The sequence below is a fragment of the Elaeis guineensis genome, chromosome 3 (genome assembly GCF_000442705.2).
Source record: "Elaeis guineensis isolate ETL-2024a chromosome 3, EG11, whole genome shotgun sequence".
In the NCBI taxonomy this organism is placed as follows: Eukaryota; Viridiplantae; Streptophyta; class Magnoliopsida; order Arecales; family Arecaceae; genus Elaeis; species Elaeis guineensis.
In genome coordinates this window covers 110,632,942-110,704,253 of record NC_025995.2, presented here as the reverse complement: position 1 = coordinate 110,704,253, position 71,312 = coordinate 110,632,942, and the positions used below count along the sequence as shown (strand labels likewise).

At 38.3% G+C, this 71,312-nt stretch overlaps 5 protein-coding genes and 1 long non-coding RNA gene across 11 annotated transcripts in view; 5 read left to right on the top strand and 1 right to left on the bottom strand.

Moving 5' to 3' along the window:
* LOC105040957 (auxin response factor 15) overlaps positions 1-9,526 on the top strand; it is an 11,056-nt gene extending 1,530 nt beyond the window's left edge. Inside the window, exons 4-12 of one of the 2 annotated variants that reach the window (XR_003800275.2) lie at positions 220-304; positions 881-971; positions 1,056-1,214; positions 4,291-4,410; positions 4,486-4,561; positions 7,731-7,887; positions 7,974-8,848; positions 8,949-9,114; positions 9,204-9,526. Coding sequence is in view for 1 of the 2 variants with exons in the window: in XM_010917725.3 (XP_010916027.1) it covers positions 220-304; positions 881-971; positions 1,056-1,214; positions 4,291-4,410; positions 4,486-4,561; positions 7,731-7,887; positions 7,974-8,848; positions 8,924-9,114; positions 9,204-9,276 (1,827 nt within the window). In the remaining variant the exon portion in view is untranslated. Of the gene's footprint in view, positions 1-219; positions 305-880; positions 972-1,055; positions 1,215-4,290; positions 4,411-4,485; positions 4,562-7,730; positions 7,888-7,973; positions 8,849-8,923; positions 9,115-9,203 lie in introns of both variants that reach the window. The other variant, XM_010917725.3, reaches the window with a different exon arrangement.
* Positions 9,527-10,554: 1,028 nt separating this feature from the next.
* Positions 10,555-12,883, top strand: LOC105040958 (uncharacterized). The gene is given in 6 exon segments (XM_010917726.4): positions 10,555-10,563; positions 10,663-10,888; positions 11,329-11,373; positions 11,470-11,693; positions 11,695-12,105; positions 12,343-12,883. Coding segments are annotated over 6 exon segments (1,365 nt in total). The 3' UTR covers positions 12,793-12,883.
* Positions 12,884-19,356: 6,473 nt separating this feature from the next.
* On the top strand, positions 19,357-24,639 carry LOC105041525 (MLO-like protein 12). The gene is made up of 14 exons (XM_019849123.3): positions 19,357-19,489; positions 20,287-20,344; positions 20,451-20,614; positions 20,723-20,839; positions 21,149-21,209; positions 21,919-22,007; positions 22,104-22,178; positions 22,305-22,393; positions 22,512-22,561; positions 22,656-22,696; positions 22,800-22,970; positions 23,764-23,799; positions 23,873-24,001; positions 24,120-24,639. Exons 1-14 carry the CDS (start codon positions 19,373-19,375, stop codon positions 24,465-24,467), a joined length of 1,545 nt encoding a protein of 514 aa, XP_019704682.1. The 5' UTR covers positions 19,357-19,372; the 3' UTR covers positions 24,468-24,639.
* A 14,409-nt stretch (positions 24,640-39,048) lies between these two features.
* Positions 39,049-46,019, top strand: LOC105041526 (MLO-like protein 2). Of its 2 annotated transcripts, none has more exons than XM_010918480.4 (14): positions 39,049-39,290; positions 39,404-39,461; positions 39,671-39,828; positions 39,927-40,043; positions 43,293-43,353; positions 43,713-43,801; positions 43,895-43,969; positions 44,073-44,164; positions 44,279-44,328; positions 44,544-44,584; positions 44,662-44,835; positions 45,112-45,147; positions 45,223-45,351; positions 45,432-46,019. In XM_010918480.4, exons 1-14 carry the CDS (start codon positions 39,177-39,179, stop codon positions 46,017-46,019), a joined length of 1,782 nt encoding a protein of 593 aa, XP_010916782.1. In that variant the 5' UTR covers positions 39,049-39,176. The 2 variants fall into 2 exon arrangements, with proteins under 2 accessions (XP_010916782.1, XP_073110482.1); XM_073254381.1 differs by having other exon boundaries at positions 39,237-39,290; positions 39,718-39,828.
* On the bottom strand, positions 44,360-54,198 carry LOC109505648 (uncharacterized). 4 transcript variants are annotated; one of them, XR_003800276.2, is made up of 5 exons: positions 53,873-54,198; positions 52,028-52,118; positions 47,936-48,008; positions 46,910-47,024; positions 44,870-46,723 (listed from the first exon to the last, which is right to left on the bottom strand). It is a non-coding gene; the product is annotated as an uncharacterized lncRNA (long non-coding RNA). The 4 variants fall into 4 exon arrangements; XR_002164244.3 differs by lacking the exons at positions 47,936-48,008; positions 52,028-52,118 and having other exon boundaries at positions 44,360-44,918; positions 45,012-46,723; positions 53,873-54,171; XR_002164243.3 differs by lacking the exon at positions 52,028-52,118 and having other exon boundaries at positions 53,873-54,195.
* Positions 54,199-67,458: 13,260 nt separating this feature from the next.
* Positions 67,459-68,519, top strand: LOC105040959 (fasciclin-like arabinogalactan protein 9). Its single transcript, XM_010917728.4, has one exon. It carries the CDS (start codon positions 67,556-67,558, stop codon positions 68,318-68,320), a length of 765 nt encoding a protein of 254 aa, XP_010916030.1. The 5' UTR covers positions 67,459-67,555; the 3' UTR covers positions 68,321-68,519.
* Positions 68,520-71,312: the final 2,793 nt, after the last annotated feature.

Below are 71,312 nucleotides of genomic sequence, written 5' to 3'. Positions count from 1 at the left end.
AAAATAAAAAGAAGAAGAAGAAGAAGAAGAAAAAAACATGGAGTCCCTTTTGGATGAATTAGTACCTGTTGAAGTTGAAACATGGACAGCCTTGCTCCATGTTTACTTTGTTTTTTCTTTGTTTTTTTCTGGAATGAGTTTAATTTTTTGTCCTTCTTGATGTTGAAGAAGGCTCATATGTTGTACCTACTCCTTTTTTTTTTTCCTAAATGTTATTAGGACTATAAGCAGCAGAGGCCTTCTCAGGAGCTTGTAGCCAAAGATTTGCATGGCACAGAGTGGCGGTTCCGTCATATCTACAGGGGTATGTTCAGAGAAAGCCATATTTAGTAGTATACTTCCATTATTTGGGAAGAAAATTTATCACCATTAAAATAAAGTTCATGTTTGTAATTTCCATAATTTTTACCACTGAAAGATGGAAGAAAAAAGGTCATTTACCATGTTGGTTGCAGTTTCAATTATTTGGCTTGTTTTGTTGCATTAGTTGGTCGTAGAAGTTTGATCGACTGCTTTACAAGATATTGTTGTCTTGTTCAAGTGGCAAGTATGCATTATAGATCTTTGAACCTTCTAGAACACCTTACATGCAGTTTCTATCATTCTATGCAGTTCCTACTTCCCTGTTCAATATATTATATGTCTCACACACTTTAAAACTGATCAATGGACTATTTTACATTGTTCTGAAACTGTGATTTGGGAAAACTCATGAATTACCAGTTACAATTACCTGCCTGTCAAGCATGCTTTTTGTCCATTTAGGAAATCTTTGCAGACACTCTTATGTTGTGTTGTGAATATGGCATCATGTGCCTCGGTAGAATCAGCTGTGAGATTCAATATTTGCCTGATTGTTTGAATGGGCATGCTTCTACAGGACAACCACGTAGGCATCTGCTCACAACAGGATGGAGTGCATTTGTGAACAAGAAGAAACTTGTCTCAGGAGATGCTGTGCTTTTTCTTCGGTATAGAAATTAAGGACTGGTGGAGTGCCGTATGTGTCTATGCCTTTTGTATGTCTCTTAAAATTAGTGTTTTCTTGCGTTTAGGGGTGACGATGGGGAGCTCAGGTTGGGCATCCGCAGAGCTGGGCAACTCAAGAGCAGTATTCCTTGTTCAGTATTAAATAATCAGAACCTGAACGCTTTCGGTGCTGTGGTTAATGCTGTTTCCACAAAAAGTGTGTTCCCCATCAACTATAACCCAAGGTATGTTGAATATAGACCATAGAGGAAGCTTGTGCCGTGAGGATCTTTGTATGTTTTTCTGTCAGTGCTTCATTATGTGCAAACTGTATAAGTTAAAAATAAAACATGCATTATTGGTAGCATTTGCTGATAGTCTGTTTGGTAATATGCATTTCAGAAATTGAATGCAGCAAACCAAGGTTTGCCGTATTGGTCGGTACCGGTGTGTATCGACTGTACTGGTACTGAACTGATATAAGCGGTATGGAGGGTGTGCCGACACTTAGCATGTCGAACCGGCTCTATACTGGATGTACCGATACTGTAATAAAATGATACTGCTACATAGTCTGGTACCAAAATGGTGTGCCTTGCAACAACTTTTCAAGTCCGTATCCCTTGTTAAATTATGAGTGTTATATATAAGTTAAAATTCTAATTCCTGAACAAACCCATGAACAGAAACTTTGAATTAATAATATCTTTTAATGTTGGAACCCCACATTTTATGCTCATGTAAATATATGTAGCTGAGCTGTGCTTAAAATCCTGAAACTTGTTCACTTTGTTTGGGAAACCAATTCAAGAAAATGGCTCCAAACTTAATTTGGTTGATGCTACTTGGGTTTGTTCCCAATTATGGGTACGTGCTGAATTGGAGACAAAGAAAGAGCAGCATAAACAATTGGAGATAGAAAAGATGCATATTCAAGGGTAAAGCTATGACATAATCGAAAATTGTAATTCAAGAATGGGGAAAAGATGTGAAGATTCCTTTCTCTTTCCTTCCTCTTCTTCCTTGTCGTCTACCCCACTTTCCATTTTCTCAACCCCCACTCCCCGAAAGAAACAGGGGTTCTGTAACTTTGTTCTCTTGTCTACATAGACACCTTAGGGGAGGGCAATTAAGAAAGTCACTTTAGTTAATCGTGTTCATATAGGATAAGCGAGGTAGCTTAGGTCATTAAGTTCCAAAAAACTAGGATGTTGCATTGATGACAATAAACTAATTGTGTATAAGGTGTTCCATAGAGCCAAGACTAACATTCAATCAATATGCCCGACCGAAGCATTTTGGGTGATTGAGATGTATATATTTTTAAGCATATCATGTCAAATTGTATCCCAAGTGATTGACATGCATACATTGACTATTAAAATATAATGTATTATATCAAATATTTTTATATTTGTGAATCCTGTTTTAAACCATTCCTATATTTGGATAAAAGAAGTCATTCAAGGAGCCTATTGGTTGTTTTGGCAACATGGTTGTAGTCATGGGAGACAAACTACCAAGCTTGTTAGTAGATTAGCAATTTGTTTGTTTCTCATTTGTTGTTCTTGTATTTCCCGACTAAATTGCCTTCTTCATTAGATCTGTTTAGTGGCCTGAGTATGACATCTTCACTATATGGCTAGTGTCTGGCCTCCCATGTATTGTTGCTTTCGGTGATTGCCAGAGAAGTTGAAGTGCATTATCCTGAATCCATACAAGGTTAGAAACCAAGCCATTAAAGGCTAGAGAAGCTTGTGACTTTGTATTAGGACAAGGGAAGCACATCACATAGGAGATGAAGGAGGGTGGCTACCATGACCTAGTTAGTCTTGAGATGATATCGGACAAGGATTTGTTCGTTGGCGGATTTGGAAAGTGATTAGCAAAGAGTACCTTCACTTGGATTCAGTAATTATTTTAACCAGGTACAAGATAAGTGTATAAGATGTCAGGTAGTGGGTGACAGCCATCATAGCGTGACCTCATGAGCCTCTGTATTTATATTCTCAGGAAAGGGTCAATTGCTTTTAAGCCAATTATTTTTGATATGCTGATAATAGCAGCAAGGAGGCTGAGTTGCACAGAACCATGTTGGTTATGAGTGTGGATAAAGATGAGTTATTATGTCATGGGCATAAATTCTATGGCAGCTGCTATGAGAAATCTGATGTATCTTTTAACATCAAGATCTGTAAGTTCTACCAAACAATTATCTGTTGGAGAATAATCTTAATAATCTTACTACCATTTGCTTCAATGCTCCAACAGTTTCTGTATTTGGTAAGAAATATGTATTCGTGCTACATTGGCAACCGAACGAAATGGTGGTTTCATATCAATGGTCATGTTTCCATGTTGAAATGTTCACAGTGTTACATATTAACACCAAAGGGTTATTGCTCTGTTATATGATTTCATGCTTCTGTCTGTGTATCTTTGCTAAGCCTCCATGAAATGGTTCTAAAAGGATAAGGTTCAATTGATAGACACTAGAAATTGTCATTTTATGCAGATTGTTCACTGAAAATTTCTGAACTTATTAGTTAATTATGAGGTTTCAAGTCCCAGTTTGTTTCGGCTTATCCCAATCATCTTGGATGAGATTGGTGAGATATTGGACCTAGGATGGGGTCGAGACACTGGTACTTCTAGATGTGGATCTTCCTAGTTGTACTAGTTAGTACCTGCTGGTACAAACTGTCTGTTGACCAGCACCAGCTGGTACACACCAATACTAGCTGGGTTGTGTCAATAATTGGTGCTTGAACCTCTTTTCTTTTCCCTGCTTGCTTGGCACGGGAGAGGTGGGAAGAGAGAAGGGAGAGAATGGAAGCAAGACAAAGGGAGCTTAGATCTAGGCTCTACTCATAAGATCTAGCCTCTTCCATAACCTTGATCATGGGCTCAAAAACCTTTCCTAATCCTCAATTATGACATTAAAAAATGTTAAAAATCTTTTAAAAAATCATTAAAAACAATAACTAAGATAAATAACTTTGTCATCCCAGTGAATTATCAGGATGCCAAGCCATCCCAAATTTTTGGATGATAATGTCCTGGTACCATGTAAACCCTAGTCCATGACTGGTACTAAATTGTATATTTCATGTTTAACCTTGAAAACATTCTTCCCTTTAGAGTGATTATCTGTTCTTTTTTAATAATGTTTTCTATGCCAATGAATCACAATATTTTGGTGTGGACACTTTGTCCAACTTTAGTGTTGGTACTAAATTGTCATGCTATAGTTGCTAGTAACCAGTCACTTTTAAGTTCATCTCTAGTTTGCTTTCTACATTTTAAGTTAAAATCTTGCAGGTCAAGCCAATCAGAGTTCATCATTCCCTACTGGAAATTCAGAAAGAGCTTTGGTTGTTCGGTTTCTATTGGAACAAGGTTTAAAATGCGAATTGAAAGTGAAGATGCTGCAGAGAGAAGGTTTGAAACAAGATAGATAGAACTAAAACACTTCAGTTTATTTATTGAATAACTTTTTTTGCACCTTTTTTGTAGATACACAGGATTGATTACTGGAATTGGTGATGTTGACCCAATTAGATGGCCTGGCTCAAAATGGAGATGTCTTTTGGTATGACTTTGTACTCCATTGCAGATGTAATGCTTCATTTATAGTGTTTACAAGTGGAAGCGTTCTACATCATGATTTTGCAGTAGAAATTATCCTTTTCACTTCATGGCAGATATAAAAGTATATTACCCGATTATGGTCCTGATAATCTGAGGTCTAGGAGGGGCAAATTGGGGACAGATGTAAACTTTGTTATTTTTTTGCATAAAGTGACTGCCCCAGGACTCGAATCCGCACCATTGTGCTATTTAGCCCAAGCCTTTTACCATTGTACCAAGCAATAACCCCTTCATAACAGATATCTTCTACCAAACTATCAATTATTAATTTACATAAACAAGGGTGATTTGAATAGCTATACTAATTGAATTTTTGATCCATTAATGCTGAATGGTTAAAGAGATGAAGCTTTGATGGATATATAAAAGGATGAAACAAAGATCTTTAGAATTTAAAAAAAAAAAAAGAGAGATAGCAAATGTTAAAACATTTTTGGTGGATGGAAATTAAAATCAGATTCAAGAATTTGGCTTGAAATTGTACTGATGTATCCTTGATAGGACTCTTATGTTGTATTTCTTGGGCTTTGAGTGCATATATTGTGGTTGTTTTTAGTGCAAAGGATATTTTCTGAAACAAACTAATCACCGGGTTTGCTGAAAGTTTACAGCAAATCTGAGCTTCGCTTAGTCCTGTTAAGGACGAGAAGAAAATAAAAGAATAGTGCTGGGGTTCATGGGAGTGATTAAGGATGAAGTATGATGCTTTGCTAATATCATAGTGTGTTAGTATGCGAGGAGAGAAGCTTAATAAAACAACAAGAATATATAAAAAGAAAAGAGGACCGGTGCCATCACGTCAACAAATTACTTAGGTCTCAAATCTAGCATTGCTAGAGTAAATACATTTGAACATCATCTACAGTAAAAAGACATAAAAGCTTTGCTTTATTTCTCAAACTCTGATGTACGGATTAAAACAGAGTTATATTCCATATATAGGCCCTCATGGATTCCATGCAGCCTCAGGCGAGGCAAGCACGAATAGAAAAGAATCCATATCCTTAGACGATATGTAAGGACTCTAATTTTCCTCCAAAAAAAAAAAAAAAAAAAAAAAGAAGCTAACTGTCCTTCCTAAATTTGACATGAAAGAAACAAACAAACAACAAACAAAAAAAAAGAAACAGTCACAACGTGAGTAATTTGGATTCCTATACAACACCATGTAGAAATGGTATCTAAATTTTTTAAAACTTTAGAACTTTATAAACCCAACCTATACAAAAACTAACCAAAATTAGGACTTGAAAACAAACTATAAGATCATTCCAAAAAAGTTGTTGACTTGACTGCTTAAGAAATTGTAATTTGCACGAAAATTTACATTGTGCAAAATTCCTGAGATAAAAATATAAAATTTAAATTGCTGATATACTCTTAATATAACTTGCTGGTGAGATCTAAAATAAACCTGGCATTTCCGGATCAGCAATATTATTAGCTTGAATGCAAAGGGGCTATGGAACAAAAGTAACAAAATTGACAATTGTTTCAAAAAGCCAACAGGCAATAAAATACTTAGAGAATAGCTACTTCAGGCGGTCTCCATTGGCTTGGTAAAAGTATATACTGTAAAGCACTAAGAGACATGTTCTTTTTGCATGATGAACTGTGCATGAGCAATAACCCAAATGTTGAGAAACAGATGTTGGAGTGCCGAACATGAAAAGTAAATGTTGCCAGGTAAGCCTGATCTAGTTTTGATGGCCCTTTGGGCATTGAACTTCTACCTCTTTCGCTGCTCATGAAACAAAATTTCTATTATTATTGTTATCATCGAAGAAGATATATTATCTAATAGGATACCAAAACAGTACATGGAGATGCAATTCCATTGGAAATGAAAATAGGGCTTAGCTTAGTCACTTTTGATGGCTAAAGATAATGACATTGTGTGAGGTTTCTTTACCTTGGATATTTCTAACAAAGAATTGTGATAAATGAAGAGTTGACTGTAGGAGTTAAAGCTAAGTATATGAAGTGGAGTGGTATTTCAGGGACCTATTCAATCCAAGTATGCCTTGGCAACTCGTGGCAATATGGCCCACTGTGTTGCATGGTTCAAAATGCCTAGCAATAGAAATGGCACAAGCATGCAAGATATGGTATGAGTAGAATATTGAAATGGACATTGTGTAAGCAGAACTAATACAGTGAAGAATACACTAATAAGAAGGCATAGGACTTGCACAGAACATGGATAAACTAATAGAGAACTGAATATATAAGGGTTAGTGCAGCACAGATTTGAGGAAGCCCCAGGGAGGGAATGCGTTCTGGTCTGTGTTGAAGCATCATGAAAGAGCAAGAATACCTGAGCTAATATGGAATTTAGTTTTGAGAAAGGATTTGCAAGCTTGTAATTGCACCAAATGCAGCTCATCAAAGGAATTATCAGTGAAAAAAGGTCTGTAGTTTCAACTTTAGTTGGGACAAGACATCATTGGTATGGATGTACATACATGTTTATATATTAATGCAGAGATACGTTGTGTGTATAAGTTAAACTACAAGCTAATTTATTCCCAAATTCTATTGAACATATATTATTGGCGATCACGAATGTGATTCATCCTGTTAAGTATTATGTATATTATAACTACGGAAAGACATAAATGGTTTGTGGGGTGTCTACCAATCCATTAAATGGATAAACCGGTAGTTACATGTGGACTCATTAAAGGAGACAATAAATTGTAGGTATAGAATGCATGCCAAGTTTATTAGTAGGTATTGCATATCTAGGTTCCACATTATTGGTAATGATCTACACCGCTTGAAGCATATGGACAAAAATTCAGTTAGTTTGGATTTTGGTGAAAACATAAATTTGATCAAATCATTTTGTCTTGCCAATAAAAACAGTACACCCTTTTGCCAATTTGATACACCTCTTTTCCACTGATATTCCTGAATCCTCTTATTGGAGTTTGGAGAATTGATTTCCTGTAGAACTTCTTGAAATTGATGCGCATGTGAAAGTATCCGTCAATTTCCATCTGGAACTGCATATTTTCACTCTATTAGCTTCTGATATATATGTATATATATATATATATATATTTTCCTTGAAGTGTTGCTCTCTATTATTCTGCTTGTTTGGCTAGGTGAGGTGGGATGATGACACCAGTAGGCAAAACAGGGTTTCTCCCTGGGAGATTGAACCTACTGCTTCAGTTTCACCCTCTAATGGTGCGACCACATCTGGTTCAAAGAGAACCAGAATTTGGCATAACTCAATCAGTCAAGATTTTCCACTTCCAAGTAAGTTCTTGTTGTATAATTGAAGCTCTTCCCATAGACAGCTTCTTCTCATTGTATAACATTTGATGGTATATCATTTTCTGCAGATGGAAGTGGGTATTCAGACTTAGCGGAGCCTGCCAGGCTCCCCAAGGTCTTGCAAGGTCAAGAAATTATGGGTTTGAAAACTCATTATTGTAATGATATATTGAAGTCTCAGATATCCGAAGTAAGAAATCATCAGCTATCTGAAATTAAAAGATGCATCGCTGATGCAAGCAGCTGCATGCTAGCTGGTTCAGGAAGTGGTTTCAGGATTCCAGTTGGCAATTCTGATTTTCCCTACAAGAGCTTTGGAGAATATGTTAGATTCCATAAGGTCTTGCAAGGTCAAGAAATAGTTTCATCAATTCCGGCATATCAAGGAGCTCCAGCTGATGCCCGGATTGAAAATGGTGGATTAAGAGTCTTCAGCCAAGCACCCGGTGCTGGAAGTAGATGGCCTGCATCATTTCAGGAATTCAACAGTCTTGCGAACTCATGTACTACATCGTCAGCTCAAGTTTCTTCTCCGTCATCTGTGCTAATGTTTCAGCAGGCAAGTTCACAGCTTCCACGTCCCAATTCGGTGTATAACGTCCCCAACCATGGTAAGGGAGAGAGAAGCAATTTATCTGGTTTGTTTGACACAGGAAAGAAAGAATCCTTGCCATGCCCACCTTGTTACACGGGATATGATTGCATTAAAGAACATTATGGAGTAGAGGAAGTTCTTACTTCTGATCATTCCAACAGAAACATACTCCCTAGCAGCAGAAAAAGTTGTAGACTATTTGGTTTCCCTTTGACTGAGGTGAATCCAGTAGCAAATGGAGTAGATGGCGCTCCAATGGCATCTTCATCATTAAGGAATTTTGAAACATCTTTTGCACCATTAAAGCCACAAAAATCAGCTAAATTGGATGGGCCTAGTTGCACGAATGTAAGCTTTCCTTATGTTCTGGATGCTACGCCTCTTTACGTTGCTCTTTGGTTTGTTTTAAGATTAATATTGCAGGTTTACAAGCTTGGGAGTGTTACAGGCAGGGCTATTGATCTCTCGAAGCTTGGTGGATATGATGATCTGATGTGCGAGCTGGAGCAGCTGTTTGATATGAAGGGGCTTCTGAATGATCCACAGAAAGGATGGGTAGTAGTATATACTGCTGCCGCAGATGACATGATGCGTGTAGGGGATGTTCCTTGGCAGTTGAGTGTTGCTTCAACAATCCACTTATCAACTATATAATGCCTCTAATTGTAACGTACATCAATTTAATATTTTGCTTGTTCTGCAGAAAATTTCGTAACACTGCATCCAAAATTTTGATTTACACTCGTGATATGGTGGAAGCGGTGGCATGTCGCTGATGCCTGCAGTTGCTCTGCTGGACCTTTTTCTGTGGCTAAGCCTCTTCATTTATTTTATCTTCATGCATCAAGAATTCACCAACAAGGAGATGAATCCAGTATTGGATGTGGAATCAAATTATCCTTTTTCTTTTGTTTAATGCTATTCCAGAGATTCGTTATATCCTGGGTTATGATACTGGAATCCAAACCTTTTGTTCCTGCCACTTGAATGCTGTATTCATGTTTGCTTAAGGAGCATACTTTTCTATCATAAGTTCGTCAAGATCTAAGAGGATGTTTGGTAGCATATAATTATGAGAAGATTATATATAATTTTGCAATAAATAGTTAGATTATATTATTTGTTTTGTCATTTTTATAGATAATGCTGTATTATATGTAATGTAGTATTACTTCATAAAGAGATAATCTGATTAGCTAAAAAGAGATGGGTACGTGATTTCATGTAATTTTTTAATTTCGTAATCTTACAACAAGAATCAAAATATTTTTATTAAAATAAATTAAAATATATATTGAATAAATTATAGATAGTTTTAGTTAGTGATAATATAAAAAAAAATATAATGAATGGTTCCAGCGGGCAGCGTTATTGAAAATAGTTGGATTTTGAAATTAATAATCAATAAAAAAAGATAGAGATATTTTAAAAAAATTAATTTATATTTTATATAATTTAAATTATATATTAAATATTATTGGACATATCAAATACTGTAATGTAAAATTTTTTATTATTTTATTAAGTAATCATATATTTTTTTATAATTATATTATCATAATAATATTATCTATGTAGTGCATCAAAAATTTCTTAAGATTAAGGTTAATATCTGAATCTTTAGAAGTATGTGATGGTGCACTTTGCACATCTACGGACATGATTTAATTAGATACATGTTTTTATTTGTTTGAATGGCCTATAGCTTATTTCACTAGATTAACTCACTTAGCATGCGGAGATTCTAGTTTGTCCAAGTTCCAATCCGGAAAGCAGAATCTGACGGGTCCATCAGAGGTCTGGATGGGCTTGAATCAAGGAGAGACATTTAGATTAAACAAAATTCATTATATTTGCCGCTTGGTTTGCCTCGCGAAAGGCATGGAAGGCCCTCCATTACTGGTGCTCAACTGTTGAAGACATGACCTGATGGATATCGGTTGAAGAGGTCTGCCTGTTTGTTTCAACTCATTTATCTATGCTTAATATATTAGATTTTTCATATATATCTTCATAAATTTAACTAAGCTAGGTCTACTATGCATCCGCTAGTCATGAAGATGGTTACCTGTCAGCCAGAGTTTTTTTTCCCCTCTGATCTGGGAAAATAAAATTGTAGAGATAGGTACAAATTGCAATAGTACTGGTTGTTTGGCAGATAGCCAACCATTGGACCATCAAGGACCACTTGCTGTGCCCGCTGTATTGGAGAGTACCGGTGGGAGGTACAGGAAGCTCCATACCGGATCCAATCCCAATCTCAGAAAGCAGCCACCGCTCTCATTATTGCTCCCCGGAAAATGAGTAACTCCATGATTGCGTTCGCGAGCTGCATCCCCCATGTGACCTTGTCGGTCTTCACCACCTCGGTCTGGGCTCACCACCTCGGTCTGGGGCCCACGCAGATATGCCCAGCCGAACCACCCTTCGCCTCTCCCATCTCTCTCTCTTCTGTCTCCCGACAGGGACCGGTCCACTTCCCCCGGCCCACTCGAACCGGAGCCCACGATGGAGGCCGGCACTTGGGACGGATAAGGCTCACCTCCCAGTCATACGTTATCATCTTGGATGCTCCTGACTAGCAGTGGCGCGACTGGGATGAAACATCCTATTTCCATCAATTATTTGTGAACACGTAGGTTTATCGATCCAATTTAGATGGAACAATAGTTATCCCTGAGATAGGATAGCGATCCTCAGTCAGCTGTTATCCTGGATTTACTGGTTGTTTGTTTGATTGAAAGCGTTTACAAGTCTCCGGAGATGGCCTATCCACCATTTGGATTAACGACAAATCTGCTCTTAGGAAATATACTGCCATGTGACAGGCGTCTCAGCACATGCTGCCACCTCTCTGCAGCTGCGCTCGGCTGGTAGGTCCAAATATCCGCTTTAAATGGTGGCTTGATGTGGGAGCATTATATGTTCAGCAGACACCGAGATCATGCAATTAGAAAATGCCAGCTAAGACGCTGCTCAAGCACCTCGCGGATTTGGTCTACTCGGTGGACTGGAAGTGGCCGTCCTTGTGTACGTGGACGTTCGACGCAAACAGCGAATCTCTCTTGGCTCTTGCGTTACACAACTAACTGTAGAAAAAAAGAAGGGGAAAGAGCAATTGCCACTCACGGCCCAACCAAAAGGTTCCCCATACCTCTTCTTCTCCCTCTCTTCTTCCACTTTTTGTTCTCTCTCTCTCTCTCTCACCCCCTGTAGCTAAAAGGATGAGTCTTGATTTAGAGGAGGAAACCGCAAGTGGGTCTTCGACATCTGTAGCCAAGGATGGCACACAGCTGGTGCCCATGGATCTTTTGGACGAGTACTGGTTCTTCCACAACACCCTCAATACAAGAAGGCTCCCTCCAAGGTCTCCACCTTCTCCAAACAAAGGCAATGAATCATCAGGTGTAGGTACTTCGACCGAGAAGCCCTCGGAGGACATCCGGATTGCCCCTCGTCCCTTGCTTGCAACTCCACCTCGCGTCGGACCGGACGGGGCTGGCCGAGAAGAGGTGGCAGTCCCTTCCGAGTCGAGCAATCCCAAGCTGCGTCACTCTCTGAGTTCTTTGGATGACCGTCACCGCCTACAGTACTCCTCTTCCAAGGTAAAAGAACAAGCTTCACCTTTATGCCTTGGACTCTATTTTGTCTGGTTGGTACTCGGCATGGAATCTGATGCAATTCTTTTCGACACGCGTCGCTACACCTTCCTATTACGCGCAATTCACCCCTTACCTAATCTTACTATGCGATGCATATAATCCATTAACCAACAAGCTATATATTAAGACATAATTAAGATCTTCTCCCTAATCTTACAATGTTTGATTGATTGCTTTCAGAGAATAATTGCACCTATTCCAAGCATTAATTCAAGACGGCGACAGCCACGAGACATCAGGGTTGAAGGGATCAACAAGTATTGTGCCAACCAGCATTATCTCATCCGAGAAGCAAATTATCGGAAAGCATTCCAAGAGAAGAAGTGGAAGAGCTTGAGTGACCTTGAATTCATTGAGGTGCAAGGATTCAAGGACTTGGGCTTTGTGTTCGACGAGGAAGGGACGTCGAGTGCTAGCCTAGCAAATGTGATCCCGGGCCTTCGCGACAAGAAGGCCGGCGAATTAGGCGACGACAAGGTGAGGAGACCGTATCTATCGGAGGCATGGTTTGTGCAAAGATCAGCCCCTCCCATGATCAAATGGGTGGATAAAAGATCGGCGGCAGACATGAAGGAGCAGCTGAAGTTTTGGGCCAGGGCCGTGGCGTGCAACGTCCGGCAGGAATGCTAAGCACCATTTCCGCAAACACATTCAGTTGTAATCCATCCTTACTTGTAACGAGAAAGTTTGTTTACTTATTATCTAAGCTTTCCTGCAAGAATAGAGTATAACCCTCTCAATGGTCATCCCTATAAATCACCCGGGAGGCTGGAATTCAACGCGGTAAAGCCAGGCTCGGCGTTAAGGAAACAATAAATTATATGAACTTGGTTATAGTATGATACAGGTGATAATGAACATTGTGTTGGGGAGATGTGAGGCATCTTTCCTGAAAAGAAGAGATAAAAGTGATCATGTTGTCTGATAGGCATTTGCAATATATGCCTCTGTCCGCAGCCTACTTGTAGGAATTTTCTCTAGCTTAAACATGTGATAGGTTGATAGGACAAGATTATGAGACATATGAAATAATTTTAACTTTTGCATCGATATTGCAAAAGATAAAACGCCGAACTTTTTCTCTGTTTTAAACCATTTTTTAAAAGACTTGGATAGGCTATTTTCTACCTTATATCCGTGATTTTTTCATAATTTTTTCTTTTTTGATGTGAAAATGGAAGCATGAGGCCACCCTTTTATTCAGATACGAAGGGTTATTAGAGGCAACAGTTTTGAAAAACAAAAACCGAGGGACTCAGATGGAAGTTGAATCCCATCCCCATACCTAAGCAACAAAAGAGGATAGGGCTGATAATTCATGTTCGCAGATCATAAATAAATCATACCGATTCAAAGATATAACATAGATTAGTTCAATTCGAATACGATCTGTTTAATTTTAGAATTGATCTGTGAAACATGAATACGATACGAATATACATAAATTGATACGACATGATCCACCTGATACGATTAATAATAATATCGACTAGTCAAAAGGATACACGATCTATCTAATAATTCATTTAACTATTTAATTTATTAACAAAATTTAATTAAAATAATAAAAAATTAATTAAAAAATTAAAATAATATAAAAATATTTAATTACTTGTTATGCTAATTCATAGTTCTAAAACAAAGTTAAACAACTTTAAAAAATTAATCTTATTTACAAACACTCTTTATTTGCTTTTAAGTAATCTTAAAATAAATATGTTAAATATGTTTAAACATGTCGTGTAATCCGCTAAGTTTTAATTCTTTTAGTTAAACAGGTCAAAATAGATTACACGGATCAACCTGCTTAAGATACAAATTTACCGTATGATAAATGAGTCAACCTATTTATGATCAGAATCCGTTTATTCCAAATTTGAACTCATCTAAGTATGTATCGTGTCTGTGTCAACGGATCATGTCGAAAATTGTCAGATCTAAAAAAAAATTAAATTATTTTTTTTGCACTAAAGAATGATTGATCTACTTTCTCAATATCATCCATTGGATCATGCTCCACACAGATCTTAAGGCACTCTAAACTTCCTCGTTCATTGTGTAAAAAGCGATGGTTGCTTCGAGATCCATCAGTGAATTCATGCGAAGGAAGGTGAATCCTTCCTTCAAGCAAAAGACACAACCCCTCCCCGACAAAAGATGATATTATCCAAGTAATTAAGTACAATAATATGCTAAATTACATTAAGGTTTGCCGCTAGAGACTAAATTGAAAACTTCAAGAGGGTACCCGTATTAGACTAGGTAATGTTCATGCATAGATGCTTTGTACCGAACACCTAATTTAGATCGTTGTAGCATTGAAATGTAGAATATTTTGGTAGTATCGTACCATGCCTGACAACACATTATTTGGAGTGATGATATGCATTAGCAGACCGCTTGCATGATTTCCTATCGGATATAAATTTAATAAACTAGAGACCTGCATAGAAATTTTATATTAGTATTTAGTAACCCCAATACAGTTTTCCGCCAAAATTAGTGGAGCAGAATGTTCTACATGTATAATCTATCTCAATAATTATGGTATTTGATTAGGTAGCTGAGGTAGTCATCATTTTATGAGAGAGAGAGAGAGCTGGCATCCATGAGTTAGGTAGCTAGTTTAACATATTTTACGCAAGTTATTATATATATGCTCGCTAGTTACTATGCATTTATCCCTTTGTTTTAATATTTGAGTGAAGGTTATTACAACCATCGGTGAACATTAGCTATAAAAGCTCAAAAGGAAATAGCTCCATCCAATCACGGTTCAGGTTGACGCCAAACATGGTTCGTGTGCCATGCTAAATTGCACCAATTACCAAACAAGTTTATCAGCATTTATTTGAACTCCAATCTTATGGACACATGAAAACTCAATGTATCTGTATGTCAAGCTTTTTTCTGATACCCAAGTAGGGACCATTAGATGTGGTGACATTAGGGTTATTAGGTGGTTGCAGTTTTTCAATATAGTTACAAAAGTATCGGTCTGGTTTGATAAATACATTTGTAATTTTGAGACTTGAAATTATCTTATTTTTCCCCCTAAAATAATAGTTGAACAAACCGAGGTATCTTTATCGAAGTTAATCAGCAGTAGTTATAGTGGTGTGGAAAAATTAGCCCTCATAATCCTTGACAAATTAAGGACAAGCACTATGGCATTTTGATGATATATTAGGAATAGATATATGTACTCATATTTAGAATTTATGATAATCTAAAGGATGAAAAAAGTGCATTTTGTGAAACTAAAAGACCAAAAAAAAAAAAAGATTTGAAAGATATTGAAAGACGATGTTCATTTCTTTTTTAAGCCACCAATTAAAAAGATAATCAAAACTTTCTTTTACTTATTTGATTAGTGAAATTTTTAATCTATGTGAATTAAATTCAAAACATAATTATGTTTTGTTTTAGTCATTGTTTCATACTTTTCTGAATCTAGCTCCCATGTCACGTTCATGCAGTTTTTTTTTTTTTCTTGAGAAAGAGGGCCTATTCCCAACCCTTTACCCCATACATGCACCACCCTTAGCTAGGTCAAAGCCCAAGCCTCTGGGTGGACTGAGCTATTGCTGGTAAAACTAAGGATTTATATATGTGGGGGTTGGAGAGAGCCGATGACTTCCAGAACTGAACCCTCGTTCCTTGCCACAAATTGTGGCAAATGGCCTGTACGATCCAAAATAAAAATTGCTGGTATGTCCATGAAACATTGGTTATGCTAAGGAGTTCCACCTGTTACATGCACGGTAATCCTATTTTAGTCGGTTAGATTCTAGATTGTATCCAAATGGTTTGTAGATCTAAGATTCTTATGTTATTAATAGCTGCATTATGTGTTTTAATTCTTCTAAAATTTCAATCGAGTTAGTTTAAGAAAAGTTGAGCGAAGGAAGAGAGAGGCGGGGGAGGGGAGACCGGGAGCGGGAGCGGGAGTGGGAGAGGGAGAGATAGAAAGGTGGGGATACACACACACACATCATGTTTTTACAATAATACTCATTAATTAGATTTTCGGCTTATGTTGTTAAAAAGTACCCATTATAAAAATAACATTTAATTTGTAGTATAAATAGTTATTTTTGTATAATTTTTCAAGGGTATTAATGCAAAAGGAGAATAGAGTTATTTTACGTTTAAAATGGGTACCTATTAACATCATCAAACTAAAATTTAATAAAATATATGTAGTTGTGAAAATAGGATACTTAAAACTATATATATATACATATGCAAACAGTAATTTTTGAGGGGTAAATATGTAATATGCCAAAAGTCCGGGGTATGTATAAATAAATTTTTTTTTTCTCAGAAAATTACTTTTTCACCGATCCTACTGAATTTTTTCAAACATTCCTTAACTAAAATGTATTCGGTTAGGACTTAGGGCTTACTAACAGTATTATGGTCCTCAAACAAAAAAAAATTATAAGACATGCGTCAGTGATTCTCACTGGTCTTTGTTCTTACTTTTTTTTTTTAATATATAAAAAAATCAAAAATATGAAAATTTTATAAATGACAGTTTTAACATATTTATATAATCTCATATATTTATAATTTTTAAATTAAAAAATAAATATAAATAAAATTTTTTCAAACTGACATTCGTTTGGATTTATATATATATATATATATATATATATATATATAAAAGAGAGAAAGAGGAAAAAATTCATTGTATGATCGCTGTGTCTAATAATATTAGTAATGGTTGGTTAATGTGACGAACAGAATATAAATTGAAAGATAAAATTTTTATGATCAAATTGATTATAGAAAAAATTATGACCTGTTCAATCTTCTACATTTTTGAAATATACCGTGCATGCTTACGCACGTACGTTAAAATATTAAAAAAATAGCAATGAACAAATTCTAAAAATATTTGTATAATTTTGATAAATATTATATAATTTTTAAAAATTTATTTATTTTTATTTTTTTAATATTTTAATATATATGTAAGTGCATACAGCATGCTTTAAAGATATAATAGATGATGATGTAATCATAATTTTTTTTGTGATCCATCCCATCATAAAAATTTTATCCCAAATTGTAACTTAAAAACTGTCGAAAGGTTCCAGCTGGTCCGTACTTCGTTTTGATTTAAGAATCGATACTCTACCGAAAGCGACAAGAACTTTAAATAGAACAGCTACAATTCCAAAGAATTTTGTCGGAAGAACGTGGGAGGATGGAAATATATGAAACATTAGGTAGTGGGATGGGTGTCAGAAATGGAACAAGCACGCTCACCTCTTTTGGAGTGGCCTCACCTTAATGTCAAACGAGCATCTCGCCTAACCACATGCAATGGGAGGCCACAGCAAAGCATGATCCGTACAGGAGACTAATAATTTGAGGGCATATTTACCCTTCAGGATTCTAACAATAATTAAGCGTTTGGATTGGTAGAAGCTATAAACGAACCTTCAACTTGGAGGCTGCATATATTTTTTCTAGAAAGTTAAATCCTACCCCATCTTGACCTTCATATTTGGTATTCTTCCTGCAGCTCAAACCGGCAAAGGGTTGAGATTATTCCTACCCGATTGAAATCTAAGCTAAAATCAAGTTGAGTCAAGTAATGGTTGGCTCAAGTTGGCTTTAGGGTTGAAGATCGAGTTATACATACAAGGATGAGATTTTCAGTAGTCCACCAATCTTGATGGGTGGATGATATAAATAGTGCTAAATATAGATCAAATATATAATTTTCATTAGAACTTTCTATTCAGATTAAACTAAGGAGGTGCTTAGTTCATGACCGCAATCAGAATCGAAATGAAAATTGAAACGGATTGAAATAAAAATCGAAATGATCAAATTTTCAAAGCATTTGGTTTATGACTGGAATCAAAATTAGAATTGAAATGAAAATTTAAATCCATAAAAAAGAGTAGGGATTGAATTTTTCGATAGATTGAGCCATTGTTATTTCTTCTTAGAATTAGAATCAAAATAGGACTTCCTCCTATCAAGCGACAAGAATAGAAGTCGTCTGTTCCGATTTCTATTCTAAACCTCCATTTCTTCCAATCAAGCACCCCTTATTATGCACCTTAAATGATTAAGAAATTATTTTTAATTCATTTTTTAAAGTTAGCGTCGACCCTATATGTTTGACTTTCTATTGGGGTGGCAAGGGGTTAATAGCTGAGGACCTCGTCAGTAGGTAGGGCATGATCAAGGGTGGGTGGAGTGGAAGGGAGGCTTGTTGCTCCTTGAAGTGCGCCCATGTGTCTGGCCCCGCCATCCTGCAGGCCAAGGATGGGCCACCAGGTTGGCCCTCTACCACTCTCACATTCTCTAGGCCAGCCCGGCCCAATTGCATTCCCTGGCTACCCATGTTTATAAGCAGCCTATTATTAAATACTCAATTTGTAGAATAAACAAATAAATAACTATCAACGTCATGTAATAAGATAGGATAAAGCTTTCACTTGAACATGAGGTAGAGGGAGAAACTGAACTTTTCCATCAATTAATCGAGTCCAGAATTGGTCAGAATGGGCTGCATGGACTGAATACATCCCCCACGTTCATGAATTGGTAACGTAGAATAAAAATAGGTATCCGGGTAAAAGAAGACATGAATATAATCTATACGTGCTTGCAGATTAGAAAAATCACCAGATAGTGTTATTTATTTCTCCCAGAAGAGCAGCCGTCTTGCTAGAGGATCTGGCTTTAAGATTATTGCCTGGTATTTTATCAGGTCGTTGGAAACAGGTAGCACACGATATTTGAATATCTCCAGCACAAACTTAATTGATTGATCTGCCTGCAAAGATAAACGAACAAAACGTTGGCAAATCTCTGTGCAAGCCTCCAATCATCAAAGTCAGAAAGGATGATGGCATAACCCTTCGTCAGCATAGACCAAATCCATGGGAGAGAGCCATCAGAAAAGTGAAGTCCTCCCTCCTTTTGTTTGCATCTGTGGATCTTTTTCTTTCTTTCTTTTTTTTTTAAAAAGGAACACCAAAATAGATCAAAGATGAAGTCGAACTCTTCTCGGCACGTTCCCTATGTAACTTTTTTTTTTTTTTTAAAGATGGCGACGCCCGCCAACCTGAACAAGTTTTGGATCAATGCACGCGATGAAGCTCACATCTCGTATAAATATCCCCATAACACAACCATTGACAACCATCCGGCTCCAATATCGATATCCCATGTAAGAGACATGATGGCGTTGGAAGCTTCTCTTGAATCCACTCCGACTTGGGCTGTCGCTGGCGTTTGCTCCGTTTTGATCTTCATAGCCCTCCTTATAGAACATGCCCTCCATCTACTAACCTCGGTACTCTCTCTCTCTCTCTCTTTCTCTCTCTGCGCGCGCGAGCGCGTGCATGCCTGATCGCCACACATGCACACGTGTGTCCATGCTCTTGTACATATTTTGAATGAAGCCTAGTAATCACGCCCTTTGTCCACTTGAAGGAGTCAATTTTCGAGAGCCTTTCTCATGAAGAATATTGTTAAGGAGGTTCTAAAGTTGAATCTTGGTGTGTTTATAGGGTTTTAAACTAGGAAATTTCTTCAGACGGATCATCTTCTAGGCTTCTCCAGGAAAAAAAGGTGCATGCAAGTGTGCATGAACATGCATAGGTGCATCTAAAACAAGACATAAAATCAACTTGTGACTAGAACTTTATTGAAACTTTAAAATTGAAGTCAAATGAGGGGTTTGACTTTTGTTGATTTCTTAAAAGCCAATGCACAAGAAAAAGCTGCTTCGTTATCAAGTACTTACCAAAATTGCTGTTTGTTGATCACAATCATCCATCAGTGGAGAGCTGTGACTTATCGAGCAGCAATAGTGGTTGCTTGCACGTGAGCAAGAATATACTGCGCACGTGTATGTTCCTTATTTCAATTCACATATAGAGAAAAAGTGTTGGATTTATATGTGCACATAGCGAAACCAGCCTACATGCCACAAAATCCACACTCGTACACTAGGCTGTGCATCAGATTTAAGCGCAAGTCCGTGCTGCATCATGTAGATTTTCTTTTGTCTACGGTCATGTCATAAAGAGTCGCAGATGGAGATACTGTGGAGTTCTATATATAACTTTGATTTTGGTGCATGATCAGGTCGTCAGGAGAAGAAAGAGAAAGACTCTTGACCAGGCTATCTATCAGATAAAGGCAGGTGAGTGTTAGAAAGAGTGCAATGCATCCAACTGGCAAATAATATGAGATTCTGCTCGTGTCTGAAAAATAAAACTCATGGAATCTATGCTCTTGTTGTAGTACAGAACTAAGGAACTTGGGGTTCATGTCCTTGTTGCTGACTGTGGCTAAGCAACCCATCTCAAAGATCTGTATACTGAGAAGTTTGGGGGACTCCCTTCTTCCATGCAAAAATGCCCCAACTACCAGCGGCTTAGCACTCGAAGAGATGGATTCTTGTGAAAAAGAGGTGACATCTCAAACTATATGTCGATAATCCTTGTCCCAAGTTTAACAGGAGAGAAAAAAGGGAGAAATTGTGAAAAAACGAGATTTTTAACGTTGGTCCATATGACAGGGGAAGGTACCTCTTTTGTCTGCAGAAGCTACACAACAGCTGCAGGTACTGATCTTTGTGATGGCTGTGTTCCATGTCCTCTGTTGCCTTCTGACCTTGGGACTTGGAGAGGCCAAGGTAATGTCCATGCTGTGTTTACAATCATAACTCCGTCATATATTATTGTGACCTCTTTAAGTATTGTTTAATCTCCAATATGTTTCAAATATTTATACACATCAAATAATTTCGGTGGTGAAAGAATTAGTATGGTTTGAGCCCGTTGATATCGCTAAAAAAAGAGTTAGTATGGTATGTCTGACATTGACGTTTGTTTATGGAAATTGGATATGTATATTCTTCCCCAAGTTAGGTGTAACCGGCAGCATTTACTAATTTGCTTGTTGTGCAATAAAGTGATAACTAACAATCTGATCTTCTGCTCAGATGAAAAGGTGGGAATCATGGGAAGAAGAGACCCAAACTTTAGAGCATCAGTTATCTCATGGTGAGCCTATGGTTGTTATATATATGCACAAATTTCATATGGTGCACCACGGCCTGCCAACCTTTCTATAATCTAGACACTCAATTAAACAAGGTCACCGTGTTTGTCAGTTTTATGTATTACCATTCTGTGGGTTATTTTCTTCACTTGTTAAGAGTTAACAACATACAGCTTGAAAGTTTTTTCTCTGATAAATCGATTATAATAGTCAATTAATTTATAGTGCCAAATTGATTTTTTTTTTTTTTAAATATTGCAAATCATCATGATTAGGTTTACGGAGCAAGTTTGAGGTTGATTTAGAGAAGGTCCATGATCAGTTTTCATTTCAAAAATACCTGGGATTACCCATAAGTGACAAGAAACTGCCTAAAAGTGCTTGGCTGATCATTAACCCAGAAGCTTATCAGGCTGTTTGTGAACTGCAAAGGATGCATGCAGGAAGTCACCCATCATTGTTGCTTGATCTCAACTGGCTTTTCATTGGCTCATTTTGCTGATTGTAGCTAGTGTGAGAACTTGTATACATAATTCTTATTTTTTAAAGAAACGAGGGGTCCTTCATCAAGCTCTCGTTCCCTCTTATACGGTTGATTTCAAAATACCTCCATGACTATTCCATTCATTATGAAAATATTTCCCCGATGGATCACTTTTCCTCTGTCGTTTTGTTCCTGCTTTGTAAGATACTTGCATGCATGTAATGCAGATCGCCGTAGGTTCAAGCTTGCGAGGCAAACATCATTCGGGAAGCGGCATCTGAACTTCTGGAGTAACCACCGCTTGCTTCTTTGGCTCGTTAGTTGGATTATAACCTTACAGTTATCTCTCAACACAAAGGTTCTGACTAGAATTACTTAACAATTATTTTCATGCTGTTTTCTATATTTTCAGGCCTGCTTCAGGAGACAGTTCACTGATTCAGTCTCAAAAGCTGACTACTTTGCTCTACGTGAGGGCTTCCTTAGGGTAAGAAATAGGTACAAGTCAAAGCAGACATTTAGTTTTCCCTCAGGGGGGAAAAAAAAAAAAATACCAGACTCAGTAATAATCACCCCTTATAGGTGATGAATACTTTTTATTTTGGACTTGTAGCTTCATCTTACTCAGAACTGCAATTTTGATTTCCACAAGTTTCTTCAAAGATCTCTAGATCAAGACTTTGTGACGGCAATCAGAATCAGGTATCCATCCAAGAAAACATATGTATCTAGATCCCTCTTGAAAATAATCCTAATTCATTTGCTTAATGCACTTAAATCTGTTTTAAATCTTCAAAATTTATTTTCTTATTGCTTGCAGTAACTGGGTCTGGGCATATGTTATCTTGATCATATTTTTCAGTGCTCATGGTAAGACAATTTTGTAAATATTTTATAACAGATGTAACAGGGCTGGTTTGAGTAATATCCTCTTTCATGTTTGTCCTTTTTAATTTTTATGCAGGATTTTACAACCATTACTGGCTGCCTTTGATCCCCTTGGTGGTAAGAAAAATAACCATGCCAGCTAGAGGTCAGAAAATTAGTCCATGATGGTTGTCATGGAGGAAAAATAATTGAGGGCAGAAAATTTATGTTCTTGATGCAGATGCTCTTGGGTATTGGAACCAAGCTAGAGGTCATCATAACCAGAATGTGCTTAGAAGGCAAAGAAGCAACTGTTGTTCCAGGAACTGTTGGCGTAGAGCCCAAAAATGACTTATTCTGGTTCGGAAAACCTCAATTGCTTCTGCATCTGATCCAATTTATTCTTGTTCAGGTATTCCTGCACATCAAAAGTTTTTCATTTATCATCTCAGTTCGGCTTCATTAATTTTCTGAGACCTTTTAATTTTTTATTTCTTCTTTTTTTTTTTTTTTTTATAAAGCAAACGAGACAAATTGAATTTCTTAACATTTTTTTTTTTATGAAAGATTTTGTTAATAAAAATTGCAAGTAAAGAATTTTCTGGTTGCTTTTCCCGAGAAATAAACTATCTTAAAGCTTTTACTTAGCATTATTCTGTCTAGCAATCTGTTGTGAGATTAGCCCCTCAGTACAAGCTACCTATTTTTAAACCGCGAAATACAATTCTCAAGTATCAAAAAGACGTAGCCAACTGGAAATGTGATGCCTGCTTAAATAAAACAGAAGCAGCTTAATGGACTGGACAATGCTCAAGAAAGCTTTTGTTATATTTGCCAGTTTGAAGGTTGGTGTCACAAACTAGGACTGGAGCATGTTTGAGTCAACTCTTTTCATTACATCTCCCCAAAAAAAAAAAAAAAAAAAAAGTCAACCTTTTCATTTGCCACTTAGGCGGGTGGATATGCTGGATTTGCATCCACTTTGAGCAAATATTATCATGTTTGGCTCATTCTAAAAAAAAAAAAAAAAGATGCAGACCTCAATATTTAAAAAAATCTTGCACCTTAAATCAAAGAAGTAATTTATTGAGACCATGAGCTCTAGAGCCTCTGCTATAAATTTCAGAAAAAATAGCAGTCATTTTGCACATATTTACATATTCTGCAACTCTAGCGTTCTGATCAGAGTTTTTTGGGCATTACAGAACTCTTTTCAGCTTGCATTCTTCACTTGGACATGGGTGAGCATTCTGAAGGTGTTCTTTATTTCACGCATATTTGTTCAAACACCATGCTAATGCTCTTGCGATGCAGTACAAATTCGGGCTCCGATCTTGCTTCCACAAAGAAACTGAAGACATTATCCTGAGTTTTGGAATTGGCATCATGGTTCAATTCTTGTGTGCTTATGTTACCTTACCTCTATATGCATTGGTCGCTCAGGTAAAGTCATTCACCAATGTTTATCTTACACAAAATTATCCTTGGTTCTTATCCTGTGTCACATTTGTTTCACCCCACCACTTCTAACTTGTTTAATGTTTGCTTATCCTTAAATCAGATGGGTTCATCAATGAGAAAGACCATATTCACAGACAGGGTAGTTCAAGGTTTGAGGAATTGGCATGAATTAGCTAAGAAAAATCTTTCTATGAAGACATCCATGCCTTCGAGTTCTACGCTGCAGCGCTTACCATGTCCAAGAGCTGCAATATTATCATCCGATGCCCGGATATCAGGTGTCTCACGATTTGAGTATCCATCAGGAAGGAGGGAACTATTGGAGATCCAGAGAGTTGCAGAAGAGATGATTGAGTGTCGTGTTAACAATGTGCCATATGATGGAGAGATTTCTTTTAGGCTCTGGAGGAAGCAAGAAGTGATTTCTCCACAAAGAGAGCGTCACTGACGATGTTATGAGTTGTTATTAACAGTACAGAGAATTTCATTAATCCACTAAATATATTTTTTCTCATTATTTCCAACTGATGCAACAGAAGTTTTAAAAGAGGACTCGTGCAATGGAAGTTCTCCTGTAAATTTCTCCATATGACAGTGGACTGCTTTAGTATGTTTCCAAAAAAAAAAGGTATGAAGTTATAATTAATTATTTTGAAGTCATTCACAGCTCGCAAGTTAGAAGTGGCTATTGGTGGAACGACACCAGTTTAATTGTTGTAAGGTAGATCAATTCCCCTGTAGAGCTAGCGTGGTATGTAACTAAATGAGCTTTACCAAGATTTGTCAATCCAGCTGCAAAGAATTACTAAAATAGTCAATCTCGATAAAATTGTGGGAGGCAATTAAATAGTTGATCGTGAAAAAGAAATCCATGCAAATAGCTCCTCACCATTTCCCCAAAAGGAAATTTGAATGATCTAGCTATGACATTCATGGACTCACACTTGCTCTAGTGGTTATATATTCCTTTCTTTAGTAAACAAAGATTCTGAATACAAACCTTGAATGGTATATCCCTAAGAATTTGTGCTCGGATAATTACAGTGTGAGTGGGTCTTCCTTCCCTTTCGATCAAAAAAAAAAAAAGGACACTTGATTGCATAGAATTAATATGAAAAGAAAGTGATAATACTGGAGAATTATTGAGATAGGGGTCAATCAGCACTTCTTTTTTTTCCTATAAAAATAAGGGAAAAAAAAGTCACCCAAAAACAAATTGCAAGCGATTATAATTTTACGAGCACACCAAATGCGGTGACATCCGATGACGTTATTTGCGGGGATTGAGCTTAGACCTTATAACTGGACCAGTTAAGCTGCAAGCCTATTGGCACCACAATTTTATCAGCTTCGGAGCCCCGCTTAATCGCAACTCAAACTTGTTTCTTGTTATATGTCCATGTGTGATTCAAATTTTAATTGAATCAATATAACTCCTTTAACTATGTAAAATTAGTTGAAGTTTGTAACGATGAGATTAGTGCAAGAAGTGAATGAAGACTTGTCTGGATTGCGAGATTTAGCCGGCTGTTGCCTAAATTCAATGCCAATTCAAATCATGCCGTTGTATGCCGTCGCAGTTATAAGCTGGTTTTTGCTCTACCAAAACATTTCGGCAATGAAATTGAGTCCACGATCACCCTTGATCTGCGCTGGCACGATATCCCACATAAGGAAACAGAAGAACAGACATTGTTCTGTCTTCCTGCTTGTCGGCACCTCTAGACCTATGAATCTATAATCTACCGTCCTACGAACTAGTCCATTTGACATTAGAAAGCACGTTTCTTTGATGACTGTCCTACGAATTATTCCATTTGGGACATAAGAAATTAGAAAGCACATTTCTTTGATGGCTAACATCCTTGGTCCAACTACCTTAATTAAGCATCCTTTTTAAAAAAATAAATGGTTTGTTTACCCAAAAAAATAAGTGGTTTCTTGGTCTTCAAGAAAGTCGAGTTCTATCTAATTGCTGATACATTAGATAGACTAAAAGGCACCTCATCTTTAGGTCATAATTTTTTTTTGAAAAAAATAGAAGAATGCTTTTTATGCCCTCATGTTTAATTGCCTTCACATGGCACCCTCTACTCTTAAAATTTGCCATTAAATCCCTTATTTTTTTTATTTTTTTATTTTTTGCTGCAATGCAATGTGATGCAACCGTAACGTGCAGCCATCAAGATGGCCATGGGTTAACATCCACTTTTTTCGCTTGCCCAAGATCTATTATATCCTTCAATTTCTTCATGCTCAAGAGGAAGGGGAGAAAAAGAAACCCCGTGGTAGGAAAAAAAAAAAAAAAAAAAAGGATAGAGAAGAGAATAGAACTATAGAAATAGAAGGATAATTTTTTCTATAATTCCTATTAATATTAAAGGATATTTTGGTTTTTTGAATCCTGTATTATTATTGTTAAAAGATTGATGGACAGCTTTATTGCACACTTCAAAAAAAAAAAAAAAAAAAAAAAAACTAAAAGGAGTGATTCAATTGCAAATTTTGAAAGCTGAGGCCGCAAAAATGAAAAATGATGAAAGTTGACAGGACCAAAAGGAATTTTTTTAAACAAATAAATATCTTTGTTATGCTCTTCTTGTAGGTCTTAGAGTCGCCGCTCTAATAATGGGGATCACGCAAAGCCACCGTGATGGATGGGTGTGCTGTTGTTGTAATTAAAGACCTCTTTTATCTTTATCAAAAAAATACCTTTTACGTCTGTTTAGATTCATCCACAACTTTCTTTCGAAATAGTTTTAGTATGATTGATGAAAAACATATATATATATATATTTTTTTTCAATTGAGAAGATCTTTGATGATAAAATATCAAAAAAAAAAAATACTTATTATCAAATTTTAACATGTATTTTGAAATTCTTAATTTTTTAGGTGACTCAACCGTTATATTTCACCACTTGCTCTCTTTTTTTTTTTCTTGATCCTTCCTTCTCATCTAAACTTTGATGATACCTGAGATCTGTAATATAAATAATAATCATGGATGTCGAAAGAAGCTCTTAATATTTATTTTTATCTAATTAGTTCTCATATATATATATATATATATATATATATATATATATATATATATATATATATATATATATAAATAAGTGCACATGATATTTATTCATATTTGCTAAAGAGAGGGATACGTATAGATGGGCATATTTAGAAATAAAAAAAATATTTATCAATGGGCTTAGTAAATCAAGGCAATGATCTTAGATTGTTGATTTTTTTCTTCCAAAAATGAGGATGGATAAATCCCAATGAAAAATTAAATGAGAGTATGACTCAAATTCATTTGCTTAAAACCAATCCAAAAGTTGGTTGAGCTTTGATCTATTTCTTTATTCTATCATATCAATGTCTTGCTTGCATTGATTTACCAAAGCTTTCACTAGATAATCCTTATGGTCTAAAATAGAGCTTATTTAACATCAGATGTCACGAGTCAGCAGGGCTGGTCCCGAAAAACTGCCATAAGCATAGGAAGACTTAATCTATTATGTATGCTGTAGAAAAAGTCAATAGGAAATTACAAGATCAATATTTTGAACTAAAAAAATTTACAACCACCTCAGCTGAAGTATTTTAAGATAGTTAATATTGAGATGATTGCTGAAAAATTTAAAATACTGATATGATTTTTATTTTATTATTTTTGTCTAGATAGATTAAAGTCTATCTAAAAATTCTCTCGTGGGAAGTGGGTAATTATTGTCACCTCCAACCACTCGAAGTCGTTTGTAACAAAAAGAAAAAAAAAAAAAGAACCACTCAAAGTCGTTAAATAACAGAGGCAAAGGAAAATTCCGGATCGGTTGAACTGCACCAATTTCCTCCTGTCACATTGGATGAGCAACCAGCCGAATAAAGAATTGAGAAACATTATAATACTCAAACGTTCGGAAGAAATTGAGGGGCTGATGGTAATTGTCAACTACCCCGTTCCCTGGTCCATAAAGGTGGCTCCTGCCCAATATTCGACGTTTTGCTGGGGTACCACAAAAGATATTTTAATTTTTTAAATTTTTATATATTTTAGATCGTTGAATTAAATATAGGCCGTTCAGATTTCAATCGAATAAGAATTTATATACATGATTGAAATAGTAAATATTTCAAATATTAAAATTATTTTATATTTTTATTTTTTATTTTTATATTTTATTTTTTTCAAAACATTCTCTCTGTACCATCGGAAGGGGAGAAGCGGGAGAGAATGGCGGTTGGGGTTGTGGTGTGGATATGTCACGATCGATGGGGGGTGGTACTGTGGACAAGCTGCTGGCACTATCGAAGATGGAGGAGATGTGAGAGGGGGTGGAGATGGGGGGTGGGGGTGTGGCATGGGAAAGCCGGGAGGGTGAGGGGGGGTAGCGTGGAGAACCCTCGGGTTGTGAGGAGGGAGGAGGAGGGGAGGGTGGTGGCGCGAAGAGCTGGAAGGGGCGGCGGTGGAGGATTTGGTAGGTGGAGGTGCACCGGAGGCACAGTGGGCGAAGGGCGGAGGACCCATCGAGAAGTGATGGGGCGCCGTGGGCGAGGGAGGGGGGTGCAGTGGTGGAGCCGCACGGATGGAAGAGCATCGGCGGGCGGAGGCGGTGGCGGAGAAGAATAAATAACAGGAGGTGGTGTTGCGTCGGTGAGGAGGAGAGGAGAGGGAAGACCAGGGGGGTGGACGCGGCATGAGCATGGGAGGGGGGTTTGTGGGGGTGGCACGAGAGGGATTTGGGTGGGGGTGAGTGGCACATGGGAGGAGGGGTGCGACACGAGCATAGGAGGGGAGGGGCCTAGTGGGGGCAGCACGAGCATGGAGGAGTTGGGGGGAGCGGCACGAGTGCTGGTGAGGGGAAGGAAGTCCGTTAGGGAGAGGGAGGGGCAGTGGCACAAGCATCGGGGAGGAAGGAGGAGACCGTGGGGGAGGAGGAGGGGGGTGGGGTGGTGCGGCATGGCGCGAGGGTGCGATGAGTGGAAGTAAGACTGCAAATGGATCGGGTTGACCCGTGACCCGATCCGATCTGACCCGCATAGATCCGGACCATTTTAAAGGACCTGTAGATCCAGGTCAGATTCTAAAATTAGATCGTTTTATTTTTGGGTCGGGTTTGGATTTACTGGATTTTGATCCAACTCGATCTATGGAGACTTTTGGGTTGACTTGGCTCTTGAGATAAATGATCCGATCCGACCAGACCCGTACTCATCTCCTATCTTTTTTTATTCCTATATTACATGAATGTTAATTTTAATCGAGCCTATTTTAATATTTATTATTTTTGAAAAGGTATTCTATTGATTTTTAGATCATTATCTTCTAAAATTTTGTTAAAATATTTTGAATTTGGATTAACCAAGTCAGAAGCAATGGTGAGAAAAATGTGATTAGACTTTTTGGATTCTTGAGTGAAGAGTGTGGGACATGGGGGCTCTAATAATCTCATATATCAAGACCAAAATTTGTAGTACAAATAAGATTTGTTTATAGATCCTCTACTTATGAATCTTGTTATTTGTAACTTAGATCCGAATGGATCTAGATTCGGATCCGAACCGGATTCGTATTTTATAAATTGGGATTGGATTATATTGGATCCGATCCGATCCGAATGACCCGTTGGATCAAAAAATTTGATTATGAACTCAATTTGACCTGACTCAATCTTCTATTGGGTTGGGTTTGAATCTAATATTTAGATCCGATCAAAAAATTAAATCGGATCAGGGTCACTCATGACTCGATCCAATCTGACCTATTTGCACTCTTAGGTAGAAAGAGGAAGGAGGTAAAATTTTTAAAATACTCTTTATAATAAAATATTATAAAAAAGTATTGTAGAAAAATTCATGTTTCATGTGCATGACAGCTGGTTATAAAATAACCACCGGTCAATAAATAAATATGAATTTTGGAAGTTGGATCTGTTTCAAACCACGTAGACTTACTCTCAGGAGGTGGCAAGTTGAAATAGAAAAATCACCGTGCACTAAAATGAATATAGCATTTGCTCAATTCTTTTACATATTAATAAGTTAACTATTTTTATTGTGGTCGGACGCTGGGCGGACGAAGAAGGTCTAGGTATCTCATAGAAGAGGATCACTATTTTTAAAGATGAGAAAGAGATGGATTCTATCTTTTTTTGAATGAACTATGAAGTAAGATACTTCTCTCATAAATATATATATTAAAGTATAAAGGATGAGTACATAGAAAGTAGAGAGTCAATGTTTACAATAGCAGGCTAGGGTGGTGGGTTGAAATGATCAAGATGTGAAGAGAGTTAGTGTGGGACCCATTCCAAGTGGGCAAGGGAGGTTGGGGACATAGTTGTAAAGAAAAAACTTCATACGGCCATCCCATTGATCGGGCGGAAATATGATGACTTGTACTTGTACAATCAAATAAAAATATGATTATGCACTTGGAAATATGCATGTGAGAAAGTATTTCATTTTAACAGCTTACTCCACTAGCCATTGTCGATGGGCTCCTTGCTTCAACATCCTTGCCTTCCAATGCATCCGGTTCTGATAGATGACAAAGGGTAAGAAGATTGCACTCTTCTAATAATCTATCCGAGCAAGGATCAAACGATTATGATCAGAACTCAGATGGGAGCATGAAGAAGCCAGATGAACTCTTTGAAAACATTGCACTTGACGCCTTTTGTCCAATTATCCATGAGAAAAATGATTATCTAAGCAGTCTCACGACAGCATCGAGCGTCTGTACAGAATACTCTGTTATTTCTCTCTTTCCATGCTGTCAGAATTTTACAGTGGTAGCAGAGCCAGTTGAAGAATTTACATTTCTCAGGGATTGGCAATCTCCAGATGATTTTTCCAAAGTCTGATGCCACACCACCATGCATTAAGAAGCAGTAACAAGTAGAAACACTATAGGAGGATCTAGGAAATCATTTTCAAATTCTCTTATCTTCCTGATTCATGAGGTGAGTAGATGATAGGGCTTCAGACAATAGCCGAAAACTTTCAAGAGTAGAAAGTGGTAAGGGATTTTTGAAGTTATGAATCCAGCCTTGCTTGGTCATGAAGCCTGCGACAGTGCACTATTTATCTGTAGCTAGCCAATATAAGTTCAAGAAGAGAGTTTTCAGACTAAGTTTAAAGATCCAGCAGTCATCTCAGAACATGGTAAATTGTCCGTTTCTGAGAAGAGCAGAGATGAAGGTTGAGATTAGGTTGCTGATGCCCAAAATGCTCCTCCAGAAGATAGAAACTCGATGTCTAAAGTAAGAGGATGTAGTTAAAGTGAAACCTATATGGTAATAGCATTGCAGACTCAGAGGTTTCCAAGGGCCTTGATTATTTGAGAAGAAACGAGCCCACCATTTGAAGAGCAGGACGAGGTTGAACATTTTGAGGTTAATGAGTCCTAAACCCTCCAGCGATTTGAGACGACAGATGAAAGTCCAGTTTGCCAAAAATTTAAAATTTGAGTGTGTATTATCTTCGATCCAGAGAAAATTTCGACAAATGGAGTTGATCTTTTTAATGATAGAATCATGCATTATCGCAACTGACATCCAATAGGTTGGAATCGCCCTTAGAATCGAGTTGATGAAGGTGAGGCATCCTGCGGTAGAAAAAGTGCTCTTTTTTCAACCAGTTAATTTTCTGTCAATCTTTCCAACTAAGAAGTTCTATTGATCACCATACAGAGATTTGTAATGGAGAGATATTCCAAGGTATTGTATTGAAAATTCGATGATACCACAGCCAAGGATTGCTGCGCTACCCAATTTTTCGTTTTAGTTAAGGCCCAGACCCACCATACGAGACTTGATGAAATTGATTTTTAGTCCGGAAACTAATTCAAAGGCATACAAGATGAACTTGATAATGTTGAACTATGATCTCGAAGCATGGCAAAAAATCATGGTGTCATCGACATATTGGACAAAGTGCATGGTACTTGGAAGATCCTTGGGTCCTACCGTCTGTAAAAGCTTCTCAATAGTTGCTTGTTCCAGCATGCGATGAAGGAGATCTACAATCAGAATAAAGAGGAGTAGAGAGATGGGATTACCTTGTTTGAGGCCTTCTTTGTTGATTATATATTTTTCAGGGATCTCATTGATGACGATGGCTGAACTTGAAGGTGTGAGCATTTTAGAAATCCAAGTTATAAATTTAGATCCAAACCCTTAATTCTGAAACAATTTGAGTAGGGATTTCCAAGAGATACTATTAAAAGTCTTTTCAAAATCAATTTTAAATAGGATACCTTTTGCTTTAGTGCTTCTGAAGTGATTAACAAGTTCTGAAGCTGATACATGACTGTCAAAGATGATCCTTCCTTTGATGAAGGCTGATTGGGAGGGAGCTATCAAAGAGCTAATCACCCTACTCAGCCTGATTGCGAGAAGCTTGGAGATGACCTTGATTGTTCCATTCTCGAAACTGATAGATCTGAAGTCTTTAACCGATGGGGACTCTATTTTTTTAGGAATGAGAGTGATGAAAGTGTAATTTAATCTCAACAAATCGGCTGTCCTCGAGTGTAAATCTTTGAAAAGCTTCATGATATCATCCTTGATGATGTCCCAGTGTCTTCGATACAAGGAGATGGAGAATCCCTCCGGACCGGATGCTTTATCTGGAGCGAGAGAGAAGACAACATTTTGAACTTCATCCTCAAAGAATTCGACTTCGAGACAACTCAGATTGGGTGATCCTTGTGGGTAGAGCTTCCCCTAGTGTACATTGATGGTCTTTGACGAAGGAGATCCAAGGAGGGCTGAGAAAAATAAGAAGAAGGCGTGATGAATATCGACCAGATTTGAGAGACGTCGGCCATTGTCGTAGATCTTGTGGACATAGTTTTTTCTCTGACGGTTGTTGGCAGTAATATGAAAATATATGGTATTTTTATCACATTCTTTTATCCATTGATCTCTCGAACGTTGTTGTCAAAGCTTTCTTCCTGAGCCGAGATTTCTTTAAGCTGAGATTTGCATCAGATTCTTTTAAGATGCTCTTCAGGAGAGAGACCGACGTCTTCTTCCAATGTATCTAAGTTAGCTATAGTGTGGGCCAATTCCTTTTTCTTTAAGAAAATGTCTCCTACAGAGGATTTGCTACAGTATGTAAGAGATTTTCAGAGGCATCTTAGCTTGGTGACAATAATAGCATTAGCATATGAAATTTGTGTATATTTAGTCCAGGAAGATTTGATAATGTTCTGTAAGTCAAGGTAGTTGTTATATATTGCTCCAAATTACTCTTTCTTTGTATATCTCCCGTGACAGTTGGAAATTCTAATCCGGGTGAATCTCTATTTTGAGAAGGTTTTCTTTCTTTAAAAGGAGGCCGCGGGCATCTTTCTTTTCAGGCACAGGTTCGAACGTGCGGAGGAATTTCTAGGGTTCTCTTGTGCGGGTTTGCTCTCTGGCCGTTCTCCTGCTTGTGCTCTTGTGCGGATTTACTCTCTGGTCGTTCTCCTGCTTGTGTTCTTGTGCGGGTCTATTTCTCTGGCCATTCTCCCGCTTGTGCTCTTGTGCGGGTTGCTTCCTAGCTTTCTTCTGTTGGTCTTCGGTTGGTGTTCTACCTGTCTTCTTCCTTCTCGGTTTCACGGATGCCCTGTGCTGCTTCGGTTGGTAAGGAGGTATTCATCTTGATTTTTTGCCGAGGGTTGAGAAAGGTATCTTCACCTCAGGTATTATTTTACCTTGATCTATTGCCGAGGCTGAGATTGGTAGATCCAATTGGATCTTGGTTGCCTTCTATTCGATACTCTGTTGCCTTCTTGTTGGTTTCGGATAAAGGTATTTTATACCTCATATTGTACCTATTTTTCGGGACGGATTTATAGTGGATTGCTCCTCCTCCCCATGGACTTGTGCCGAACCACGTAAATCTTGGTTTCTCTGTCTTTGTTTATTTATGCCTACAATATGTTTGATGAATTGTCTCAAAGAGATTAGATATTAGATCACAAGCTTAGATCGATCCAATCCGGTGCGCGTGGCTTCAACAGTAGTTATACCAGAGGTTTTTGAACCTGAACATCATAATATTGCCAGTGAATGAAGACGAGGAAGGAGAGATGGAAATCTTCAGCGGTACACGGATGGAAGTGGTTCGTGGCAAGGCCGAACAATTGGTAAGAGAGAAACAGTTGTGCCACTGCAAATTAACAAAGCATCTGTCGAGTTTGGTGAGAGATGGAGTTTTTCTGAGATTTGACCAAGAAAATTTCTTTTGAGCCAAATTGATTTCGATCACATCCAAGTTGTTAATTAGGTCATTGAATGACCGAGAAATGGAAGAACTGCCAATACTGCCCAGTCTGTTGTCAGGGTGTCTAGTGATGTTGAAGTCATCTAGAATAATCCAAGGTATCTGAATTCATTGCTTTAGAGACATGAGTTCAGAGTAAAATAGAGAACGATCCATGTTTTCGTAGAGCCCATATACATTGGTGAGCATTCAATGGTAATTAAAACTTATCGTGCAGAACTAAGTAGTAAGCGAGAACGTGCCTTTGTGAAAAGAAGAGCCGAATAGGGTAGAATTTTTCCAGCAAGTGATGATGCCACTGGATGAGCCGACAACTTCCTTTATGTCCCAGTGGTCGAAATCTTTTCCGCATACAAACATAAAAAGCTTTAGGTTGAAAGAAGCAAGCTTGGTTTCTTGGAAGCATGCGATATAGCATTTGGATAATTGAGTCAAGTCTTTGATGATACACTGTTTAGAAGGGCGGCTCATACCTCTCACATTCCAGCAAACAATATTAGAGATTGAACAACAAACACCAAACTCCTTTAAGTAACTTGAAAATCTTCTATTAACCAGAAATTCAGAGAACACATAGTGACAGACTTCTAGTAACAGACTTCTGAGGCGGTGCAAAATACAAAAGATGGGGATCCTAAAATTGGTGCCCAAAGAGCACACTTTTAGTGGAAGGATGAGCAACATTGAAGAGGGTAGACCAGATAGAAAGCGACACAAAATGAAGCGAACAGGGTGCCAAAATAAGCTTGTAAACATCATCATGATCAAGCTGCACTGAAAGCAACTCAGGAGGTGGATTCTATTTTTATTTGTTTGTTTGTGTGGATAATATCTGTGTATCATTTGTTAATGGAAGGGGGGGACCATTTTGCTCAAATGGAAAAATCTTTAAAAAAAAATTGAAGAATAGTTCTCCCAATAGGACTTGAAATCCATGTTTATCCAGGTAGCAGAAGTTTGCTACAGAGTAGACAATGTAAACTATTTGATGATAATGCCCTCAACTCCACCCATGTTGGACAGTATTTGACAATTGTACTAAGCGGTTTTGATTCCAATCCTACTTCATCGAGATATAGGAGGTTAGGAAAATTTATAAGAAGACCATGCCCTCTCCTTTGGGTATGCACTTCGTGTGTGCATCTTGCACTACTCCTTTCCTTTTAAACAGCTCAAGATTTCAATTTTTATTTTTATTGATTTATTTATTTATTTATTGAAAACAATATTTCAATTTATTCAAGGGAGTTTCTCACGTATCATATTCAGTATTTTTTGCCAATATTACAACTTATTCTCATGATTGAGATTTTTTTTTTTTTTTTGAAATTGTAAAGGAGGTACAAAACGACCATTTGAATTTATTAAAAAGAAATAAGAAAATACAAATTAAGATCCCTTGCTCGAGGAGCAGAAGAAAAATAGAAGAAATATGTCTTATGATTGAGATATATATTGAAATCTCAAGTGAGATTATAAATCCATGATTATCATTTAAAGGTACTGATATTGTAATCTATTTTTTAGAAAAACTATTTAAAATGATAATAAAATGAGCCACTAGCGAATGAGCCTTTGAACCCATGATGTCCCATATATATCCTATATGAATAGAAATCAAGATCTCTACAAGCATGGAAACCATTACTAGCTTTCATATGCTTCCATGACTTTCTTGAATTTAAGATATACTTACCAATCTGTAGGTACTCATCCTTGTTTAGTAGATATCACGAGATTAGTACATATTTCGAGACTTTCAAAATCAAAGCACACATCCTTCAGGAAATTAATATCACGGTGGATTAGATGGCATCCTAAATGGCCAACCACTCCGCAACTCTATTAATTGGGACTATACCGCATCTATCTATATATCTCACAATGATATTTTGTTCCCTGATTCTTTACGACATCTACCATATTTGGACTATATAATTTTGCTACCTTAATTACAAAAATAAAATATATAAAAGGGAAATGGCTTTGTGTTTTTTCCGGCCCACAAGAAATATCATTTTTAGATACGGAGAGCAGTCAGCTGGAAGCCAGATCACAAAGTTTTACGGGATTTTAAACAAGTGGATGGAACGGCTAAGTCGGACGGAAAATGGCGTGGCGTTGCTCGTCCGTGGATAGAGATGAACTCAGGAGTACGATCCTTTCCGCCGCCTGGAAGTGGATGAGATGGATTGATCTGGGCTTTCCCAGTTGACAAACAAAACTATACGTAAAATTCGATTCTCCATTTTTGACCAAAACAAAATTGCCGTGGAACTTAAAGTCTAAAGCAATCGTCAATTGTGACAGCGGACTCTGCCTCACGGTGAGTACACCAACTTTGGAACCATGTGGGTGGGGGAGATACAGCGTACGGACCAGTTCCTTTTGTCAGGTTGCACGTCATTCTTTTCGATTTCAAAAATATGAGGATCTCATATCATGTACGATCGATATGATTTTTTATTGCCCCAACTTAGTTTGTTATATTTTTATATGCGTCTGCGGATTTGAATGCACTTCCAAATGGTATATTTTTCATTTGCACGTCCGTTCCTCCTCTGACTTCGTCCCCAAGTACATGATTTTGTGACTTTTTGCTTGTTCCGCTGGCCACTCCAACCAATGCGTATCACGACAAAAAAAACAGATGACATTTCTCCTTTTAATAAATTCAAATGACTAAGGTTTCATCCTTAGTCACGGTTCTATATATATATATATATATATAATAAAAGGTAACAAGCCCGTCGATCTTCAAAAGCAACAACTATGAAAAAATCGACGTGCATGTGTGAGGTCTGAGGAAGATTTTTTTTTTTTGTAATATAACAATTACGTCATAGTAAGATGATCTGTAAAATAGAATAATCTTTTTGCTATTATTCTTTCAGGTATTGGCTTTGAATATGTAGAGAGTTATAAAATTATGATTTAACTCTTTACATGACCGCGAGTATTATGTAGAAAAAAAGAAGGTGGCTTTGATTGGGAAACAAATATCAGGTTACCATGCACGCAACCATTAGAGATATTACAAACAAAAATTTCTGTGGCCATACTTTGTTCTATTTTTGACTGAGTGTGGCCATACTTTTCCAAATGAATATTTATAGCTATTTTCTATACACCCGTTCTAAATTAATGTGATGCTTCGTTCACCAGTTACCTTCACTCGGTCAAAATATGGAGCTCAGCGCCACACTCAAGAAGATCGCTCGTGTAACTCACGCAATTATGAGTTGGTGTTTTCCTCTGGAAATTAATGAATAGATTAACATCCCTAGTTAATGGGCTCTATTGTGCTTATTCATTTAAAAACAGGGCAAACTCACCCCTCATTTAGAGCTTGACAGGGGTATGAGCAAAACCTAAACATTAATTGGGCTCACAAAAATGATATAAGCTTCATGTCAACTCCATAACATGGTTGTTTTAGCTCTGTCGGTTAGAAAATAATCCAAGCTTGAATATTTATAATCGCGCTCAACACAATTTTGAATACATTTTTCAATTGTTGAGTAATTTGATTATTGCACTTGTCAAAAAATAATACTTTCACCTCCATGAATTGCTTTGGATAATTATATTTGCATCAGGTACATCTGTCATTGGACCCATATATCAATACGACTCTTTTCAGCAATTCTTGCTACTTACTTTTGAGCAATGATTTTTTTTTTTTTTTTTTTAACTTTTTAATATAATGACGATACTTCCCCCTATCCAATTATATCTAAGAAAATTGATAGGATTAAAAATTCACTCGGCAAAGGGAATCATAGGACTCACTTCAATCATTGTTTTAAGAGAGAAAAGATACCTGCTTGTACTGTAATTACCTACCTCCTAGCTCCTACTGCTTGAAGATGCACCATCGATCCAAGATTTATATCTGAAACCTCTGGTTGCTAAGCGAGAAATGTTTGTCTATTAGGATAAGCCCTGACTCATAATTAAACAAATATAACCATACGTATAATGTATATGCATAGATGCACATATCTAGAGATATTTATGATCGATACATAATTTTATCCTAGAGATATTTTAAACAAATGAAAGCTGATCGACCAGTAGGCAGCTTCATGCACTACATTAGTGCAAATGTCCAAGCAAGTACTCAATCCATCATCCATGATGTCTCAATATATTTCTTTACTCAGTGTCATCTTTTCAGGATAACAAGATTATTCCAAGATCACCCTTGTAGCATCAATTACATATCGAGCATCCGTCAATGAAACTTGGATCAACTAGCTGGAACATCTCTCTTCGGTTCTTGCGTCGGAAAGTCTAAGCTCAGACCCAAACAAAAGCGTTCCCACCGTTATCCAGAAAACTCACGCATCCAAACAAAAATTTCTTGGTCCAACCAGGAGGAGATCAAGCCTTGTCCAACCACTTCCAATTTTCTAATACCCAACACGTTGCTGTACAAGTCGGTACGGAAGAAATTTCCCTGCTCGACTTGTTTATTTATTTCTCTTCTGAGGAAATGTTTAAACCCCTTCTCAATAAAATAACACGAGTGTCAATTGTCACAAGTAAACAAGAGTACCACTCCTTCACCTTCATGTAGTATTCGGCACTCGATATAATGTCAAAGAGGGCGACGGCTTTCCCACCATCTCCGCAAGCATCCACTTATGCTAGGCCTCTGATAAGGTCCCGAACTTTTCTATATTAATTACACCTTGCAGATTAGACTCCTCTGACTACTTCCAAAGCTCTGGCCTTCACATGCATCTACAGAGATAGCTTGGTAGCTTGCAGGGAGCGAACGCAAAAATCTCCACGTTGGGAGCTTTCAGATCCCAATAAAACTAGCAACACCAACTATATCCAGACCCTTAATTCCGTAGTAATTAATACTGATATCATGGAATTGGAGGCTTCTCTGGAATCCACTCCTACTTGGGCTGTAGCTGGCGTTTGTGCTGTTTTGATTCTTATAGCTCTCCTCCTTGAACATGCCCTCCATCTACTAACTCTGGTAATTGTCTCTCTCTCTCTCTCTCATATGCAAAATAATGCATGAATGTCTAATATAAATGCTGCCTTCTATTATTTTTTGTGCGCTACTGAAATGTTGGTTTATTCATTTAGTTGCTTGAGAGGAGAAAGAGGAAGACAATCAATCAGGCTCTGTACCATATAAAAGCAGGTGCGCAAGGAGTATATCTATTTCTTTAGCTCACAATATAAGTCTTTGCTTTAGTTCTGCCGAATCATCTATTTTTCTTCTGATCCAGGATTATAATTTATTGTGATTTAAAAAAAAAAAAAAAAAAAAAAAAAAAGAAAAACTCTTCTTCACTGTGTTTCGAAGTAAACGCCTTCAATAGTTCCCAAGGTTTTGTTGTTGGTGTGTAGAACTCAGGGATTTTGGATTCATGTCCTTGTTGCTGACTGTTGCCCAGCAACCAATTTCAAAGATCTGCATACCGAGAAGCCTAATGAACTCCCTTCTTCCATGTAAAGATGCGGAGCCCCCAGACACATTCACTGAGGAGGAATCATGCCAAAAAGAGGTCAGAACCAGGCAAATTTTTAGATAATAGATTTTTATTTTATTTTATTTTATTTAGATATTTGATCCATTAGGATTAAACTCTGATCTTTTGGGCAGGGGAAGGTGTCTCTTGTATCCTCGCAAGGTGTTCTACAATTGCAGACGCTGATCATTGCGCTGGCTGTGTTCCATGTCCTATCCTGCCTTCTTACTTTGGGTCTTGGGGAGGTTAAGGTATGTTTACCCATTTTCTCTTATATTTTTGGTGATCACAGTTGCTTGTACCTTCTATTGTGTGTTTTTTCTTTTTCTTTTTCTTTTTTTTTTTTTTTTTTTTTGAGGAATTCTACCTTCTGCTTATATTTTCAGCATCTTTGACAATCATCTGGAAAAAAAACGATCCATTAGTTGAGCTTTCAAGTCAACCGAGAGAGAGAGAGAGAGAGAGAGAGAGACGGGGGGGGGGGTCGGGTGTGGACAAGGGGAAGTGGAAGATTCATTAATGTGGAAAAAAAAAAAGAAAAAAAAGCCTATGACCCCGTAGTAGCACCCCAATTTTATTGGGTAGAGATTTATATGTGCCAGCAATTCCTTTTGTTTTTTAGATTCCGGCAATTCCTCAAGTGTTTCGTAGATAATTCTTAATTCTATATGAAATAATGGGTGGCACTATCGCATCCTAAATTCAACAATCGATTTAGATACGTGATAGCCGCACACTCTTTAAAGCAAACTATAAAGAATATACAAGATCAAAAATAATTTTTATAACCTCAATATCCATAATATCTAATTTCAATAATAATTTATAAAACTTACATAATTACAATTAAAATTCTTTCAATCCTCTAATCAGATATCATGATATTCTATCTATTCATCTGTTCACCCACAATCCAAACCATAGTCAATCATGAGCATCCTGTATCTCTGAGAAGAAAAAGAAAGATGAAGGTGTGTGAGCTTTACAGTCTAATAAAAATTCTCATATCATACTGATATAATAATATAATCTAAAAATAAGAATAAGTAATAAAATATAAAATTTCATGTTTAATATCCGAAATAATGTAAATATCTATAAATTATCTGTCTTGTCAAAAGAAATGCATCATCATATGTTAATGGGTAAAATACTTTTGTTCAATGATTGTCTAATGTCTTGTCTTTCATTTCTCTTTTCATTATCATATGATCTTTAACCTTTTTCTTTTTGGCTTTGGACTAACCAAATCTATACTTCAGTCACCATCCGAACAATTTTCCTCTTATAAGCCTTTCAAGGCTGTCTTAGGATGAGCTCCTGATCGACTGTCCCACATACGAAAGTCCGTAGGGGACTGTCCCAGGCATAAGCTCTTGGCGGACAGTCCCAGACATGAGCTCTTGACTGGCTGATCCACGTATAAGGTAGTGGAGGCTGTTCCAGGCATAAGCTCCTGACGGACTGTCCCAAGCATAAGCTCTTGACGGACTGTTCCATATGACAAGATTAGTCTAAATCATATCTTTTTTTATTTAATTATTATATGTTGATTTCATCAAATTAATTCCAATTTACACTGTGATCAAATTAGATACGTCATATTCATATAATAATGACATCAACCATTGATACATATATATATATATATAGACATAACATACTTGTGCTCAAAAATTATATAAGCAAATAATGGTATCTCGGATATAGCAAATTCATCGATCTCAAATCCAACGATGCAAAACCAATGATGCAAGACTAACGATAAAATAACATATATAATGGTGATCATGTACAGAGATTCTTACCTTTACCGATGACTGATCCAAGCATAGAAATCAATGTTCTTTTTTGATTTATGAATTTCGAAAATAAGATATTCTACTAGATATCTTATGCAGACAATCATATCTCTTCATGACCTTGATCAAATATAAAAATCATATATGAAGAAATTACCGACAATCGATCCTAATAACACAAATCCAGGACTTCTCCTAGGATTACCTAAAATCAAAATTTATCTAAGTATCTGGACCCTCCATTAGTCTATAAAATTTTTAGAGAGAGAAAATTCATAAAGAGAGAGAAAATTTTAGAGAGAGAAAGTGAAGAGAGAATCTTTGTATCCTTCAGATGAGGTAATTCATGATTGAAATCATCAGAGGTCATATCAGGATGACTTAATATGGATTAATCATGATCGATGTTATAAATTTCGAATAAAGATCGGACTGGGATCCAATCTACTGCATGAATTTCGAAGCACTCTCAGGTCATCTTATTTTCATCTCAAGTTTGCCCTAAGATCCGTGATGCAGTTAGAGAGAGAAAGAGAGAGAGAGTAAAAAAACCCTAAAGAGAGAAATTCTAGAGAGAAAATAGAGAGAATCTAGAGAGAAACTGAAGAGAGAGAAAGTAGAGAGAGGAGAGAGAAAAATAGGAAGAGAGAGGAGAGAGAAAATTTTTCTTTCTTTTTTTTCTCTTTCTCTTTTTCTTTTTTCTCCCTTTCTCTTTCTCTTTTCTTTTCTTTTCTTCTTCTTCTTCTTTCTTTGTTTTTCTTTTTTTCTCTCTTCCCGACCGAACAGAGGATAGACCAAGGGGAACTCGGTGGCTTGACTCCGACGAGGGGCGATGGCTTGATCGAATGTCCAGCAGTGACGGTCGATAGCGGTGAGGCAAGGGATGGCCGGCAGGAAGGTTCGGTCGGCAAAAAATCAAGAAAAATCGAAAAAACATGGTACCACCATTTTTCTTTTATTTTTTGGTTATTGACTAGTCATCGACGGCCAAAACCTTCAAAAAAGAGAGATAAAGGGACGAGGATCCTATCCTAAAGGTGAGACGCTGCAAACGACGACACCGATGGTCGGAAAAGAGGAGAAAAGAGCTCGCCCGAACAGAACATTATAGAATCTCATCTTTTCATGGATTTTCCGACGAGCCCGACGGTCGACAAGGATGCACAATGCCGTAGAAAGGAGGGGAAGAAAAAGAGAAAGGAGGAGAATGGCTTACCTCGAACTCCGGTGACATCTCCGGCAAGAATTAGACGCGAGTACAGTGACGGCTTCTACGAGCAAAATTCCGGTGATCCTCGCCATTGACTCCCGATTTTTTGATGGGAGGGGGAGGGGAGAGATCTCCTCCAATAGAGCCGGAGGGAAAGGAGTTTGACTCCTTCTCGGAGGTTTTTCGACTCCGATTAGGAGTCGGTTGGGAGGAGTCTTCTTCAATTTTTTTTTCTTTTTTGTGGGATTTGGGCTTCTCAAATTTTGGATCTGGTCCAAGGCCCAAATGGATCGGGTATTGTAGGCACTCCAACCAAAAAGACTAAAAAAGACTAAAAAGAACACTAAAAAATGGGTGGAACTCTTCAGATGGATAATCCTTAATTTCCATATGAACTAATGGGTGGCACTCCAACCCAAAAAACTAAAAAAGATATTGCTATATTATATAGGTTACTAAGTTGCTTGGTTGTCTTCTGAATCTTTCAGATGAAGAAGTGGAGCTCTTGGGAAGAAGCGACTAAAACTCTGGAATTCCAGTTATCAAATGGTAAGTATATGTGGCAGCAAGTTCAGACTCCATGAGAGAGGTCCAATATTTAATTTCCTAAAATGTTACCTGAAAATCACATTAGAAAGAGAGACAACCTCAAAGTTATTGAAGCTAGAAGCTGTTTCACAACCTCCAAAGCCCATATCTTTCTTGTGCCTTAGTACAGTGATCTGAAGCAAAAGTACTTTAATTTTATTAATTTTTCCGTTGATTATCTTTGAAGAATTTAAATTAAATAAGCTCCACTAAACAAATGTAGCATATCCATTTTAATTTTTTGTTTCCATTACATAATTGCTCTATTCTTCAAATTTCCTGGTTCCTTTACTAAGATGACTTAAACACAATATATGCAGATCCTCGCAGGTTTAAGCTCACCCGACAGACATCATTTGGAAGAAGGCATCTCAAGTTCTGGAGTAAATACAGATTGCTTCTCTGGCTTGTCAGTCGAACTAAACCCCTACGACTGTAAGATCATAGTGGCTGTCTTGGCCATGTTTTCATGTTCATAATCTTTCTGCTATCATGTCTGCAGGTTTGCTTTGTTCGGCAATTCACAGGTTCAGTATCCAAAGCTGATTATTTTGCTCTGAGGCATGGTTTCGTTGCAGTAAGACTTTAGTAGAACGCTATAATTAAGTATGCAAAAGCGATTTTAGTAATGAAAATAATGACATCTCTATACTGACATGCCAGGTTATTCTTTCTTGCAGGTTCACTTTCCTCAGGACTACAGCAAGTTTGATTTCCGCAGGTTTATTCAAAGATCACTTGATCATGACTTCATGGTGATTGTCAGGATAAGGTTCTTATTCGAACACGATCCTCTCATCATGTTCAAGAATCCTCATTTTCTTCAACTAGCTTACAATTAGTTGTGGATACTAATTATTTTCTTGCATTGTTCTAATACTCGCAGCTTTTGGATTTGGTTATACGCTATCGTCTTCATTTTCTTCAATGCCCATGGTAATGCATATTTGCAAACATGTTCCTCAAATAGCAGCAGAAATAATTACATTTGTTATTAGCACCACCAATTTTAGAATCTAGATAAAAATAATTACAACATCTTCCAAAATAATTGAGGGATTTAGGATTACTCTCAAATCAAATTATATCAGCTTAGTGCCTCGAATGACACTTTCTTTCTTTCTTTCTTTCTATCTTCAATTTGGTTACAGGATTCTATAACCACTATTGGCTTCCTTTTATTCCCTTGGTGGTGAGCTCACATAACACCCTATCTTGCCTATGAGTAAAGGCTTCTAACAAAGGAAGAGGATTTCACCCTTGCTGCAGGTCCTTTTGGTTGTAGGAACGAAGCTAGAGGTCATCATAACCAAAATGTGCTTAAAGAGCAGTGAACAGATTGTGATTGTTCCAGGGACAGTATGTGTGAAGCCTGATGATAACTTATTCTGGTTTGGCCGACCTCAATTGCTATTGCATCTCATCCAATTCATCCTGATCCAGGTGAACTATACTAGTGTTCTTGATGGAGAACATGTTGGAACATATTATCATAAGAAAATATTCAGAGATCAAAAGTTAGTTACCTGTTACAACCAATATATAGTTGGATGATACTAAAGAGAATGAGAAGCTATATCAAGTTTGATAGAGATATTTAGCACAAGAAACCTTCGTACCTTCCAATTTGTTATTTTTGGTTTAAAGCACTCAGATATGCTGTTGCTCTTTTGCACCATCGTAGTTACCCTGCTGATGTGGATTCTTGGCCAATTGCAGAACTCCTTTCAGCTTGCATTCTTCACATGGACGTGGGTGAGTCTGCAAATGTGATACTCATCATTAAGGATGCACCTGCATCAAAACAATTCTAACTTGCTTGCAATGCAGTACAACTTTGGACTCTGGTCCTGTTTCTATAACAATGTGGAGGATGTTGTCTTAACTATCGGCTTTGGCATTATGGTTCAGTTCTTCTGCACCTATGTCACTCTTCCATTATATGCATTAGTCACCCAGGTAGAGATAGTAATATATGAGCAGAACTACAAGCTTTCCTGTGTGGCTACTTGTTCACTGGTTCCATCTCTTCTGGTCAGATGGGCTCTTCGATGAAAGAGACAATCTTCACAGACCGCATCATTGATGGCCTGAAGAACTGGCACAGGAGAGCAAAGAAGAACCTAGCTAAGCAGAGATCCCTTCCCTCAAGCCCTTCAGCAGCACCCTCACCTTCATTCCCAACTGAATCTTCTTCATCTCAGAGACGCATGGCAGCAGCACCCTCCTTACCTTTTCTCCCATCCAAAGCACCATCATCTTATAGAAACACAGCAATGGGATCCTTGGTACCTTCTCTCCCGGCAAAAGCTTCAACATCTTATAGGCATGCAACAGCAGCTTCCTCATTAACCTCTCTACAAGATGAAGCTTCATCATCCTACAGGCACAAAACAATGGCACCCTCCTTACCATCTCTCCCAGCCAAAGCTTCATCATCCTACAAGCACACAACATGCGAGACGGAATTCAAGTATCCCTCGGGAAGACTAGAACTTTTGGAAGTCCAGAAAGTGGTAGAAGAGATCATTCAATATGGTGCCATGCCTAATGATGGTGAGATTTCTTTCGGATGGTGGAGGCGGCAAAGCAGTGAGTTCTCGACAAGGAGTCGACAGTCAAAGTGAACTGCTTGAGCTCACTGTGATGGCCTCCTGATTTTATAAAACTTCCAATGCTGGAAGCCCAAGCTTCCGAAGGAAATTGCTAATCTGAGACAGATTGATATAGTTGTGATGTTCCATGTAGAAAAATACTGTTGGCATTTTATTGTTTTGCCCGTATCTATCCCTAAAAACTGCTTTAAGAGGAGTTGTAAAAAGTCTCAGCCTTTAACTTTTGCTGTACAATATTGAGACAGTATCATGTGTATAAAAGCAGATGAGGCATTTATAAGACTGATATCCTTTCATTCCTTTTATAACCTAGATCACTCTCTTCCCTTACCAGCATCTAATACCAATGTGCACAGTGGTAAACATGCAAGTCGGGGCTGCAACTGGGTCTGGGCCTACAACTGCTGATTTTAGATCAGACCTTCTAAACTTGTTTCACTTCAAAGTCCACTTTTGAAACCCTTTGTGATTCCATCATGCTTCTCTATAGTTTGAAACTTTCCAATGCATAATTAATATCATCCGATTCGATTTGGAAAGAAACTTTACCATATGAGGATTTGAAGTGCACCTGCTTGCAGTAATCAGAAAGACGACACCATTGGTGGGCATATGTTGAACAACTCTTGCTATATTCTTAGCATCATGCTATCAAGATGGTGACTTCCTGACAATGCAATCTCAAGTTGCCTCATCATTGTCATCATTCCTGTTGACTGACACAAAAGAAGACGGAACAAAGTCATCAATACAGGTCACACATATAGAATTAACTGAAGGAATACCCATGCCTCAAGAATCATGTCCAAAACCACAAAATATTTGGAATTTGATTCTTGCACTGTCCCTTGAGAAAAGAACAAAAGTACCATGGCCACAGAAAGGACTACCAAAAATTTTACCACTCTATGCAAAAATTGAGGTAAATGTCCTCTATTAATCAACTCCATGAAGGGTTATCTTTATCCTAAAAACCATGCGCTGTCAGGGATCTTTGTCTTCAAATCTGAATCCCCACTGTCATCAAAAGAGTGAAAACATGCCTGTATGACTGATCAGTGTATACAAAGTTGCTCTTGAAAAATAATATTCTGCATAGTTGTGAAAATGAAAGATGGTACATGCAATGTGGATTCAGCTCCCTTCATGTTCAACTTAGTTACTTACCATGTAGGAAAGTTTTCTGTAAGTTATTTCACAAAAAAAAAAAAAAGTCTTACAGCTTAATTTCTCCAGCCAATTAACAAAAAAAGGGAAGCCCATGGGACAATCTAATAGATGATGATGATGATAAGTCATCTATTGTTCTTCTTTATTCAATATCATATTCGTAAGTGGTTCAACAATCAATTGGAGTAGCTTGATGCTTGGCGGTCAGCAATTCCTAAGCATTTAACATCTCACATGGTAGATAAAGTTATGCAGAAGGAAGAAATGGAGTTGATAGGAAGAACCATATCCTGTTTGAATAATGTGAAACACTCTGATGCATCATGCTCATTGACTTGTGTGTGCAGGCATGTGCACCACTGAAGAACGAGACATGCTTTTACAGTGCAGAATTATTTCTATTACTAAATGACACAAATGTTTTTATAGTGGAATTTCCCCAGAGTTTTCAGAATTTAGCTGAGTAAACAGCACAAAGACACTCCAATAGTACAAAAACACAAGTTAAACAAGTATGGACACTGAAGCACCAAGAATACCATTTATTTCAGAGGATAAGCTCCAAGAAAGAGTGTGAGAAAATATTGCAAAACAGTCTAGAAAGGCTGAGTCTGGCTAAAAACCTGAGGAAGAGATTTATGTATTATGCATCAGTCAACAATATAATCACCTATTTCTTGTCTATGTTCCAGTTCCTTATCCCTGCCTGTCTTTTAATTAGTTCTTTATATGCTCTACTATCATTATATCAAGTATACCTAGTCCAAGTTCCAAGATGAGTCAATTAAGGCTTGAGGCTCATCCCAACCTTCCAAGTGATGACTTTCAATTCTGCAATACAGAAATAAAAGCATCTAGTAACTCAGAGTGCCAAGGACTTGTGCATGGATGATGTAATACAGAAAAAACCAACTTATTCAGAGTTTCAAGGACTTGTAATTGATGATAGATTCTTAATGAATTCTTAAGAAAGTGTTTTATGAATATGAATTCTTAATGACCTCAAGTCCACATGCACCAAAAGATTCTAAAATTGTGCATAAATTTCATATGTTACAATCAAACAGAAAGTGTTACAAGGGGGGGTTTACTAAAGTCAAAAACGAAAATAAGAGCTCTTCATGAATGTTTGGCTGCATAATCAATAAAATGATGATTAGATCTAAGCTAAAACCAGATCTTGGCAGATGCAATCCGCAGAAAGAAGTGGCATGCGAAAGATAAAATATGAAAGGAGGAGAAGAAATAAAGAAGTAAAGAGTGAGAAAAATCAAAGCTAAAGGCAGGCTTCTTCCTTCTCTTCTTCTCTTCATTTTATTAACATTGTGTCGTTCAACATACACATTAAAAGGTCAAAATTATTGACATCTTTGGAACCAAGTGTTACAACACCATGCTGAGAATCAGTTAGTTACTAATAGTTTAGGAATTAATGACAAAAGAAGTAATTTTCCAAATGTACATATGATGAATTGTCCAACAGATATTACTTTTAGACATGTAATTATATCATCTAATCAAACAGTTTAATTTACAAAAATTTATACTTTCCTACATTCCCCATCTCGCTCTCTACCACATGCTGAATCACACACTAAAATCCTTATTCAAATTCAATGCCCGTGTCCATGTCCGTGCAAGAAAGATGCACAGAAGAGGAAGAAGATGAGGCACGAGTTGCTGTGCAAATGCTCCTCCAGATTAGGTCAAAAAATGGGGATGAGAAAAAAGAAGATGGGCCAAGAAGACGTTAAGAAGAAGATAAGGAAAAAGGAATGTTTCTTGTTGTACTGTAACATATAAAGGAAAAGGACATTAACTAATTGAATGGTGCTTCTCATTTTCAACCTTCTAGTAGTAATTTTTTTTTTCTCAAGTCACATTGCATCTTATTTCTACAAAAGTCTCTTCTATCAAGAAAGCATCTAAAGATTATTTAGAAGATATCTTATTAGATCTTCTCCACTTCTTTTTCTACTTTCTGAACAAATCCAACCCCCTTTATGCACCAAGGCCGCCTCCATTCTCTTTTCCACATGATCATACCATCTCAATATGTATTCCATTAAGTTACCTCCATTAAGCCTATTACCCAAACTTGAATCTTCCTAATATTAAGTATGAGTCAATATAAACAACATTGCTGATCTTATTATTATCAAAGACAAAAACAAATCAGCACTTCATCCACCATCCTTAAAATTACTAGAAATGTAATTATTTAGATCCCTTCTCTAGATTTGCAACAAAAAACAAAAAAACAAAAAAAACAAAAAAAAAAAAACTTGAAAGTCCAAAGCATTTCCTGGCAATTGATACCAACATTTGTGATTGTCTACGTTACGTGTCCACAAGAATCATATAATACTAATGAATGCATGATGTTGAACCTATATAATCAAAACTTCTGTTATGGTGATGGTCACAACTGATATGCTCTCTTTTGGTTGACTACAACATACCTGGCTATACTTCAAAGCTTCCTTACATAAATCAAACTTCAAAAAGTATACTCATTTAGAGGAATTCTCCTAGGTTTCACCAACTTGTGGAGGTTAGACACTAATATAGAAGCATGTATAGAGTACATGACCTCATTATAATATATTGGTAACTTTATCCATTTTCCCCTTCTAATAGATTTGGATAACAAATAACATTCATCACAAAGCATAAGTTAGCCATTTGTTTTGATGGTAGCAGAACTTAAGTGTCCTTCACTAATAACTACATATGATGCTGTAGACAATAAGGAAAATTTGACTGGTGAAAAAAGTCTTAGTTAGGCATTAACAATTAATACTTGTTTGCTACAAGGATGGTTACCAAAATCACAATTTATATGCTCTCTGTTGGTTGACTATGAATTACATCCTCACTCTCCAAAAGCTTCCTATAAAATTCCAACTCAATGTTCATCCCTGTCTTAGTTCATTGATTAATACCATAGTTGCCATGAAAAGAAATTGATGTGGAGACATTAAAATAGCATCAAATGGTAAACAATGGCTAAAGAAATTTCTAATTTAGGAAATGGGATATGTGATCCTAAAATAAACAAAAAAAATATTAAGCATCTACATATAAATATAAAAATATTATGAAAAAAAATCATGAAAAGGATCTAGTTTTCTTTGAATTTATATGAGTTACTTATATTAGTTTTTCAAACAACTTGTAGTTTAATGATAACTTATATATTTAATCCATATCTATTATCTTTCATTCTTACAATGAGAAAAAAAATAAAGGGTGAGCCTTGGAACAACAGCCAGATTATTCCATCATAACCTAGATGTCATGAGTTCAAAACATAAAAACAATCTCTCTACATGCAAGGGTAAGGCTGCATATATCTAACCCTCTCTAGACCATGTAGTGGTGGTAGCATCGTACACTAGGCTACCTTATATGAAGGAAAAAAAATGAAAGGATGTGCTAATGTTGTGATTTATGAGCTTATAAAGAAATATTTAACTCCTTACCAAATCAATGGAGAGATCATTTAATCTCTCTATTGCCACAGATTTCTTTTTATCTAAAATTCCCTTCTCTTCCTCTCTCTGTAGGTTTATTCCCATCCAAAAATACCTCCTCCTCTCCTCCCCCTCCACTTCAGGGTGTTTTCCCATCCAAAACTTCTCAAGTTTCCCAAGGTACTAAGTCGCGCTTTGGAGCACATATGTGGAATAAATCGAATCCATTTGTGGATTTAGTTCTGTCTCGTCGACAAGTGTGACAAACCAGTTTCCCTGCAACTAAAATTAATACTACACCAATGGGATGGAGAATGAACGGTCCAACTTGAGTATCTAGGCTATGCAATGCAATCTAAACTAAGCATGTCCAAGCCATCTCTGATCAGAACCCCATTCATAATAAAGATCAAATTTCCATTTTCAGATTCTGTCGCTTCTATGGCATCAAACATCTGCATTCTAACAGTAAAAAGAATTGGTATATAACAGGTGAATAGAACACTTCTTCAGGTATTATATACTAAACCTAACAGATGCCACACCAAATAATTGTTGGCATGGAACTTAGTGCTTGACCATAGATGAAGTTGTAGAAGATAAGTCTATATATAAATATAAATATAAATATAAATACACACACACACACATACATACATACATACATATATAGATATATGTATATATATCTATGTAAATATATATGAGTGTATACCTCCAGATCAAGAACCAATAGCTAATCTAGATTTTGAGTCCTCAATCTATTTAGGCGAATACCATTCACTTTAAGGTCCACTGAATAATTGTGATTGAACTTCTCAAGGTGTGTAGTTTCTTCCATCTACAAACAAATAATGGTCGGTTATTTTGACAGTATTTAGTACATTTTTTTCATCACATAGTACCACATTCAACTGTTTTTATTTCCATCTCATGGTTTAGGATACCAAACTAAGAATAAAAGCTAGTGGACTAAACCATAATGTCACAGAAAGTCAGTTGAACATAGGTTTGGGAAAAATTTAAAAATTTTGGCTTTTGTTCATTATTTCACATTGGTGTATATAATTTATTTCAAGATAACACAACAGACATCTAGAATAGAGCTACAGGTTCCTAAATAACAAAGAACCTTTTCATTCTTGGAATATCCTGAACAATTGGCAATTAAAATGCCATGCTTCTTTGTAAGTGCTGACACCAGCTCTACTATAGTAACAATAGATGGAAACCTTTGGCAATCACATGGAATTCTTATAATTATCAGAATGACATGTTTTACAATTTACAAAACCAACTAGTAGTTACACCAGCTTGTCATACACCTCAAGCTATATAAATAAGACTTTCCATTGGAAGTTAGAAGACCAAGACCTGTCCAGGCATCTGTAGCCCTCCTCGCTCCCAAGCTAGTTGAAACTTGAAACTTTCTCTTTCTCAATAAGTGGTGACACCATCTCACTTCCTAAAGAAGCAAACCAGCATTCTTCAGAAAAGGTCGTTCTAAGAAATAAAGTCAAGTCATGCCAAGTCTGCTTAGGTTACCAACAGCAAGAACCTCAATGACACATATTATATCTTCCCCACTGCCTGAGTTGATAGAGACAAAGTCACTGAAACAAGGCTCTAAAATCAGCTTTATCATTACTGTTAGGCACTTCCTAATAACTGGATCAGCCACTCACATGTTGTATTTTTAGATCCTTTCTACTGCGGAACATTTTGAACTACATAAGCCAAGCAGAACTCCACTTCATGCACTAAGTTATCACCACTACTGGATATAAATATGAATATAAAATTATAAATTTATCCCTCTAAAATCATTTTAACTGAAACCTATGTCTATTTTTTTCTTAATTTGATTTCCATCCTCCAAAGGTTTTCCCCGCAATTCCAATCTGGTATTAACTTCGTGAACAATGTACCACTCTAAAATAATATAAGAAATCTTGGACATGTCTTTAGACAATCCTGTAGTATGTGAGATTTAGAAAGCATTACATTAGTTAATAAAGTTTTATTCGCTTTTGGCCTTTCTTTGATAATTTTTTTCACTTGGTATCACAATGACAAGTTTGTAACATCAGCAGCAAATTCAGCAATGACAAGTCATAAGAATAGATCTTGGCAACAGAATCCTGAAAATGTCTTATTTTAAGATCAAATCCAAGAAAAATAATGGACGAAGAGTTTCAATTAAGTCTCTGATCAAATATATGGATGCCTCTCCAAGCCTAAAGATACTACAGAAGCATCCCATCCACCTTGGTTTTGAAGAAAGGCAGAGGGCAATAAAATAGAAACAGAAATTCTAAAAATCTTCTCCAACATCTTGGTAGAGCCTTTGCCCTCAAAATTCAGTCCATAACAACTAAAAACCCCGAGAAACCTAAAACTGAATCACAATGACTTGTCTAACTAAACAAAATTAATAAAACTACATCACTGTAACAGCCCACATTTGTATATGATACACAGCTAAAATGGACCGAATCCCACAAAACTTGAACCCCCAAAAGTATCATGTGCAGTATGTGCCACGATGGGGGAATTTCTAAATTAGGTTCAAAAACTCAAGACTCATCACCGTCGCTTCTCTAGAAATTATGATAGCTTCTTCCTTACCGTTTTGAGTACACCTTTATTCCTTGATACCCATAAATACAGCATCTCTTATGGTACTCTGCCATATGATTTCTCCAAGTATATAAGAACCAAATTTGGGTTTCTCCCTCTCCTGGCAATCTATGTTGCACGTTGAATAACCAAGAAACTAGCTTCCGTAGCTGACAAAACCATAACGGCCCTGAGTTATCTTGTTCCATCACACTCATCCGCATCATACTCTATCTCGTTAGTTTAATTCCACAATAATTGGTAGAATTACGACACCACTCACCCAAAGGATGACATGGAAATTGTTATCTACACAACCCTAACTATGGTAAATCAAGAAAATCAAGATTCTTGAATCGTTGTCTCACCAATGATCAGATAATCTGCGAATACACTAATAAAACTGTTGCAGAAATTTTTATCAAAATGAAAAAATGATGCACCTTGAACAGGAAAATAATAAACAAAAAAATCCAACCTTTCTTTTATTTAAACATCAAAAAGCAAAGGGAACGAAAGGGAACAACAGAAAGAGAGGGAAAAAGAAAATAAGATATAAAATAGGGAAATTGGAACAGCTTCGGAGCTCCAAAATCGTACATTGGTGCATCTACCCTGCGTGTAGTAGAGATACATGGGCCTCCACGGATGGTTCTTTGGATCATCGATTTCCATTGAAGCAGAGGAATTTCGGGCCGAGGAGGAAGCCAAGACGGTGAGATGACGGGTGGATCGAAGGGAGGGAGGGAGAGAGAGAGGTGGGAGATTGGGAGAAATGGAGCAGAGGGACGCGACAGGGATGAGGGAAGGAGAGGAATAAAATCACCAGCAAAGGCCACTCCCACACGGACTCGGACTCTGCTGTGGCCGGGCGAGTAGCGGTTTACTAGAGCCTAGGGTAGCGTTTGGTGATCCGATGATGATCTAAGATTACCGGTAACCTGAGATGATATGAGTATCAATGACCTAAGATGATCGTATTTGGTAAGTTATGATCCGAACGATTAAAGATCTGAAACGGACTCGAACTCCGCTGTGGCCGGGTGAGCAGCAGTTTACTAGAGTCTGGGGTAGCGTTTGGTGATCTGACGATGATCTAAGATTATCGATAATCTGAGTTATGTGATGGTATGATTATCAATGATCCAAGATCACCGTATTTGATAAGTTATGATCCGATGGTTAAAAATCTTCGTATGTTCTCAAATAATCTATTTGGTATTCTACGAGTATTCAAAATTATTGATTATATAACATCAAAACTATCCATAATATATTCTATAAAATATATTTATAAAATATATATAATATATTATAAATAAAATATTATTATATTTATTAATATATTAATAATTAATAAATTTTATAAAAATATATTTATTAATCCTATAAATTATTAATCCTACAAAAATATATTAATTATTATTATAGAATTAATATTTTTATTTATGCTTATAATATATTATTTATAAATACGAATACTTACTTTGATTAGAAAAATAAGGTAAATAAAAATAATATATTAAAATTTTTTATTATATAAATATAAAGTATAATAAAATATTTTTATTCTAATTTAAAATTATCATTGAATCATAATATGATAATAATATGATTAATAATATATTATAATGTAATATATATATTATAAGGAGTAGACTTGGATAAGGTCGATCGGATTTGAGTTTAGATCCGATCCGATCAAAATTAGATAATTGGGATCCTACATCGATGATTTAAACCGTTGGATGTGATCTATTATCCATAACTTGCTTATATACCAAAAGTCATATGATTTGAAGACCACTAACCTATGCATTAAATGATAAAAAAATATATTTAATTTAATTTTATTTAGACTGTTCAATTTTTAACTACTTGATGCATAGGTCAAGGATCTCTAAATCATATAATTTTTTATATGTAAGTAGTTTTGAAATAGTAAATTATATTTAATGACTTAAATCATTGATATAAAATCTCTATTGTAGAGTTTTGATCTAATCAGATTTAAGTTCAAATTCGATTGATCTAATTCCAACTTGACTCATATTATAAATATAATATATAATATAAAATATAATATAATATTATATATATAATATTAATATAATATATGAATAATATATTGATGGGTTTTGCTATGATACTTCTTAAATATATTTTATGTGAGATTAAGGAGCATCCTGATCGTTGACTATTTAAGGGTAATTTAGAGATTTTCATCCTAACAAATTACCAACCGATAACTTTTAGGATTTTTTTTATTATTTCTTTTTGCTTGACTTCCCACACCATCCCCTAATCCCTTTGGTGCCGCACTTCTCTTCGCCACCCGCTCCCCTCCCCTACAGTCCTGTACCGACGGCCTCCTTGCATCGACATCGTCGTCGGGCTCTCCTCTCCTCGCCGCGTCCGTGCGTCTTCCACCCTGGTTCCCTCGCTCGCTGCCTTCCCCTATCAGTCGCTTCTCCGTGCCGTAGCCTCCCTACAAGGGCAGCACCGGCCGCCCCCTCCTCACGCGAGCAGGCATTGCCCCTCCCTTCGGTGCCCCCTCCCTTTGCCGCCTTCCCCCTTGTTAGGATTTGACACCTCGAGATTCAGCCCACATTGAGCCCACAGCGAGGTTCGCGGCGAAAAATGGAGTCCAACGAGACTAAGATCACCTGAATCGGAGCTCGGATGGAGGAGATACGAGCTTTTGAAGTCGGCATAAGAATCGAGGCAGCGGAGGACCGCCGGCGACCGGCGGCGGGCGGCAGCGGCGCGGCCGCAGGCGGCGGCGAGCGGGATGCGCGACCCAGGCCCGTACGGGCCGCGTGACCCAGGCCCGCACGGGGGGGCCTGCGGCCCAGGCGGGCGCGCGGCCCAGCCGCGCGCAGGCACGGCCCAGGCCCGCGCGCGCGGGCCGGCCCAGGCCAGCGGCCTGTTGGCCCCCTTGCCCCGGTCCACCGTGGACCGGGTGATCCACGGCGGGGCCTGTGGACCGCGTGGGCATTTTCCATGCATTTCTCACGGTCCACGACACTATTTCGTGGACCGGAGCACGATCCAACGGTCCAGGTGGCTCCCGGTCTTGATCCGACGGTCTGAGACGCTGATTTGGCTTGTTTAGGACTCTTAAACCTAATCTAATTAGGTTTAAACTCTGTTTAACTTTAAAAGGGCCTGAGACGAACAGAGAAGGTAGTGGTTCGGTTTCTCGCCGTACGAAGTCCGTACGAACCCGAGAAGAGAGAGAGAGGCGGACGTGCTGTGAGAGAAGGAGCAGGAGGCTCCTGGACAGCGGTCGCCAGGCTCTTCAGGGGTTCAGGGGGATCTCCAAGAGAGAGAGAGTTTTTGTGAGGGAAACTTCAGGTGAGAGAGAATTGGGTGTACAAGGGTTGAGGGTGAGGTCTCCTCTTGTAAAATTTCTTTTTCATAGTGAAGTTTGCATGCCCCGTGGAGGCAAGCCCTTTTGTGGCTAATCCACGTATTTTGATTATTTTTTCTTTTGTTTTGTTTCTTCTTTCTTCCTGCTGCATCGCGTGGTACTGAAAGGATCTTGGAAGGTGGTGTCCTGGCCAGACATCCACCCAATAAGTGGTATCAGAGTAAGGCGGTACAAAGACGCAGATTGCAGTGGTGGTGAGCAAGACTGAAGATAGAGAAAACAGAAACAATCAAGATGGAGATCAACAAGTTCGATGGTAAGAGCAATTTCTCCTTGTGGCAGGCAAGGGTGAAAGACGTGCTCATCCAACAGGGGTTGATCGATGCTCTCTTGTGCGATGAGAAGCCGACCACCATGGAGGTGCGGGATTGGAAACGGCTACAGATGCAGGCGGTGAGTACCATCCACATGTACCTGGAGGATGAGGTGGTGATCCATGTGCTGAGCGAGACTTCCCCGACGGTGCTGTGGTCGAAGCTCGAAGAGTTGTACATGGCGAAGTCTCTCACCAACACTCTTTTCCTCTGGAGGTAGTTTTACCAACTGCGGATGACTGAGGGACAGAGCGTGCAGGAGCATCTGAGCCACTTCTAGAAGATCCTCACCGACCTTCTCAGCGTTGGCGAGAACGTTGAGGAGAAGACCAGGGCGCTGGTTTTGCTGGCGTCGCTTTCCTCTTCGTACGAGTCCTTGGTGACTGCTCTTCTAGTGGGGAAGAGTACTATCAAGATGGACGAGGTCACCGCGACGATACTCCAGAACGAGGTTCTCAGGAGGGAGAACCCAGCTTCGAGCACAGGTGTCGATAGCTTAGCTTTGGTGGCTTCTGGAGGTGCAGGAGGCGGTAGACGAAGCGATAGGAGATCGCAACGAGGGCGGTCTAAGTCCAGGAGGGACTTGAGCAAAACCAGGTGTTACCGGTGTGAGGAGTTGGGGCATCTAGCCAGAGATTGCCCTCAACTGAAAAATCGGACGGTGGCTGCTGTAGCGACGGCCGACAGTGATTTAGATGGAGATGTCTTTGAGATATCTGACGAGGTATCTACTTCTTTCCAGTAGTGGATATTAGATTCTGCATGCCCCTATCATGTGTGTTGCAGAAAGGAGCAGTTTGACTCTCTGGAGAACAGTGAGGGCACTGTATATCTGCCGGATGGATCGAGCTGTGCGATCAAAGGCATTGGGACGGTCAGCTGGAGGACACATGACGGTGCAGTGAGGAGATTGGGGGAGGTCCGATACATACCCGATTTCAGGCGGAATCTTATTTCACTTAGCAGACTGGATTCGAGAGGCTACAGGACGGTAGCTGGTGGAGGAATCCTGAGGGTGCTATGCGGCGATAGGATTGTGCTGGAGGGGAAGAAGGGGAGCAGAGGACATTATTACCTGACAGGGAGCCCAGTGCCAGGTGGAGCATCGGGAGCCAGGTGGAGCCCAGAGCGAGATGGAGCTCCAGGAGGCAGATCGGGCACGAGACAGGAGACTCGGGAGGACGAGAGGCGACGTCGCAAGGTAAGATTCCTATTGCCGCAGGATGATGCCCCGAGCAGGTCTCAGGTCAGGAGGAGCACAGCATACGATGGAGATGGGATCGAGCAGCCTGGCTCGACTCCCATGTTTGCCCATCCATGATCAGCAGGCGATTGCCCCAGGGCATGGGGGCGAGGAGATCCAGAAGCTCTCGGAGTTTGGAGGAGGTCGAATATCGAGTCGAGGTGGAGATTGTTAGGATTTGACGCCTCAAGATTCAGCCCATATTGAGCCCACAGCGAGGTTCGCAGCGAAAAATGGAGTCCAACGAGATCAAGATCACCTGAATTGGAGCTCGGATGGAGGAGATACGAGCTTTTGAAGTCGGCACGAGAATCAAGACGGCGGAGGACCGCCGGCGACCGACGGCGGGCGGCAGCGGCGAGCGGGACGTGCGACCCAGGCCCGCGCGGGGGGGCCCCGCGGCCCAGGCGGGCGCGCGGCCCAGGCCAGCGGCCTGCTGGCCCCCTTGCCCCGGTCCACCGTGGACCGGGCGGTCCACGGCGGGGCCTGTGGACCGCCTGGGCGTTTTCCACGCATTTCTCGCGGTCCACGACACTATTCCATGGACCGGAGCGCGATCCAACGGCCCAAGTGGCTCCCGATCTTGATCCGACGATCTGGGATGCTGATTTGACTTGTTTAGGACTCTTAAACCTAATCTAATTAGGTTTAAACTCTGTTTAACTTTAAAAGGGCCTGAGACGAACAGAGAAGGTAGTGGTTCGGTTTCTCACCGCCTGAAGTCCGTACGAACCCGAGAAGAGAGAGAGAGAGAGGCGAACGTGCTGTGAGAGAAGGAGTAGGAGGCTCCTGGACAGCGGTCGCCAGGCTCTTCAGGGGTTCAGGGGGATCTTCAAGAGAGAGAGAGCTTTTGTGAGGGAAACTTCAGGTGAGAGAGAATTGGATGTACAAGGGTTGAGGGTGAGGTCTCCTCTTGTAAAATTTCTTTTTCATAGTGAAGTTTGCATGCCCCGTGGAGGCGAGTCCTTTTGTGGCTGATCCACGTATTTTGATTGTTTTTTCTTTTGTTTTGTTTCTTCTTTCTTCCTGCTGCATCGCGTGGTACTGAAAGGATCTTGGGAGGTGGTGCCCTGGCCAGACATCCATTCAATACCCCTCTTGCCTGCAGCGTCTCCATACCGATGGCCTCCCCACACCAGCGGTCTCCCTGCACTGGCAGCGTCGCTGCCCCCTCCTTTCGCCTGGCGCATCTGACCATCTTCCACCCCGAACCATCGCCCCGCATTCTCGTACCGGTGGTGTCCCCACGCCACGGGCTCCCTGCGATGGTAGCGTCGCCCCAATTCCTCTCGCCTGTTGCATTCGGGCATGATCCTCCCTGCGACGGCAGTACTGCTCCTTCTGGATTTTTCCACCCCTGGGCATAATTGATAGATTAGAAATGCTATCTAATTGTTAGTAGCTATCTAATTTTAGATAATGCAATTTAAGTGCATGACAGATATGGGGATGTTGTTGCTATCTAATTGGTAGATTGTGATCATGGCATGAAGCAAATTTAGGTAGTTCAAAATTCTCATTCAGTGTGATGAATTTGCAGTTTCATTCAGTGTGATAAAAGGTAGCTGACCACAAGTAGAGTATCGTAGCACAATTCAAAAATATTTAATTAAAAAATATTTTAATTCCAACGACTATGTTTGGCAATGCATTGACATTAAAATAATTTCATAATAGACAACTATCATTTGATGGAAGAACTGGGGGGAAATGATGGTTGAAGACTGGCTTGAAATTTCATCAAACAGATGGTCCATGAAAAACAGTAAAGGGTATTCTTTGTATGATTGACCGATCGGAAGAGTGATCAAATGGAGAAAAAGACAACCTCTAGTGGAGAAGACCAATACGTCAACGAATGCATGAACCCATGAGATCATGCCTACCGCCGCACACCGCCGACGAACACCAAAGAGACCCATGCCTTTCAGACGAGCACCAATGTCCAGTCGCCATGATCTAGCGCCTCTTCAATGCTTCTCGACAATAGGGGATGGAGATCAGGAGCGGGAAAGTCATGGAAAGAGGGGAAGCCATGGGAAGAGGAACGAGCAAGAAAGCCAACTTGAAAAACTATTATGCAAATCATTCAAATTGCTGCAGATTTGCTCTCGGATTTGAAAAAAATTACATGCACCAGCCACGATCGTGACTAGATATGGGAGATAACCGGTACATAAAGAGAAATGACAATATAGACCTTTGGATTTTGGATTTTTTGTCCTATATTGATATACCAATTTTTTTACTGAATTTTGGGATATTTTTGTCTTTATATTTCAGCCTAAGATCACTGTCTGAGTATAATTTTAGATTTTTGACCTTGAGAATGGATAGTCCATCACTGGGTTAAGAGATAATTTGAGAAGTGAGGGTGATTTGAAATCACCGCCACATAGATCCCTCGTTAAATGATCACATGAATCTTAACAAATATTTAATATATGATCTATAGTTAAGGATCATCTATCATATGGATCTCAAAGTATCCCCATAATGAAATATCACCCACAGTATAGATCTCAAAGCACTTTGAAACCCTCCATTCATCTATGTACAACGCATTTCTTTTTCCGAAGGCCAATAATAGGCTAAACAAAATGTTGTTATGCATTTTATATAGAATCGCAAATAATTTTGCATGTTAAATTGCTACAATATCAATCTTGCATTTTTCACATCATTATAATATCATCCACTACCCTCCTTCCAAATCATATCAAGATTCATCGGAGGTGCGTACGTGGCAGCTCGTATGAAGAAAGTTGGCTAATATAGATATTTTCTTTTAAAAGAAAAAGAAAATCTGATGTGGACTTAGTTCTTGAGAATAAAATATCCACTGATAAAAAAAAATATTCAAATATTTTGAAGGGCAAGAGTCCCATAAATTTGAGCTGGATCTCTTGACGACCGACAGGCATGCTATCTCCTCAGGGAGAGAACAATGATGGTGGGCTTCTTTATTTTCTCCATCCCTAGCCTTGGCTACCCCATCATCGATGGCCTCGAATCCCTCTTTCCCATCTTCTCCCCCACCCCCTCCTCTCCTTTCGTTACTTCTCTATCACCGCCCTCTAGAGCTATCAACAGGTCGAGTCCAGATCCGAGATTCGCAGGTATTTACTCGACGGATCCAGATCTGATATTAGTATTGGATCCATTTACCTGGAACCAGAATCGGATCCAATAAACCATCATGTAAATGGATAGGATTTGGATATTTAATATCCAGACCTGATAGATCCGAGATCTGAATAATATATAATATATATATATTAAAATTATTTTGAGCCGTTAGATCAGAGATCCAAAGGCCTAAAATTTTCAAAAGGTATAGAAGCCCTAAGACTCTCATCCCTCTCTCAGTCTCTCTCTTCCTCTCTCTTTGAGTCTCTTGGTCTCCTAACGGTGCCTCCGACCTCTCCCTCCCCTCCTCTCTCGCTCCTCTAGGCACCCTACTTCTCCCTCTTTGCCGTGTGATACGCTCGCCGGTGGCTGGACCCCGACACCAATGTTGTGGACAAAGGAGATCTTTTCTCGCTCTCTGTCTCTCAGTCTCCCTCTCTCTGTCTCTCGATCTCCCACTCTCCCTCTCTGCTAAGATCCCTCCATCGAGATCCACTCTCCGACGGTGCCGAGACCTCCCTCCTCTCCTGCTCCAGATTTCTCTCCCACTCTGTGGCTCTGGGTGCCCTGCCTTTCCCTCTCCGTCGCGAGATCTGCTCGCTGGTGGTTGGACCCCGACACTAAGGCCGTGGACGAAGGAGATCCTCTCCCTCTCTTTGTCTCTTAGTCTCCCTCTCTCTATCTCTCAGTCTCCCGCTCTCCCTCTTCGTCGAGATTCCTCCATCGAGATCTGCTCTCCAATGGTGCCGAGCCCTCCCTCCTCTCTTCTCTACCTCTCCCCCTCTGTCGTTGCTTTCCACAGCTCTGTCGCTCGGTGCCCCCTCTGCCTCACATCGTCTTCGCCGCCATCCAGGCCGCCCCTCCGTCTCCATCGGTGCCCACTGCTGGGATGTTGTTGGAATATCCATTGAGCTTTGATGTGGTTGAATTTCATGGTGGAGGATTAACAAGTAAGCTTTTTGATTATGTTATTTTATTAACAAAAAAATTTATTTGTTAGTTTTTTTTTTTGTGTTCAATAAGTAATGTTTTATATTTCTTTTGATTAGGCCTTCATTATTATTCCATGGCATGGAGGAAGTTGATTTGGAGTTGTGACTTGTGAGGAATGTTGGAACAAATTGGGATGAAACAGTGTGATGTTGTTATTAAAATTTGAACAATGTATCGAGTACTTTATAATTGTATGTTGTTATTATAATTGTATGTTGTTATATTTTTGGATACTTTAATTTGAGTTTTACTTATTGAATTTGAATAACTTTTATATTTTTATTTGTATGATTATATAATTATATAATTTTTAGATATTTTTTAGGTTACTGTATAATTTTTAGGTATTTTTTGTGAGACTTTGAATATGAGTTTCGGATCCTGAAATCGGATCTGGATATCTGAGATCCATTAGGATCCAGGTCCGGTACTTCAAGGCCAGACCTGTCGGATATTTGGATCTGAATTCAGATCCGGTACCAATAACTAAGATCGAGTTCGGATTTGGATATCCAGATTTTGATCCGAATTCGATCCGTTGACAGGTCTATCACTCTTTCCTCTCCCATCCTCTTGTGACCCCCTCTCCCCTTCTCTTTCCCTCTCCTCCCCAATCGTTGCTACTCTCTTCCTCCACTCTTTTGCCAGCCTTCTCTCTCTCAGCTGCACCCACCACCTTCTCCTCCTCCCCTTTCACTCCTTAATCTCCTCTACCTGTCAATCTTCACCTAGGAGTTCCTCTTCTTCTACCTCCAATGTAAGGATTTTGATGGTGTCAAAAGCTGCTACTTTAACCTCCTCTTCATCCTTATCCTCCTCTATGCTACATTTACCCTCCTCACCCTTGCCCAACCTTGCTCCTCCACACCTCATCATGTCGATACCACCTCACCCTCCATTGGATTTCTCTCCCAATGAGGCTTGTAGAAAGTTGCACCGTGCCAAGAGCATGGAGACCATCACTAAATCGAGATAAGAATCCTCAACTAACCATGGCAAAAATAGTGAAATTGGAGGCTGAGGAAGAGTCAAAGTAAGGGAAGAACTTTGGAGCAGCTAAGGAAGAAGCGATACTTCTTGGCAGATATTACTGAGAGTATGTAGACCACCTAGCTACCAATCCCTATTGCCACGATCATCACCATCATTGTTGCTCCCTTTGCCTTTATGAAGATTCGTATGGGTGTGTATTTAGTCCTATATCGGTTATTTGCTAGAAAGATCTTGGATATTTATACATGACCAAAGAATCTAAATTACACATTTTAATTAGTCTTTTTGGGTGAGATCCTAGATTATTATAAATTGCATCAAAACCAATCTAACTCAAAGACTGTGGATTAGGGGATACTGCAATATGGATCCATTAAGGCTGATCATGTGTCAATCATGATGTTTATGAATGGATGCATGGGTTTGGATCCTTAGTCTAGTGAGGATGCTAGGATTTAAATGAAGAAAGTATGTGAGGATCCATATGGATATATATTTAGTTCCACATCAGTTATTCACTAAAAAGATATTGGATACTTATATAGGATTAAGGAATCCAAATAATATCTTCCGACTAGCTTTTATGGTGAGATCTTGAGTTGTTACAGCCCCTCTTCTATTGCGGCTCCAATGCCATGTCCCTAACCCTCTCCCAAGTATACATTCTCTCATAACTAGCATTGGTGATCCCTTCCTTGGTTGTTTATTGTCAATTAACTGGAGGATGATTAGATCAAAAAGCCAAAACCCACTCTTAAGTCACAATGGTTGAAGGGCCATTGCAATTCGCGAAAAAGAGGAGATTGAGCAGTGGTGGGGCCATCAAAAACAGTGATCAAATGAGAAGGAAGGGATCAAGAGAGAGGGAGCTATTGGCAGGAGGCAACATTGTTGCTGCCACCATCAAAGATTAGGAGAAAGATTAGAGAGATTAAGAATGAATTTATTTTTTCTCAATGATAAATCCATATCAACCAACTCCACTCTAGTTGTCACATAAGCACTTATAGCTAGGGGTGGCAATTGGGTCAGATAAGACCCGATATGGATCGAATCGATGTAGGTCGGAGAAAAATCATCAATCCAAATCCAACTTGTTTATTAAATAGATCAAAAATTCAGATCTAAATCCGACATATTTATTAAATAGGTAACATAACCGAATCTATTTAATCCATTTATTAAATAGATTAAATTTGGTTAAATGGATTAAATAGGTTAAATAAATTTTTAACAGATTAAACAAGTTAGATTAAATGGATCAGAAATAAGTTAAGTAGATTTTAAACAGATTAAACGGTTTTTAAAAGGATTAAACAGATTAAATAAATTAAATAGATTATCTGATTTAATTCGATCTAAATATTAAATAGATTAAATGGATTAAACAGATCAGATAATTAAAACTCAAATCTAATCCAAATATTAAATAGGTTAAATGAATCGATCTGTTTATGATCCGAATCTATTTAATCTAAATCCAAATATATTTATGGTGGATCGAATATGAGTCAGATTGATAGATCGGATCATTTTGCAAGTCTTACCTACAGCAAGCCTTGATTTGATTCAGGAGGGCAATATACTGTATTGTAGTAATATGAGAAATGTAAGGTTGACATTGCAGCAATTTGACATTCAGAAAGATATTTGTAAATCCATACAAAATACAAAAGATATTTTTTTTAGCCTTAATATTTTTTTTAATAGGGATAAAGTTGTATCTCACCTTTCTTCACATGAATCCATTGTGAGATTATTCATTGATCACTTTAAGATCTATACAGATGGATAAGTGATAGAGTTTGAAGTGCTTTGAGATCTATATAGTGAGTGATGCAGCAGTGGATCCGCTTGAAGGAAGGTGAATCCTTCTTTCACATAAAAGGTACAATCCCGATCTTCTGAAATATTGCTCATCTTTGGTTCTATAAGACGTAAGATACTCCCAACTCTAAATGCCCTTTGTATCTAGTAAATCAATCAGCATCTATTTGGCAATGCAATTCCATAGAAAACATGGAAGAAATTTTTTTTTAGTATAATATATTTTTTTTAAAAAATAGGAAAAGGGCTGTATCTCACCTTTCTTCGCATGAATCTATCATGAGATCATCCACTGATCATTTTAAAATCTACACAGATGGATAAGTAATAGAGTTCGAAGTATTTTGAGATCTGTGTAGCGAGTGATGCAGCAGTGAATTCACATAAAGGAAGGCGGACCCTTCTTTCACACGGTGCTTCAGGTGGAGAAAATCGTTACGCGAAGCTGTCACTGTTCTTTGATTCTAATTTCACTGGTTCTCAAAAGCAACATACTTTTGCTTCCACAACCTCCAAATTTTTCATTAAGCAATTTGAAAACGTTAAACGGCCTCATCATATTCTTACCCAAAAAAAAAAGAAAAAAAAGAAAACGGCCTCATCATATAGATTGCAGGTCTAGCATATATTTTTCTCCTTGATCTTTTGAAAACAAAAACATAAAAATGAGAGCAATATCAAAAATAACCCTTAATTTTTTTTTTTAAGGTGATCGTCATACAATCCAAAACAATCTTAATCAAATTGTGGTCCTCTCCCTTACTTTTCCCTCGCCCTCCTGTGATGACAAGGACGCGTCACCGGAGCCAGACTGTCCCCGAGCCCTGACACCATGCTCCAAACCGATAACATTACTAGTTTGGTAAGGTGGGGCCTCCTTTTTGGTATTGGAAAGTGCCCTCCAGGAATAGGAAGCCGAGAAATGGAATACGGTGAAATAATTTATGTTTCCAGAACCTTGTCGAGGCCTCAATCAGTGTCGAATATCGGCGCCACATGGCATCTGGGGATGGGGCAACCAATCACGACAACATATCTAACAGCTAAATATTCCAGCTGTTGTATCAACTTTTTTGTCGAACTCCAATGGCTGATTGATGGGCAACATATTTCTCAGAAAATGCGAGCCCGTGGTTTATTAGTTCTTCGTCTCGAATGAGGTTATTAGAATGATCCCTTTCTTTCTTCTCTTGTAGTTTAGTGAAGAATTATATGTATTTCTATTAGACTCCTACATTTTTAGATAGCAAGGTCTTTCTATTATGTAGTCAAAATGTATCCTAAATTGGTCTATACATTTGCTTGTAAATTGCTAAAAGCGAAATGGAAATTCTATCCCTGAATAACACCCTAGTATTACATGGGTCATGCTAAAAATTTGAGATGCATCTTTTCCTAAAGGAATTGTAGCTTTAATGTTCTTTCTTGTATCCTTAAGATTTTTGAAATCTTGATGAATACTTGATCCATCCACGTCACAATCAAGATACAATAATCAACAGGTGACCTAGCAAGCTTCCAAAGACCCGAAAACATTAGATAAACAAATCAAATGCCAATAGCAATGCAGAGTTTCTACACAGGGATTTCTTACATGCAAACTAGTCACACTTTTGTGCTGTTTAAAACTTCAATTAAATTTTATATTTGGATGTAATAATTTTTCTTACAATATGTATTTCAGCATAAAATAATATTAACAAAGGCAGAGTAAAATCAGGAGAAGATAGTACCATATCTTTCTGAAGTGAGCCTTACATCTGTCCAACAATATTTTTTTAGTGCTAGTAAATCTTTGTCAAGACTAAAGCCTGCCATCCATAGGACGCATTAAGCTGGCGAGTTATTGTGGCACATGTTTTGTTCGATAAATTCCCATAAACCAAACTTTCCCCAAATCTCAACATTGAGGAATTCTACTCAAAAATTGAAAATAATGTGATATGTCACCAGAATTTAATAATTTTTTATTGCTGCAACCCCACACTTAATTGATAACAACTAATATACTTCAATAATATTGTAAATTTTTGCCATTTTATAATTCATCTAAAATTCCACTTAATGTTCCACTAATAGCTATCGCATTTGAGAATAATCAGTTGGTGGAAATCTTTCAAAAAAAAAAAAAAAAAAAATCAGTTGGTGGAAAGGCTGCCATCTCGGTACCCATCCGGGACCACATTCTCGTGTGTCGTCCTAGTATTTTAGAGAGAAAAATTTAAGGCCAGACATGAATTATATGAACGGATCGAGAACACCCACGATCCGTTCTATTAAAGTCCTGAAAGAGGCTAGTTCATTCCATCCTGTTACACGCTCCCTCCCCTCCCACCGCCAGCTCCACCTTAATGGCCTCCTCCCTAGTCCCCCTACCACCCATGTTCATCGGCCTCACCGCGTTCCTCCTTGTTACTGCCCCCCACCTCCTAGCCCAGGCCAAGACCCCGGTCGCCCCCGGCCCGACCGCCGGCCCTCTCAACGTCACCGCCATCCTGGAGAAGGGCGGGCAGTACACCACCCTCCTGCGCCTCCTCAAGGAGACCCAAGTAGGGGAGCAGGTCCAAAGCCAGCTCAACAACTCCTACGATGGCCTCACCATCTTCGCCCCCACCGATAACGCCTTCAGCAGCCTCAAGTCCGGCACCCTCAACGGCCTCAACCCCCAGGAACAGGTCTCTTTGGTCTTGTACCATGTCCTGCCGAGGTTCTACAGCTTGACGACCTTCCAAACTACGAGCAACCCGGTGCGCACCCAGGCGTCCGGCAACAATGGAGTCTACATGATCAATGTGACGACCAGCAGCAACCAGGTGAACGTGTCGACCGGGGTGGACGACGCACCGATCAACGACGACCTCTACTCCGACTTCCCGCTGGCGGTCTACTCCATCGACAAGGTCCTGCTGCCTTATGATCTCTTTGGGCCGAAGCCTCCGGCGCCGGCGCCGGCTCCGACGAAGGTCCCGAAGAAGCCCAAGAAGGCTCCAGCAACCGCCTCGGGGCCTACGTCGGAGGCAGAGACCACCCCGTCAACGGCTAGTTTGAAGGGGAGGAGTGTGGGGTGGGGTTTTGTTGTGGGGTTTGGGTTGATGAGCATTGGGAGTCTTCTTTAGAGTGCATTGGATGGGACTGTAATAGCTAGGTGCTTCATTTGGTTGTCTGGTGTTTGCCATTGGGCTTGCATGCATTCATCTCTTTCTTTTCTGGTTTTTTCTTTTTCTTTCTCTTTTTTCTCTTTCATGTTCTTTTGAACTTTTTTTCAATTCCCTTTTGTTTCTTAAGCAATTAATTGATATTTGATACTTTCTCCTTTGCTGGATTCTTTCAGTGGAATGGATATATTCTCGCAAAATCTATGCTACTATTCTTTTGGGACATATCCGATTCTATTGTTAGAGCCTTCAATTTTTTTGACACGCAAAAAAACTAACACTAGGGATAAGAAGATCGGCCAAAAAATTAGCGTGACAGAAAGTGACACAAGGTGGACTGTCGCAGGGATGACGGATTGACAACGGTTTGATGCAGATGGAAGCATCCCAATTGGTGAAGCTGGCAGGAATTGCTATCATTGGCAATGGCGTCAAATAATTCAATCATGTAATATTATTAATAATTGGAGCATGCATGTGACCAAACAGAGTTAATTAGGAGAGCTGGAATCTTACACCCATGCATCAATTATGTGATTATTTTAAGGATAATTGGGCAAACAACCTTGTAGTGATACGATTCCTACCTTCTATCCCACTATAAAGAGTAGTGATAGCAGAAGACCATCCTTGCACTAAACTACAGCGTAGCAGAGTCTTTTTTTTTTTTAAGAAAAAAAGGGAAATTAGAGAAAGGAACTATAATGTTGCAGTGAGCTTAATCAACTACATTAGCAATAAGCTATAGCTTGTGCATGTCCAAAATTAGCATTCAACATTTTGTGACATGCACTCTAGCTCTCTGTACGTATTTGTTTTAGTCTAGGATTGTAACATTAATTAAGAGGGTTGATTGTATGATCTAGGCATTAGCCTAGTTGTTTCATCCTTCCCATAAATGGATAAATTATTTCTAAAAATGGGAGATGCTTCCTAGTATCTCCACCTGTAGTACTGTAATTCGTTCCGGTGCTCATCATTTACTTTAAAAAAAAAAAAAGAAAGAAATAAAGAGGGCTGATTCTACAAGAGCAGAATATAAAATTTATAAAATTGTCATGGACCCTGCATTGGTCTTGTTCATTGACACCATATGTATTGATGGATAAGATTTGTTGCTGCTCGAATTTATGTTTGATGGAGTGAAATCATGCAAATGTAATAGAAATGCATCTTTGTGATGTTTTGCGGCCATGGTAAGTGAAATTAACATTTTCATGGGTCTATTATCTTAAATATTAATTACCAATTTACGATATGAAGCTAGTTTAATTTTCTGAAGCCTTAGCTGAAATGCATCAAAATCTCTAAGTAGCTAGGTCATACACCTAAATCTTAATTTTGCTTTCCAAAATGGATATCCTTAAGAAGAGGGGAGGCAAAATCTCATAAATCAGTGACGGGAAAAAAATTATACAGATGGGAAAAAAAACAAGAATAAGTTTATTCTCAAGATTCCGGCTTCCCTAGCAAGTATGCAGTTGCCTCCATAGCAAGACGCCTGCACGATCTTAATGCAAATTAATGCAACGCCCCCTCACGAGAGGTCCACCTAAGCAACCAATGCGACAGTAAAAGGAGGTTGGTGTGCGGGGTTCACAAGAAAAGAGTAGATGGACGCAGAAACCGCAACCACTGTGGCTCCAACCCGCCCCCTTCCTATTTATGAATGAGAGGCCCATGCACATGGTTTTCTTCCATTTCATACAGTATCCTTTTGGGCGGGGTGCACACAGTTTCCTTATTTCTTGTGGTGGGTCCTTAATGCTTGTTAATAGTGACTCTTTAGCTCACATCCATCATCAATGACACATCCACTCTCTGTCCTTATTCACCTTCCTAACATGAGTTATTTTCGTGTTTTCCAGGTATATTTTTTATCTTTTGCTCAAGAAAGTTATAATTTCATGAATGTAAAGCAGGTGAAAGTGCCACCAGTCATTGATCGAGGAAGGTAAGATAATGGTAGAAGTATACGAAGTGAGAGAGCAGAGGGAAATAGTGAGGACACTTGGAATCAGATACCATGGAAACTGTTCCGAAACAAAGCAAATATAAAACAGCAAGTTAAAAGATGCAGCAACGCCTGTCCGAGTTCTAAAAGATGGAGCATCAAGACTCTCCTAAAGATGAAGTACTTTCTGTGGTTATGTTGGAAGAACAGAATCAATACTAGGTATATCATTGGCAAAAGAAAAAAAAAAAAATCTGAAGGGTTGTATGCTGTGCCAAAATCTAATTGAAACAATTGATTATTTATTTTCTGATTATCTCTTCTTTGCTATCTTATGGAAGATGAACTGCAATCAACTAAGAGTTCCTCAATATCACTGCAATTTTGAAGGCTATATTGGATTAGAAGATATTTCTCCTCTACCATCCGACATATAATCCTATCTCTCATTGGGGCAATCACTTGGAACTATTGGAAAGAGAGGAATGCAAGAATTTTTCTTAACAAATGCTCCTCTCTCAATTCCATAGCTTATGAATGCATCAGCATGTTTAACCTCTAGTCTAATTTATATGAAGGAAATTTAAGTCTGGAGTGTGAAAAAATCTAATCAAAAGTCAAGTTTGTACCAGCACTTGTTCAAGATCTTTGCCCCTGAATATTGCTTTCATGTTACAGGTTACCAAGCCACGGGAGAAGTTTTACAGTTGCTGATTTATTTTGTCCACTTGAGACTTCATATTTTTTTATCTATGTAAGCCACTAGACTGTGGCTGATGTTGGATCTTTTTTTTTTTTCTTGTTTATTTCTTTACCCCCTTCACTTCTCTGTACTCCTACTTCACTCTATTTTTTTTAAAATTTTTTTTTCCATATTTCACACTGTAAATATCTGATTATTGAATAAGTGCTGGGTGGTTATATGCCTCCCTTGAATCTCAAAGAAAAAAAGAGTTCTCAAAAGCCACTAATCCTTCTTGGTGCCAATCAAAGACTCGA

What these genes read in the sequence shown, in the direction of transcription:
- LOC105040959 (XM_010917728.4), top strand. Translation starts at nt 67,556, where the DNA reads ATGGCCTCCTCCCTAGTCCCCCTACCACCCATGTTCATCGGCCTCACC.
- LOC105041526 (XM_010918480.4), top strand. Translation starts at nt 39,177, where the DNA reads ATGGAATTGGAGGCTTCTCTGGAATCCACTCCTACTTGGGCTGTAGCT. An exon ending in TGAGGCATGGTTTCGTTGCA is followed by an intron (nt 43,970 to 44,072) that starts GTAAGACTTTAG and finishes TCTTTCTTGCAG; the next exon opens with GTTCACTTTCCTCAGGACTA. An exon ending in CATTCTTCACATGGACGTGG is followed by an intron (nt 45,148 to 45,222) that starts GTGAGTCTGCAA and finishes CTTGCAATGCAG; the next exon opens with TACAACTTTGGACTCTGGTC.
- LOC105041525 (XM_019849123.3), top strand. Translation starts at nt 19,373, where the DNA reads ATGATGGCGTTGGAAGCTTCTCTTGAATCCACTCCGACTTGGGCTGTC. An exon ending in TACGTGAGGGCTTCCTTAGG is followed by an intron (nt 22,179 to 22,304) that starts GTAAGAAATAGG and finishes TTGGACTTGTAG; the next exon opens with CTTCATCTTACTCAGAACTG. An exon ending in GTGACGGCAATCAGAATCAG is followed by an intron (nt 22,394 to 22,511) that starts GTATCCATCCAA and finishes TATTGCTTGCAG; the next exon opens with TAACTGGGTCTGGGCATATG.